At 32.3% G+C, this 50797-nt stretch overlaps 5 protein-coding genes across 6 annotated transcripts; 2 read left to right on the top strand and 3 right to left on the bottom strand.

Moving 5' to 3' along the window:
* Positions 1–3269: 3269 nt before the first annotated feature.
* LOC133313854 (arginine--tRNA ligase, cytoplasmic-like) lies at positions 3270–10638 on the top strand. 2 transcript variants are annotated; one of them, XM_061515262.1, is made up of 18 exons: positions 3270–3550; positions 3699–3802; positions 3943–4091; positions 4227–4302; positions 4454–4555; positions 4682–4900; positions 5456–5536; positions 6135–6218; positions 6318–6422; positions 7048–7226; positions 7490–7574; positions 7889–8075; positions 8230–8311; positions 8434–8503; positions 8979–9068; positions 9369–9437; positions 9638–9736; positions 10256–10638. In XM_061515262.1, the coding sequence occupies exons 1-18, from the start codon at positions 3433–3435 to the stop codon at positions 10364–10366; spliced, it is 2010 nt and encodes a 669-aa protein (XP_061371246.1). In that variant the 5' UTR covers positions 3270–3432; the 3' UTR covers positions 10367–10638. The 2 variants fall into 2 exon arrangements, with proteins under 2 accessions (XP_061371246.1, XP_061371248.1); XM_061515264.1 differs by having other exon boundaries at positions 3271–3550; positions 8242–8311.
* A 1220-nt stretch (positions 10639–11858) lies between these two features.
* On the bottom strand, positions 11859–12833 carry LOC133313887 (protein OXIDATIVE STRESS 3-like). The gene is made up of 2 exons (XM_061515300.1): positions 12509–12833; positions 11859–12163 (listed from the first exon to the last, which is right to left on the bottom strand). The coding sequence occupies exons 1-2, from the start codon at positions 12757–12759 to the stop codon at positions 11878–11880; spliced, it is 537 nt and encodes a 178-aa protein (XP_061371284.1). The 5' UTR covers positions 12760–12833; the 3' UTR covers positions 11859–11877.
* A 4542-nt stretch (positions 12834–17375) lies between these two features.
* LOC133313867 (mitogen-activated protein kinase kinase 6) lies at positions 17376–20351 on the bottom strand. The gene is made up of 8 exons (XM_061515281.1): positions 20278–20351; positions 19808–19892; positions 19417–19551; positions 18621–18845; positions 18329–18511; positions 17947–18170; positions 17564–17609; positions 17376–17468 (listed from the first exon to the last, which is right to left on the bottom strand). Exons 1-8 carry the CDS (start codon positions 20349–20351, stop codon positions 17376–17378), a joined length of 1065 nt encoding a protein of 354 aa, XP_061371265.1.
* A 5212-nt stretch (positions 20352–25563) lies between these two features.
* On the top strand, positions 25564–28631 carry LOC133313877 (glucan endo-1,3-beta-glucosidase 13-like). The gene is made up of 4 exons (XM_061515291.1): positions 25564–25618; positions 26306–27568; positions 28329–28359; positions 28493–28631. The coding sequence occupies exons 1-4, from the start codon at positions 25564–25566 to the stop codon at positions 28629–28631; spliced, it is 1488 nt and encodes a 495-aa protein (XP_061371275.1).
* A 1945-nt stretch (positions 28632–30576) lies between these two features.
* On the bottom strand, positions 30577–33689 carry LOC133313858 (profilin-1). The gene is made up of 3 exons (XM_061515269.1): positions 33446–33689; positions 32788–32925; positions 30577–30984 (listed from the first exon to the last, which is right to left on the bottom strand). Exons 1-3 carry the CDS (start codon positions 33566–33568, stop codon positions 30850–30852), a joined length of 396 nt encoding a protein of 131 aa, XP_061371253.1. The 5' UTR covers positions 33569–33689; the 3' UTR covers positions 30577–30849.
* Positions 33690–50797: the final 17108 nt, after the last annotated feature.

The raw sequence follows: 50797 nt of genomic DNA, 5'->3' as shown, positions 1-50797 counted from the left end.
TTGTACTTCTAGACATCATCAGTAGTGTCGGTACTAATGGACAAGTTGCAAATGTTTAAAACCTTTTAAATTATTTTTATTTACAACTTTTTACAATTTTCGTAAATTAAATTTATTAATTAATTATTAATTTACAATAAATGATAGCCATTGATTAACAGAAATCAACGATTAAAATTATAATTATAAAAGATCGTAAACAAAAATATAATTTTAATTATTATTATTTTTTATTCCAAAATGGAAGAGAAAGGTTTTTTAATTGCATGGTTTTTTTGTCTCGAGAATGACGATTATCCAATTACAAGGTAGTAAACTAACTTGTACAAAATTAAAATAAACCAATTCTTCTTTGAAATATAATATGTATTTCTCCTTAACGAGTAAACGTCTTGGGTTTCTTTTAGAAAAGTTTCTATGGATTCAACAATATTTTGTTCTTTTCAATTAAATACATGACTTTTAAACATTTTACAATCTGGACAAATCATGATTCCTAGCCAACTACATTAACAACTAATATATAATAGAAGATAAGATATTAAAATTCATGGTTTTACTGTTTTAAAACCCGGCTCGGACAGACCGGGTCGACCCGGGACTCGGTGACTCGGTGGGTTGCCCGGTCCAAGCGGGTAGTTGGACCGCTTCTGCAGTCAATCCGGATTGGACCGGTTGACCCAGCCAAAACTCGATGACTCGGTTGACCCGGGCTAGACCAGTTATTCTTTTTTTTTTTTTGATAATTTTTTTTTGTTGATAAGAACTCTTGAATTTAATCATATTCATCATTTATGATGAATATGATTAAAAGTAAGGTGAAAATAATAAAGTATTTTAGATTAGTGCAGTTCGTTTATGTAATTTAGTTGCACCTATTTTTTTAGTATATATTTCATGCATACTATTTGTTAAGTGGTGATAAACACTTATGATCTCATCTCAACGGTGGACACTTTTTTTAGTATATATTTCATGCATACTATTTGCTATCATGATAACTGTGAAACTTTTTTCTTAGTGTATATTTCATGCATACTATTTGTTATCATGATTTAATTTATCCGTATCATGTCAAGCACAAAAGGTGCATTTAATTTATATTACAATTTTAATCCAATATTAGGATATGGTCTAGAGCTAGAAACTTAGATGTATATAATATTTGCTATAATTGAAAATCAATTTATTTTTTGAAGCTCATTGATATTTTTCTTATGTAAATTTTTATTAATATAAATAATATTTTTATATTTTTAATATGTGAACAGTAAATCCGGTTCAACCCAGTTAAACTAGTGACTCAGACTGAGTACCTCACCAGTTCGATGACTGATCCGAGTTTTAAAACACTGCTTTCACCGAAAGGGAAACACCAAAGCTTGAATAATTAAAATTAATTATTCTTGATAAGAGAAGCATACACGGACATGAAATGGTGAATGCTACTACAAATATGTACAACAACAAAGATACAACCACAAATATAATAGATCCATAAACAGAGAAAACGCAATCTAAAAACGTTTCTCCTACGGTTCGTTCGTTTTCAGTTTATTGAAAGTTAGAAAGCATGGATCAGCTTGCGTCTCGTCTCTCGCCAATTACTATTTACAGATCCGGTGACCGGTCAACCGAATTCAGACGGCGGCGATCTCCGCCGGATCTTCGAAATTCGGATCCTTAGCATCCATTGTCGCGTGCTCCAGCTCGATCTCAAACTGCGAGTCGCCATGGCCGATCCACGTGAACTTGCCTCCGTGGCCTCCTTTCTTCGGCGATCCGTTCATCCCCGTCGCCGACTTCCGATCCTTCCTCTTCTCCGGCGAAGTCTTTCCGTTCGCCTTGTGACTCTTTCCGGCGTCCTTCATTCTTCCTTCCTGCACTGTACTCCTGATCACTCTCCGGTAAGCTAGTGACGATGAAACCACTGGCAGGGGTTTTTATATAAAGGAAGAAGGGCAATTATGGGATTTCACTAATACTATTTTAAATTGTGTTTTTCTGATTCTATAGATGTGTGTTAAACTGCTATTGGGAGATTGCAATCGGATAAGAACGGTGGGGGCGGGTTCTATGCAGTAAGGTACACGTAAGATCATGTTGAATGTACGAAAAGGGCTGGGTGTCAATTTTGGCCTATTGGGCCGGCCCATATAACCCATTGAAAAATTAAAAATAAATAAATAAATTTCTTAATTTATATAACATAATTCTTCTTTATAGCATAAAAAGTGTTTTTGTTCTCACTCAATCAATCAAACTAATTCATGTAGTTTGAAGCAAGTATTTTGGGATGAGCCAAATTCTTACCATCCTAATTGAAAATTTTCAAATTGTGTATAATGTTTTGGTATGCCTACATTTGGGCAAAATGAGTATTTAGTGTAATTTTAAAAATTAATTACTAGAGTAATTTACTTTTCGAAGATATAATAATTATTTTCATGCATTGACTAGACAAGACTTGTACCGAATCTAGATCTAGATCTTCTCACGTTAAACATATAATAGTTTTTTTTTCCTGTCTTTGTTTTAAAATATAAACGATATGGTAGTGTTTTTTTTCCTTTTCTTTCGATGAGATACCATGAATGTTTTGATAAAACTATTAAGGTGGAGATAATTTTTATTAGTTTAAATGACACAAAGTTATGTCATTTTTTAAAAAACTATGTCATTTTGATGTATTTTTACTATAATCAAAAGAATCTTTACTATGAATGTTTCTAATCATACCAATGGTTTTATGTTTATTAATTTGGGTTTAAATGTTATTATGGTTGTTGTAAATTCAAATTTTTTTGTGAGGGACAAAATATGTCAAATAAGGTGTCATTATGTAAATCTCGAAAAGTTACGTGGAATCAAAAAAATTACCTAATTTGAACACTCGAGTCAAAAGTTATGGATTTTCAAAATTTTACAGTCAAACTGTTGATTTTTGTGCCACGTGGAAGCACCTGGTGAAACACGCCCCCATAAGGCAGTGTCTCTTTCCTCGGTCACACTCCAATGAAGAGTGTCTCTCTCCAACCGGCCACGTCTCTGTGGGACGTGTTTGACTGCTATACTTATGTAAATAATTTCAAAATAATTACATTTACGTAATTATTTATTAAAAAAATAATATTTAATTTTTTTTTTTTGCGAATGGTTAGTTCATTCACATCCGAATCTAAAACCCCTATTAATATAACTCAGTTCATATAGTTAACAAAATTATTTGAATTTGAACCGGGTTCAGTCGGTCAATCGGTTTTGTGATGGATCAATCGGTCTGATCGAACCGGATTATCAATACTATTTTTCGGTTCACGACTAAAGCAAATCAGGCCGGACCGGTTGACTCGTATCCGTTGTGGCCTTTCAGTCTTTCACAGGTTTAAAAGAAAAAAATGAAAAAAAAAAACGAAAAGAAGAAGAACGAAGATGGTGGGTTTGGGGAGCATATCAAGCTTACTGGCGCCGTTTTCGCCATGTAACCTTATCTCCATCAATCGATTCTCTCACTTTTCATCTCCTCCTTCTCTATCACCTTCTGGTTCAGGTCAGTTAAACCTTCCTCTCACTCTCTCTCTCTCTCTTATTCTTCTTCTTCTACTTGCTTCAATGTCATGCATGACTCATGAGCATTATTTCAACTCCTGATTCACTAACACGACGCCGTTTTGCTTGAATTGTTGTTGTGTAGACAGATTTACTGAAGGTTGCATCTAGAAGATTTGCTTTAACAGCAACCAAGACACAATCCACAACAACCGTGCCAGTTAAGACACAATCCACATCCACTGTGACAATTGTAAGTTCACTCAGTTCTCATTTCCTTAATTAATTAATTAATTTTATTAATTCAATTTTATTTTGATTTGTTTTCGTTTTCAATAGTGGATTGTTTGCAGTGAGATAGTGATTTTTTTTTGCTTATGTGATTGGATATAGGAAATTGATAATCCGTCCAGTGTCAAGAGGCAATTGGCGCAGCTGTTTGAGGTATCTCTGAGGGTAACTGTGCCTGATGAGCAAGATGTGGTGCCTTTGGTTGAGGCATGCGCTGCGAAATCTGGTGGAAAATTTGCTGATTATCAATGGTGAGTTCAGTTTTTCTCCTTGTCTCATATAATGTTTTAATTACATTGTGTATATGTGCAAAGTAATGACTCCGGGATCGTTTTTTATAGTTAACTAAAGATTTTTTATTTTTTATTTTTTACTTTTTGGTACAGTAATAATGCAATGGGTATATGGTCTAAGATTAAAGGAAAGGAAACAGGATTTAGGGGTCCCCCATCTATCGGACAGGTATAATTTAATCAGAGATGATACCATTACTCTCTTTTTTTCCCCGCCTGTATGTATTTTCATTTGAATCCTTTTACTAATTATTGATTTTGGAATTAGGTTTTCATTTGTTATTGTTAAATGATAATCTGTATGTTTTTTGTTTGTTTAGGCCATCGTTGACAATCTTCCTCCATCTGAAATGATCGAATCGTGCTCTGTTGCTGGTCCTGGGTTTGTGAATGTTGTCTTATCAAAGAAGTGGATAGCACAGGTGAGTGCATTTTCTATCTTCTAGTTCTGATTCCTTTTTTTAAATTTTGACTTTCTTTGGATTATTGAGCTTATTAAAGAGCTCTGTTTGTGCTTAAAACAAAAACAAAAAAACTTCCTCCTGCAGAACTTACAGAGGATGCTAATTGATGGTATTGATACGTGGGCACCTCGACTACCGATCAAGAGGGCTTTGGTTGATTTTTCCTCACCTAATATCGCAAAGGAAATGCATGTTGGTCACCTAAGATCTACCATTATTGGGGACACATTGGCTCGTATGCTTGAATTTTCACGCGTGGATGTTGTTATCCGCCGGAATCATGTTGGTGACTGGGGAACACAGGTAGATTTAACTTCGAAAGTTATGCTATTTTTGTGCCTTGAGTTTGAAAATAGTGCATGTTAAATCTGAGGCTAAATGTTTTATGCCATTTCTTGTGAGTATATCTTTGCTATACAGTGTCAAAGCTAGTAGTATACATCATGACTTTGGGTAATTCATTTGTAACAGTCATTTCGTTAGCATTACTTGGTGGCTTGAGAACTAATAATGTTTGGGACAATGGCTGATGTAAGTTTCTTTTCTAACTGCCTTCATGATCAAGAACATGTATAACATTCCTCCTAATTGGATGAAGGTATAATGTGTTCTCTGTTATTCTTCTTTGTTGTGTAACCTTAAATGGTTGATGTCCTAAGAAACTGTTCGCCCTTCCCCTAAGGAAAATGGTATAGATATTGAATTATTTCATTAAGTCTCTAAATTAGCAATGTCCATTGATTTTTTATAGGAATATCCTTATGACGTATTTGCCGGAATTATTAATCATACCATTAGGAAGGTTCTCATTTTGCTATTGGTACCATATGGCTCAAAGTCCATGCATTTGTTTTGCAGTTTGGGATGCTGATTGCATACCTCTTTGAAAAATTTCCAAACCTAGAAGATGTAAGTGAAGCAGCCATTGGAGATCTTCAGGTGAGAAAATATATCAAAATAAATAAAAACTATGAATTTCAAGTTATGTAGAAGTTAATTTGCCATAAATGCTGTTAAACCTGGCTAAGAAATATTAGCTTCCATTTTCACATGAGAAAAAATCACTCCTCATTAAACCCTGACTAGCAAGGGTGGAGTGAGGGCAATCCTTGTACGTAGCATTACCCTTGTATATATGCAAAGAGGCTGTTTCCTGAATTCGAACTCGTGACTTTTCAAACGACCTTAAAAAGAAGCAATTGGTTTTCTCTGCTGAAGAGCTGCAAATAGATTTTTTATGCTTTGTTTGTAGATGAACTTTTAACATAATAAAGACTTTTTTTTCTTTTTCTAAGTAGAAAGAAGTAGAGGAGTGAAGTCAGAAATAATTATTTGGGTTATGTTTGATTATGAATATTGCTCTTTGCCAATTTTTATTTATAGGTCTTGACGGATAATGTTCTCATTAATCGTCACTTAGCTTTCCTTATGGCTTTTAAGTTTTAACACATCTTTGATGATGAAGCATTTGTGTTTCACTGGAAAAGTGAACTACCATTAGTGATTCTGAAACTGATGAATGTTGGTGCATTTTTAGAGATTCTATAAGGAATCAAAACTGAGGTTTGATAGTGACCCTGAATTTAAGCTGAGGGCACAACAGGCAGTTATCCGGCTCCAGGTAAATTACAACTTTACATTTTCCCTCCCCCCACCCCCTGGGGCGATATATTGGGGAACTTTGTTTAAAATTTTATGTATTTATTTATTTTGATTTCAGAGTGGAGAAATTAGTTATCGCAAGGCATGGCAACAAATTTGTGATGTTAGCAGGGCTGAATTCGACAAAGTCTATCAACGCCTTGGAATTCGATTGGAAGAAATGGTAAGGGTTCTAGTTTCATTTTTTACAGACTTTGGAGTTTAACCGTGATGTCTATTCTGTTGTACCTTCCGGGATGAAATTCTAAGCTGGTTTTTTCAATGCTTTATAAGACCATTAAGAATTCTATGCTTGCTTAATATTTGTTGGGTTTGTTAGAGACTCTGGCAATTGCTGTGCTTTTTATTTTATTCATGATGTGGCTTAGATTCTGCCTTTTAACCAGATCTGCCATATTCTGTCTAGTAAATCTTGTGTCTTTTTTTCTTTTTCTTTTATTCCAAAAATTTGACTGGTTTAATTTCACCCATAAGATGTTTGGTAACTGGGGTTTTCAGTTGAATTTGTATTCTGAACTAAAATTAAAATAAGGATTCTGTATGAAACACGACTCCTCTGTATGCTTGATTGATTGCCAGGCTTTAGCATTTGTAACGAAAATTATCCATATTGCAGCTGAAAGGACATTATTTTTTAGCTGACTATCCTTTATGTCATGATATACATACAATGTAGCAATAAATCGACTGGATATATTGAGTTTATGCTGCAGAAAATACAAATGTATTTACTTAAATCTGTAATTCTGACCTTTTTCATAGTCTACTGAATCAATATTTGACCACAGGGAGAAAGCTTCTATAATCCATATATCCCTGGTGTTTTGGAGAAACTGGACAAAAAAGGAATGGTTGAAGATAGTGATGGTGCTCGTGTGATATTTGTTGAGGGTGTAAACATACCACTTATTGCTGTGAAAAGAGATGGTGGCTACAATTATTTTTCAACTGATCTAGCATCACTTTGGTTAGTTTTTCTCTTTCAGATTTTTGGACGTGCTTTTAAAAACCCTGTTAGTGTTGCTGGCTCAGTTGAGTGGCCAAATTTTGTTATCAATTATGATGTGAAATTTATTTATCTTGGATGTCTATATGCTCTGCCTTTGAAGTAAAACTTGGGATACCTTTTTCTATATTTGCATTTTTGTCTGAGCATGGAAGTGTGGAACAGGAAATATATCTACTGAGGAAAATAAACAGTTTTGGATATCTGCTACTTCAACTATGTAGGTATCGTCTAAACGAAGAAAAACTTGAGTGGATCATATATGTTACAGATATTGGGCAGCAGCAACACTTTGATATGCTATATAAGGTATATATCAAGTGATGATTTTCATGGTATCTAATCGTTACTGCATTTTATTGTTGTCAAGAACCCTCTACTTGCTTTTGCCAGTAGCCGAGTTGTTCTTGGTTATTGACTTGTCTGTGTTTTGCTGATAACATCCTTAAACAATTTGTTTGGGTCCAACATCTTTTCTTTGTTGTATTAAACAGTCAGTCATTTTATATTATTTTTTCAATTTCTAAAAAGACAAAAGTCATGGATCATGACATACTGCTATTGCTACTGTCAATATTCCAATGAATTAAAATGTCAGACATCCCTTTCAATTTTCCTTTCAGGCCTTTAGGCGTGCAGGTTGGTTGCCAAGTGATGAAAATGCATATCCAAAATGTACTCATATTGGTTTTGGTCTCGTTCTTGGAGAGGATGGAAAACGATTTCGAACTCGCAGCAGTGAGATTGTTCGATTGGTTGATTTGCTTGATGAAGCTAAAAGGCGCTGTAAAACTGCCCTTCTTGAACGTGGTAAAGTACCAGTTGCCTAGTGTGATTATTAATTCTTCCTTTTGTGCTGGCAACCATCCATGACTTGAAATTTCTACTTGATAGTGCATATGCCTATTCTAATCTCAATTAGTGAGATTCTAGACACTAGACAGTTAACCTTGCAAATCCTTAGTTGTTCTTATAGATACAGCTAAAGATTGGTCTGAGGAGGAGATTGAGAAAACATCAGAGGCCATTGGTTATGGGGCTGTTAAGTAAGCTTCTTTAACTCGAATCAACATTCTGTCCTGTCATACTATTTTGTAGTTTGCTTCTTTTACGGTTTAGTTGTAGGCTTGTAGCCCCTTATGTTCGTTTCTTTGATTTATGTTTACAGGTATGCTGACCTGAAGATCAACAGATTAACGAATTACACATTCAACTTTGATCAGATGCTTAATGATAAGGTGCATTCACTATCTGCAAATTTTGAGTGTATGCTTGTGAAGTTACAGTAAAGAAGCTAGTAGATTTAATGTCCATTATTTATGGGTCCTGTCCCGCGATCCTCTGAAGTTAGGGTAAATGTTGAGACTAATGTGTGGTTGATAAGGATGGATGGAAAATATTACTGTTCTAAATTTTGATTAATTTCAAGTCCATGGATAACACACCATTGATTTGTGAGAGTCCATTCCCTTTGATGTTCTCTTCAGTGGTTATCACTTGCGAAGTGCAACCTTTACTTTAAAGGAGCTGGATACTTCTTAACTACAACTATTACTGTTTACTCCTTCCTAATAACAAATGCTGTCAAAGCAGCTAAGAAGATATTTTTATGAAACTCCTGTTAGCAATTGTTGAACTCTTTCTTCATTACCGACTAAACTAACTGATATAAAGTTGTTTTTGTCTCACTTTATTAAGCTTGTCGTGAAACAGGGGAATACTGCTGTTTATTTGCTGTATGCGCATGCTAGGATCTGTTCCATTATCAGGAAATCTGGTAAAGATCTAGAAGAATTAAAGAAAGTAAGTTTATTTTTCTTCCAAGGGATGATGACTTGCCTGTCTGTTAAATATTTATTAGAAAAAATATTTAATTTAATTATTTTTGTATCATATGCTTAATTTTACAATATAAGATACGAGTATAAGAGTTGTGCCTAGGTTTATACTCTACCGTGGTTGATTTGATACGAGTTAAGTCAGCACTTATCTATTGTAATTGTGATATGACTCAGTATTCCATGTGTTTGTATATAGTCAGTCAGCTAAATATCAACTTGTGCACATTTCATAATGCCTTTTTATGTTAAACTTATGTGACAGTATGGGAATATAGTGTTGGATCGTGAAGATGAGCGTGTATTGGGGCTTCATTTGCTACAATTTCCTGAGGTAGGACCTGTGAATAGTACATGTTCTTGAGCTTTAGACCTTTGCATACTAGTAATATTTATAAATTTGTTACTGGGGCTCCATTTCCTTTGAATAAAAGACTTTATGACTAAAGCGGCTGGACATTTCTGCATATTATTTTACAATCCATAAGATACTTACCCTTGTATGTGGGCTTTGTGTACTGTTTCATTTTTCAGGTTTTTGAGGAGGCGTGCACCAATTTATTTCCCAACGTGTTGTGTGAATACCTCTATAATTTGGCAGAAATATTTACAAAATTTTATTCAAGTTGTCAGGTATACTTCTAAAGTCATCCCCTTATGCTATGCTATACATTTAAGTTTCTATGCCCTTCGTATTCCTATTTCCTAGTGATGAGGTATGCATAAAGATGCCAAGTAGAAGATTTGTTGAATATACCATAACAGTGTTAAAGAGGGCAAGCTTGGAGCAGTAGTAAAACTACTGTTCCGTGATTGAAAGATTGCGGATTTGAATCCAGGAAATAGATTCTTTGCAAATATGCAAGGGTAAGACTGCATGCAAGGATTGTCATCACCTCACCCTCGCTAGTGAGGTTTTAATGGGGAATGGTTTGCCATAAGAGTGTTAAAGGTGCCGTACTAAATATCATTTTAGTTACTATTCTGTAAAGTACTTGCTGGTGGGTTATCAGCTGAAATCTCTATCCATAGAATTTTCTCAAATATTAATTGAGGTGCGGTGTCATATACAATCTAGAGTCCTAGGTAAGTTGCGGTGAAAGAATAATGTTTAGATTCAAGCCATCTGATTCAAGTTCTTGCCCTTGGCAGGTTGTTGGGTCACCTGAGGAAACTAGTAGACTCTTGTTATGTGAAGCAACGGCAACTGTGATGAGAAAGTGCTTTTATCTCCTTGGAATTGAACCTGTTTACAGGTTATGATCCTTCTGAAGGAGTTCAAATGTAATTTTATTTTTTGGGTACACAAGTGTAGGAAACTTCCACAAAGAAAATTGTTTCTGGCAAAGTATCTCTTCCCCTCTTTCGTTTTGTTTATTGTATTTGAAGTGAAAGCAGGGAATTAGTGAATGATTGATAGAAATTTTATTGATAAGGTCCCTTGAATAACAAGAAATTGGACGTTATGTATTCTATTCTGCTAAAGAAAAATGTAACTGTACAGAGTCACTTTGCACCCTCAATCTTCAAAATTAAGGAACTATTTTTGCTGCTAAAAGTTGTTCGGAATTATGTTGAGGTTTTGAACTATGGTGTTTCTTTCTACGTTTGTTTTGTTTCTTCCTTTCTTCCTTTTCTTTATTATTTATTTCCTTGTCTGAGGAAAACATCCTATATCATATCCTACGTACGATTGCTCTTGACGCGTTGCTTTTATCTCTCGTGGAGGAGAGCAAACTTACATTTAGATTGTTATATGTTGTGCAGATTGTTGATAGAAAAAAGGGGGCATGTGTTCATCCTCGGGCGATATAACAATTTAAATTATATGGATCTTATATACTTTTTTTTTGTGTATTTTGATAAACATTAAATAAAATTATTTAAAGTAACTCAAAAAACTTTAAGGGTTCGTCAGTTCTTCTTCCACTGCTGATGAGAAAAGTTGCAGCAAATTTTTAACACTAGGATACGTGGTCGTATCCTGGCCTAAAAAAAAAAAAATCAAGATCCGCACGCGTATCTTGAGAAAAATAAGTGTTGCTGCACTTTTTTCCATCTGCAGTGACATGAGAGCTACATATCCGAAACTTTAAACCCTTATCTTAATTAATGTAATTACATAATTTTGGTTAGTTTATGTTTATATAATAAACTTAGATACTATTTATTTATATCGGATTTAACGATTCATTTCAAACTAAAGTAAATATCTTTTCTAAATATGGAACAGTCAGCGTTAGAAAGGAAAGCTGAAATAGAAGACAAACTGCATTAGGCATTGAAGTGAGGATGTGTTAGTGAAAAATAACAAGGCATTCTGAAATAATAAAATTTATATATCGTCATTATCAAGCCTACGTTTATTTTTCCATTTTCCCTTCATTCAAACACTGGGTTCAGTTTATTTAATTGATTAAACTTGAACATATTAAGGATCCGAAACACATGTTCAATTCCTCTTACATATCCAGGCCAGATCTGATACTTAACCAAATTTTCAAATTAATGTTTGGTAAATTTCCTTTCTACCCCCATTTCCCAATTATTATGATTACCTAATATATAGTTCCAGGCATGTGCCTAATTAGCACTAATCATTGAGTCATAGTGGTAATAATAACTGTACATCATGGAAGACAAAAGTAATAATGAATATATTAACGTTAGCTAGTTAATAATATGGCATTGACTCAGAATAAGCTGAAGGTACAGGATTCAAAATTTTCCGGATTTTTGTACATGAAATAAGGAAGCTCTAACTGGGTAAAAATTCAGAAGTTTTTGTGTACAACAATGGAATTAGGCCTAGATCCTCCAATGAAACTCCCCCTTTTGCATAGTGCAGATGCAAAATACCCTCTTGATGTTTTCTTTGATATTGTAGCCTTTGGAGTGTAGGATATTCTATGGCTATCCAAGCCTCCCCCATAACTTTTGCATGACTTCATTCTCTTTCTGTAAGGAGTGCCTTTCTTAATAAGATCTTCTAAGTTTTGCACCCCAGCTAATGAAGTGAAAGACTGAGCCTTCCCTTGATAAAACATAGACAACCCTCTCCTGCACATGTCATATATAAACTACTCAACACAACAACTCTAACCAATTCATAACATTTCCAAATGAACAACATTGATGATATTGCGTGTCTGTATATATAACGTCTTATTAAAAAGGGTTCTCATCCAAAGCTTAAGCTTTTGATTCGAATTGGTTCAATACAAGTAGGCTGAGCCTAATGTATCATCTACCTTTCAAACTCAATCAGCTCTCGTGTTAAGAGACATGTTAGAGAATATATAAATCATTAAAGAGACTCTGACATAACAACTTAAGCTTTTGGATTGAATTAGTTCTTTAATAACTAAAAGAAAATTGAATAAAACTCAGGAAGAAACTGCTTACTTTATAGGGAGATGGTTCATGAGCTCTGATAGTTCATATAAAGGTCCATTTGAATGTGATGATGATGAAGAAGATGTTGAAGAGGATGCATCCTCTGTCAACTCTGATGTAGATGAACACATAGAATCCATTGAATCTTCTGAGATGGATCCAATGGAAGTTGAATCACTGTTATCTTCACCATCTTCCTTAACCACCCAGTTGATGTTTCCAGCTCCAACATCACCCTTCATTATACCCTTCACATTCATTTCTACAAAGATTTGCTGTGCCTTCTTGCCAATGACACAAAAAGATCTTGCTTTCTCTGCTCTATCAAATGTAACAAGCCTTCAATTCCCACAAACTTGGTTGCATATGATATGAAAGTGTATGGAGAAGCTATGATGTACTGAAAATAATAATAATATTGGGTCTTATATATAAGATTTACAAAAAAGTTAGATAACATTGACCAATTTTATTGTTTTTATATTGTTTGCTTATATGTCATGTGAAATATTATATTCTATTTATGGCGAAAATTTCATTACTTCTATCAGACAACTTGGATAGAGGATAAGGTTTAGATTTAAACATACCCATCTCTTGAGTCACCGTCTTAACTTCCCTTTTTATTTTGGTGGGTGAAAACTAAAGGTCCACATTTGTCCAACTTTGCTTCATAAAGCAATGACAGAGAGTATATTCCCATCTTTTAATAAATCATTACATCCCTATAAATTATAAATTTAGGGAATTACTTTTTCTTATGTTACATAAAATTTTTTTTATCTCCTACACTCACATTTTTTAAATGGATCTCATAGATTTTTTTTCTCTCTCCTAATTTTTGTTTGAGCATGAAATAATACTTCTCTTATGCAACATAAGAGAAGTATTACCCATAAATTTAGGATTTAATATTTTTGTTTTTGTTATATAAAAAATTTCTCTTTCACATTCATATAAAAATAAATAAATTTCACTAATTTTTTTTCTTTTTGCTTTATAATAAGATTCATTTATTTTTACCCAATGGGTGCAGCTCAGTTGGTAACTTGGCGCTGAGTTAGTGGGGTTGGATATGTGTTCGATTCCCGCTAAATGCATTCTTGGGGAGGGGGCTGAACCTTTAGCTATCACTGTTCCCCCGCACTCCGGATTAGTCTCATAGCCGGCTCAAAGAGTCGAAGACCGGAGGGAGTCAACTCGTCTCAAAGAGATAATTAGGGTTGGATAACTACAAAAAAAAAAAAATTCATTTATTTTTACGTGAATATAATAATTTTTTATTTATCTACAAACAAAAGTAGAAACATTTTTCTTTAATCCAAACATAAAAGCAAAAGAATAGATAAAGTGTTATTTATAGAATGTTTCCTATTGTAAGTTGAACACTTTTTGTATGATACAGTAAAAGTATTCTAACAATCATTGCATTTTTCTTTATTTCAAAATTATAAATAGCGTACAAATCTCGTTCATTTTCTAAACTACATTTGCTAATGAAAATGCTTCGACCTTTGTTCGGTGCAAAATGGTACACAATAAACATCACATTCTTTCTTTTTTTGGTCATAAAACTCTCCGTTGAATTGACGAGTTCTTCAAAGTCTTTTTTTCTTCATCTCTAATATTAAGGATGAGTTTTTATTATTAAGGAGTTTTTCTTCAAAGTGTTTATGATTAGTCAGAATCCTCTCTATATCTAATGACTAATATTAAGGAGTTTTGTCTCAATTTTCCACACAAAAGATAATATGATTATTATTTAGTCTCTCTCTCTCTGCATAATCATAAAAGTATCATTTTATTGGGATAGGATATGTGACACCCAAGTTATGTTACACTCATGTGACACCCAGTCAATCTCACCGTTAGATCGCGTATGTTGATCCAACGGTTATATTTATTTCCATCTTTGTATGGTCATAATTTCTCAAATTTAATATTTTATATTTATTTCTACCTTTGTATGGTTATGATTTTCCATATTTAATGCTTTCACTTTAAATTTAGGAAATCATGACCATACAAAGATGGAAATAAATATAACCGTTGGATCAACATAAGCGATCTAACGGTGAGATTGACTGGGTGTCACATGGGTGTAATATAATTTGAGTGTCACAATATCCTATCCTCATTTTATTAAGGGTAATATAATTTTTAAGTTATACGAGATAATCTTATCTTTTATATATATATATAACAAAATAAATGGAACTCACTGAAAAAAATAAGTAAAAAATAAAAAAGTAAAGTCTATCTATTTTTTTAATATATATGAAATAAAATTATTTTATATAACATGATAAATGTATCCCCTTTATAAATGACAAGACGAGATCTGTAGTGATTTAAAATGAGGTGGATTGGTACGAGAAGGATATGAGATGTGATGTGAGGAAATGAAGATAAGAAGGTTGACTTGGCTACAACTACAAGTCATTAATCATGATTCATGATAGGGTGGTGGTGTTTGGATATGGGCAAATCACACTGCCACCACATGCTTTATTATATCATATTTTTTGGATGGCAGAGGCAAGGAAGCCTCATATATAGTATCATGTTTAATTAAAAAAAATAAAAATATTACTCTCATGTTGTAATTTTCTCATGCTAAACAAATTTAAGTAGAGCCTATTATTAAAAAGTAAAAAAGAAAAAGAAAAAAAAAAGTTTAATTTTTGAAGTGGGAGAACATGAGATAACTATCTCATATAAATTGAGAGTAATATTTTCCTAAAAAAAATAAGAGAAAAATGTTTTTGCAATTACTGCAGATAAATTATATGTATTTATTTCTAAAATAATATCGTCTTGGTATTGAAATCTTAAAAAATTATAAATATAAAGACTATTGTTATCTTGAAATAAATTAAAATTATAAAAATATCATAATTTCTGTCACAAAATAACGCCGTATATTACTGCAGATAACTTATATACACTAACTGCATAATCCAAAAAATAAACATCAAAATAAATAATGGTTTTGCAAAATCTTATCTGCGCCCACGACTTGTTGGATTATGACCCTATTCTAATCCATTGCTTCACTCATTCAATGGAATTTCTGGTCCCCCCATTGCTTGTCACCGTTGACAGCATCCATTCTTGTTCTCTTCCCTCCCAAAAAGTGCACAAGCAGAGCAGACACAAAACTTCTCAATTCAAATTGTCCTCGAGAATAATAACATGGGAGTTTGAGAGATGATAAAAAAATTTTGTGACGAGAAATCATAATTTTTAGAAATATGATGAAAAAATTACTTTTCAAAAATATTATCAAATAATCGTTTGATAGATCAAAATTTTATTAGAATTTTATCTCAAAAAAATGTAATTTTTTTTGAACATATGGGATTCCAAGAATGCCACTCTTTTGATGGTATTTTTGAATGATAATCTGGAATAAAAATTGTATACAAAATAAAATTTTGAGAAAATCAAATTACCTATAAAATTTTCAAAAATCTTATACCAAACGTTAATAAATAAAATTAACATTATTTCACTGTCACTTTTCCGAGAATCTCACAATTCCAAAGGGTGTTCCCATTTTGATTCCCTTTGGTTTTAAAGGAAAGAATCATTTGACTCGTCCTAATTAATAACAAATTTTTCAAAAAAATTCAATAAGAGCATTAAATAAAAAAGATATAAACAAAATATAAGGGTTTTTTACCCTTTTGCCCCTAATTAAATAATTAATAACCAATTTGCCCCTCCTCCAGAACTATCCACCATCCTGCCCCCATTTAGTCGATTATGTTGCACTTTTAATCGACTAAATGAGCTAAACTCAGAAATTATGAAACGCGAATTTTTAGTCGACTAAAATCTCATCTTAATCGACTAAATTGTTTGCACTTTTAGTCGACTAACAATTTTGGGGGAAACAATTGAGAAATAAAGGAAAATGACAATGATTTCACAATTACTATGTCTTAGAGGTGGTGGGATGAAATGGAAGGGTGATTGGAAGGTTCCCAGCTGACAAACAAGAGAAAGAGACCAAGAGAGAAGTTTTGATTTCGAATATTTTGAAAATGAGCCCGAGAGGTCTGGATATAGGATTTTTCGCGATCTTTAGTCGACTAAATAATGTGCTTAGTCGACTAAAAGTGCAAACAATTTAGTCGATTAAGATGAGTTTTTAGTCGACTAAAATTCGCGTTTCATAATTTCTGAGTTTAGCCCATTTAGTCGATTAAAAGTGCAACATAATCGACTAAATGGGGGCAGGATGGTGGATAGTTCTGGGGGAGGGGCAAATTGGTTATTAATTATTTAATTAGGGGCAAAAGGGTCAAAAACCCCAAAATATAACCTTTAAAGTTGAAATAAAAATGAAATCTAAAATATGTAAGTATAAGCATCCAAATTATTTTATTTATGAGATAAATGTTTTTCATATTATAAGAGATAATTTTATCTCTTATACATATGAAAGTATGTGAGCTCATCTAAGGTCATGTGAAGAGAAAAGATAAAAAATGTAAACATGGATCCCACATATTTTTATGTGTATATAAGAGATAAAATTATCTCCTACGACATGAAAAACGCTAATTTCTTTATTTATATATAGTTTATTTTTATAAGTAAATGCGAAAATCTGAACCAAATAGATTTAAAAAAGGAAAAACTAAGCAAAAGCAAAAAAAAAAAAAGAATGCATAAAGAGAATACCAAACAAAATGGTCAAGCCCTTGAATACAAACAAGGAACAACTATTATACAAATCAGTTTCAGGAAACTGTAATTAGTCAACAAGCTTAGGACATGTATTTCGAATATAGCTTCACTTTCCCTGATCTTTCACCAAGAGTTATGACTGGAAAGTAGGAGTTTTACATACTACAAACATAAGAAATTATCTGGGAAAATTTACAGGAGGTTCCAAGCTGCCTACCAAAATCCCAAGATCAAGATCTGTATCTTCAAACTTCTTAATAAAAGGATGACCCTGCAAATCCAATGAGATTAGAAGAATCACCAATGAGGAATTTTAACAAAATATAAGACATAAAAATAAAAAAATAAAAGCATTAGGTTCCTAACCAGAAGCTCCATGGATGTCAATCTATCCCGAGGATCCTTTTGAATGCTGTAATTAAACCAGGAAATGAACTTGGTGATTACTCGATTACACATAACAAATGGTTCAAACAGCAACTACTGCAATAGGTACTAGAGATACAAACATTATGTTTCAAAACTGCAGAAACGTGCAAGGCATCAATGTGATATGTTTATTTGAAAGTCTTAAAATTTAATCACCACAGTTCTCAGATAGACATAGAGAAAGCTAAAAGGGCAACTGGGCAAGTAGTCAAAACACAAAAACAGCTAACAATGCAGCACCATGGTTGAAACACTTCGAGTACCATACTTAAGTTTTCTTGGTATTGAAACTAAGAAAGTAAAAAGAAATAAACAATTACCATGATGACACAAATGAACAGAACTCTGGGGAGAACTGATCAGGTGGAGCAGAAGGTGGGGGGCTTCCCACAATTGCTTCCAAAAGCTCATAAAAACTTGGCCACCCTTGCTGATCTTCGGACTGTATATAAGGAAACCGTCCTATGGCACACTCAAGTATTACCAGGCCCAAACTCCAGACATCACAGCTATAATCATAAGTACTCCCACTGATTCTTTCTGGCTAAACAAGGAAATCAACAAAACCAATACATTATTTATCATAACATTATCTATATGGTTGTTGATGCAAGGAAGAAAAAGAGAAGGGCCATAAATTCAATTGGAGATGCCAAGTTTCTGGTAATATGAAACATTAGTAAAGAAAGAAAAGTTACATACCGACATGTAATTGTAAGTTCCAACAAATGTATCTCTTTGGCCCATTGAGCTTGCCAGCGTAGCACTAACACCAAAATCAGTAATCTTCACCTCCCCTTTGTGATTGACTAATAGATTGGATGGCTTGATGTCCCTATGTATTACATGCCTTTCATTATGCAAGTAAACAAGACCTTGTAATACCTGGAATTTGTACAAGAACAATTAAGAAAGAATCAGAACATGGCCTCAACGGTTGCCAGAACTAGAATCTGCCAATTTCAACCAGAAATAGAAGTATCGTCCAGCATACCTGCTTACAAACCATAGCAAGATATGGTTCTAGAATTGTTTTAACTTGTTTGATTACATCTGCTAGAGAACCACGATCCATGTATTCTAACACAAGAGATATAGCTCCATTATGATAGAATGAGTGGTAACAAACTACAACATGTGGACATTGTGAAGCTTGGTTTATTTTCAGTTCCTGAACAATCTGTTTTCGAATATCCTCTTGTACATTCATCCGAATGACCTGCAATAAAAAAGTCAGATGTTTTCTATCAAACAAAAGTTCAATTTAAAAGGTTGAAAATTATTTTCAAAACAATATGCCTTGTACAACAGTGCAAGATCACGATGGTAAACTGTTTCATCGAAGATATTAAAACAAAATTAAACTTGGAATACGATATTTAGCATTGATCCCCAGAAGATATTGGCGACAGCATACTTGGACAAGTATTCTAGATCACATTTCCAAAAGCCATTTGTCTGAGATTTACTGAACTCCAACTCCATTTAATTATATTCTATAAAAGGCAAATCCTGGTGCACAAGGCTTCGCGATTTGTTAGGATAGGGGTGAGGGTTGATTGTAACTTCCTTCATGTTCACTTGTCCTAAGACATTTACAACCATTTGTTAAAAGCAACTGGAAAACCATATTGTGCTTTCCTTTTGCATGACTCCATGTTATAGAAGGAAAACTATGTCAAACTAAAATAAGAGATGGGACGAAGAATATACGGTAATATGTCAAAGGAATAATCATAAAGGTAATTTTTTTTTATAAGAAGCAATTAAAAATAAGCATGCATTACAACCTTTAGAGCAAACAATTTCCCAACCCACTTATGGCGAACAAGTTGTACAACACCACCACTGCCTTTTCCAATTACTTTGATGGTCTCAAGGTCATCCAGCACGAAGTCAAATTCGAGTTCCTTACCATCTGAAGGCTGTTCAAAGAGACAAATTATAATTACACAAAGATTATGTGAATCTGTGAATGATGGTGATAAAGTACACAATGAGGAAACAAGTAGAGGGAAAACATAATCAACATTGAACACTATTCTTGATTGAAGTTATGTATATTCAAGATTTTACAAAATAAAATAAAATGGAAATTGCAAATTGAAATAGTACACACACACACACATATATATATATAATAGAAAACAACTGTTGTGAAAGTGAAGTGATAAGAGTTACCCGTGATTCTTTTTCTTCAGAGATGAGACGCATTCCTTTTTGGTTCAAGAGCAGATCTCCATCATGGAATGTGCCACTTGCAGTCCTGATCACAATTTGAGGATAATCAAATCAATTTTATAAATAAAAGGAAAGAAACAAAAAAAAAAAAAAAACATTCTTCTTGTTGGAAGAAGAAATCAAATTGTGAACTCTTCATTTTTTTTATTTTTTTTTGAAATACATTGGTTCCCAAATCATGATAAGAATAAAGAAATATAAGGCTATTGCAGATCAAAGGGTTGATGAATCCATTGATCCACGTCCACCCTAGCACATTTTGGGAGCTAGCAACAAAACAGAGAATAGAGAGTGAAACAATAAATTGTAGAAATGAGGTTAAAAATGGAATCTTGATATATGAATTGGGATGCTGAAGCAAAGAAAATGAAATGGGTTGGTAAAGGGAAGACGAAAATGAATAAAATTACAGAAAGGATGAGATGGGGCTTTCTTGAGCAGGAACTGCAAGCTTCAGCTGCTTCAATGGCGTCTTCGTCTTCATCTTCATTGTTCAGTGATTTCACTTCTCTTCTCCTATGGGGTTTAGGATCCACAAATTGATTCACAGTTTCACACACACACACAGTGTCACATAGAGAGAGAGGGAAAGAGCGACGATTGAATTGAAGTGTAAGAAACTAAGACAGTAGGAATAAAATAAATTCAAACAAAAGTGGCCGCGCAAAATAAATTGTTATTTATTTAAGGCAATGTTTTTGAACGTAGATAAGTTATCTAAGTTTGCTCTCAAAATAATGTCGTTTTGGATTAAAAAATTATAATAAAAAAGACTATTATAACTCTGGAATAAATTATAATTGCAAAAATACTTTAATTTCTACCTCAAAATAACATTATTTTAGATTCAATATAGATAAATTATCCACGTAGAGTAAAACAATCGAATCATTTATTATAAATTGTATATGGATAGGTTTTATCTTAGATTGTACCGTTTCTTTGGAGCAGTGCTCGTTCGTTTCAATTTTTCTATCATTTTTTAAAAATTATTTTTCCATCATATTTCTAACGTAAAACTTCTTATATATAATTTATTTTGGCTTGTTAGATTGCATTGACTTTCATTATAACTTTTTTTATAATTAGTTCATATTATAAATAATTAATAATTAATTAATTAGTTTAATTTATAAAAATAATACTCGTTGAATGGCGAAAAATCAACGGTGTTAAGATATAGTTGTAAGAAGTTGTAAAAAAAAAATTGTAAGTATAACCTTCCTCTATAAATATATCTTATATTAGCTTATTTTAGTATTTTTCTTAAATAAAGAGACATGAGTCTTCCAACTGTAAACAGAGTGAAAAAAGAAAGGAAAGTAAAATTAATTTTAATTTAGTTTGACAAAGTATGACAAGTTTTCTTATAACATAAAAATTATTTATTTTTTCCTCAGTATGTTTTGCATGTTACAATTTTGTCTATAATTTTAACTCAATACTAAATTATATTTTGATAATTTTTAAAAAAATTTGTTTTCAAATAATGTATACACTCTAGCCATGTTAAATCATTTTAGATTAATATTTTAAATACTAAATGATTATCCAAAATTAATGTATGGCTCATTTTACTTATATAGGAAGTTTCATATTATATAGTTAATATTTAATAATATATAGTATCGTTATTTATTTTTAAAGAATTCTTTTCTTAAGCAATGATTAATAATTAACAATGTCATAAATATTCTCGAGGCAATACTAAATTTTATGATGTACCTTGAGTTACATTGTTTAATGGATTCAAGCTATCATTCTGTACACATTTTATGATTTACCTTGAGTTAGATTAATAAATGAATTCAAGCTATCCTTCTCTGTTTTTTATGATTTACATAATTGGATTTTATGATTTCTCTGTGAAACTAAATCAGGCTTTTTGAGTGCTACATATTGTTGGGTAATATAGATCAGAATTGTTGTAAGGGAACGGTTGATTTTAATTTCTTTTCTTGGTTCTATTCCTTAATTCTTGGATTGTAGTAATCTCACTTTTAAACTAAAGAATTGAATGAAATTGATTTTTGTAATTAAAACTGGATTAACAAATGGAACTAAAATGGTTAAGTAAAAAATATCAACAATGAAAAGATTATGGAATTCTTGAATCTTGGGTTTTCCCAAACAAATTCGCATTCCTACATTTTTCTACTGCTAAGGCATTTTTATCACAGAATTTGAATTACTATGGCTATTTTAGCTGGAAATTCCCAGTTCCAAATTTATTCCTTAGAATGGTCCTTTCTCAAGGTCTTCTAAATCTTCAAGAATTATATCAAAAACCTCTTTTGGTTATCCCTAACCTCCAGGGTTTAATTAGCAAGAATGCATTCACTTGATTTCCCAATCATAGCTCATGCAAGAATGTTCAAGACTCTTTCCCAAGATTTCTTGAAATTAAGAGAGTTGCAAATCAAATGAAATAAAAAGATGCATAACAGTGTTCAATAAAAAGAAGAATTATCCACTCATCTTGAATTCCAGAAAAAGAAACTTAGAAATTCATATTAAGCAAATGAAAAATAAATTCTGAAATTGAAATTGACATGCATTACCAACTTAGAAAGAAAAGAGTTTAGGTACAAACCATTATTCCATAAATGCAATATTCAGAAAATGGAAAATTTAGACTAGAAAATACAGAACCAAAGCTTGCATGTAGGTGAGTCTTGGATCCCTCCAAGAAAGGAGTTTCACGCTTGCTCTTGTTACCAGAACTCAGAAGAACAAAGCTAGAGCTTAACAAAAATATTCAAGAACTCAAAACAAACTTCTGGAATTGAAAAACTAAAAACTTTACAAAAGAGAGTGCTAAGTGTATATCTCTGTATCTAAGACTCCTATTTAAAACTAAAAATAACCACAGATCCAAAGATTCATTGTTGTCCATCCATGCCTGTCTTCATCCAAAGGTCCAGTTCTTTTTTTCTTCACTTCCAAAAAATAACTCATATGGCTCTCTAACTGCAGTAAAAATAGTAAAAGATGATAGTAAATCATCAAATTATTTCTTTTCTCTCTTTTACCTTATTGAGCTGATTGGTACTCATTTGGCCCATTATCCTGCACTTATAACCAATCTTCAACTCAAGTATTGTAAAAATAAAGCCATTAAAATAAGCATAATTTATAGCTAACACATATCATCTAGGGAAAACATTCACAATGCCAATAACTAGGGTGCTGTGCTTTGATTTAAATATGTTAAGTTTGTGTAAAAATACTTACTCTTGACCTGATCCGTTAGTTTGTATAGGTCTAAATTACAAGTCTGATTTTACTTATATTTTAAAAATAAAAGCTTAGGCTTAGGCATGTTAGTCTATTTAAGCCTATTAAACATTCAATAATTAAAATAATAATTTTATTTAAGATAAATAATATGATATAAGCTGGCTTATAGGCCTGACATATACAAAAAAGCTTATGATATGCTTTTTAAATAGTTTTTTTTTAAACTCATACCTATTTTATTTGACTATTTGTAATAGATCAAATCTGACTTGATATAAACTTGGTCTTAAGCCTTTGTAGACCCATTTACACCCCTACCAATAACTATTTGATCATATTTCAAATAAAATCAAACGAGTTTCATTACATGACAGTTCCCCCGAAGAATGGGGAATCCTAAGACAAATGATTTTTTTTTTCATCATAAAATATTATATTTTTCAAATGAATGTTTAGATTCATTCATACTCAAACACAACAATAACTCAATTGGATGTATTCCATATTCTATAGAAAAATTAGATAACTAATATAAATACAACATAATGCAATGTAAATATGAGCTCAAAAACTGCTAGATCTTATTCAGTGCTTTTTAGATGCTTTTCACGTACACAACTATACACATGTAGTGTTAATATGTCTCATATTTTGTATTCAGATATTTATTTTTACGGTAAACTTTTTGTTATGTAACAGGAAAATGAATTCTTTTTCCTGCACTAACATAGGCAATTGTGCCTCATTTTTTTCTTATTTTTTATTTTATAAAATGGCGGGACCCATTGTTTCTTTGTGTGAGCAGGAAATTTGACAATTTTTATGTAAAAGGAGGAAAGGAAATCCCTTATTTTTATTGGAGGATTGTAGAGTTTAAATAAATGGAGTGACTAATAATTAGTGTGAGTGCGATGAGAAGAATATAATTCAGACAACTGAACGTAGTCTATATTTGACGAGAGCGGATTTTCTCATGTGCTAATTAACATGATCATGTCATGTAGGGCAATTATAACCATATATGAGTGTGTTAATGGTGATAAGAGAAGAGTGAGAAAAAATATAAGAATAAGAAGTTACACAATCATCATCATCATCATCGTTGATTTAATTATTAATGATTAAGATCTTTCACATAACATGATCATGTTAAATTATACATGAGAGGATCCATATCCATATGACAAATCATGTGTCCATTCTTTTTCCCTTTCTGTCTTTTTCTATTTTTTATTATTATTATGCATGTGATTGTGTGGATTTCAACATGGAAAAAATGTGTATCATTTTAAAGGATGTAAAGTTGTGTCATTTTAAGAGTGAGAAAGAGATAGATAAAGGAGGAGAGAGAGTTGACAAAAAAATAAAAGTGCGGGTCCCACCTCTTTGTGAGAGTGAAAGGATATAAGTTGTGTTATTTAGGAGGCATTTGATACATGAGAAATTTTTTTTTTAGCCGGGAATCTCAATTTTCAAAATTATGATTTTTACATTCAGTTTATGATAATATCCGTAAATTTAAAATTTAGAAAAATTCAGTTTCCCAAAATTCTTCAAGAATCCTGCTTACCAAACGCCTCCTTGAAAGATAAACAACAATTTTCCCTTTCAACATATTAAGTATTAACTCGTCTATTCATTTTTATCATACGAGGAAAAATAACAATTTAGGCATAGAGACAAGAGAAGCATATTTAGGAAGGTACGGGAAGTGGGAGACAGAACAAACATGCCATTATCCCAAATACTGGAATCGAGAAAAATATATAAACTCAAATTGAGAAACAAATTTGAAGTCCGTGCTTTTGCACTGACAACATCCTAAGCTGAAGCTAGGATTTCAATGTGTTGAGTGGCTGTATTTAGTATTAGTGTCATTTTAATTGATAGCCTTTGTTTGTTACCTGCAAAGTGCTGACAAAAGAAGAAATTATAATTAATGAGAATATTAATAAGATTTTTTAATCATGAATAATATTACTCATACATATATGTTTTCATTGTTTAATTTTAATTTTCATTGGCATCTAACTTAAACGTAAAAAATGTAATTTCAAAAAAAGTTTAATTTTTATATATTGTTAATATAATTTTTTGGAAAAACTTTTTCTCATGTTGTATGAGAATTCAACTCTCATGTTAGTGACTTTTTGATTTGCGTGCAAAATATTTTTTTTTCTTTTTCTAATAAATATGGGGTCACAACATAAGAATTGAATTCTCATGCAACACGAGAAAATCAAATCCCTAAATTTTTATGTATTATTATATAATTTGAGGACTTGTATATTATGATACTGATTAAACTGAAACAGTTCACTTAAAAAGAGACATAAACAGGGAGACAGGTACCATTACATTACTTTATGGTGTTTCACTGTTTTGTATAGTTGAAGCAGAAGAAGAAGAACAAGAAGTGGTTTCACTATCTTATGAGCATTCAGATATAGAGAGCAATGACAAGAGGGTTTAGGTTCATCTTTGCTGCATCACTTTTGCTTATGCTTCTGGGTTTGTTCTTATTACTTCATTCGATTACATTCCCATTCCATCTACCTCTCTTGTTTTAGCCAATGTCCATGTTTGTCTGCTAGTTTTGCTTCTTTTTATTTTATTTTAGTATTCTAGCTAGTGTTTAAGTACACTTGTTTTCAGTGTCTTGGTTTATAGTTGTCATGTGTTGGGGGTCATTTCTACATATTAGATGGTCCTTTACCTATGTTTTTTGTTTTTTTGTTTTTGGTAAATGGTCCTTTACCTATGTTTTAGTTGTGTTGAGTGTTGACATTCCCTGGATTCAGAGTTGTAGGTATGATATGAGTCTACTTGGAATTTGTTTGTGGTGAACCTGTCTATAAAGCATTTCAGAGATGGAATACTTAATTTTTTTTTCAAAGAGTGGTTTAAGTCCAACTTTTTTTTTTTTTTTTTTTTGTAAATAAAGTATGATATAACTAGTGTTCTTCCTAGGCATTAATCCCTTGAAATGACTTGGGTAATCTATTTCTTTTCATTTGTGTGGTACAAGTCAGATGTTCATCTAACCATCATTAACCAACCACATAAATTGCAAATAATAAATAAAAAAGTTTGTTTTGGGTTGCAGATACAACTAGTAAAGCTAGCATTTTGTGTGTCTCTCTAAGTCTCAACTAACACACACATCATTTTTATTTGATCTTTATGAAATTCTGTCAGATTGTTGCTATGGGAGTTTTATTGGGATCTGCTATGGAAGAAATGCTGATGACCTCCCTACACCTGATAAGGTGGCACAGTTAGTCCAACTTCACAAAATCAAATATGTGAGGATCTATGATTCTAACATACAGGTTCTGAAGGCTTTTGCAAACACTGGAGTTGAACTTATGATTGGGATTCCAAATTTAGATTTGCTGCCATTGTCCCAGTTCCAATCAAATGCAGACACTTGGTTGAGAAATAACATCCTTCCTTACTATCCAGCCACTAAGATCACATACATAACTGTTGGTGCAGAAGTCACAGAAAGTCACAACAATGCTTCTGCTTTAGTAGTGCCTGCTATGAACAATGTCCTTACAGCACTCAAGAAAGCTGGACTTCATAAAAAGATAAAAATTTCTAGTACTCATTCCCTTGGGGTTCTGTCTAAATCATTCCCACCTTCTGCTGGTGCTTTCAGTAGCAGCCATGCACATTTCCTTAAGCCATTGCTAGAATTTCTTGCAGAGAATCAATCACCTTTTATGATTGATATATATCCTTATTATGCTTACCGAGACTCCGCAAACAAAGTGTCCTTGGACTATGCCTTGTTTGAGTTATCCTCTGAAGTTATTGATCCAAACACTGGTTTGCTGTATACAAACATGTTTGATGCCCAGGTTGATGCTATTTATTTTGCACTGATGGCACTGAATTTCAGAACAATTAAGGTCATGGTCACCGAGACAGGTTGGCCTTCCAAAGGGTCGCCAAAAGAGACAGCTGCTACTCCTGATAATGCACAAACATACAACACTAATCTGATAAGGCATATTATCAATGACACTGGTACACCTGCAAGGCCTGAAGAAGAGTTAGATGTATACATTTTTTCGTTGTTCAATGAAAATAGGAAGCCTGGTTTGGAATCTGAGAGAAACTGGGGATTGTTTTATTCAGACCAGACTAGTGTGTATAACCTAGATTACACTGGAAGAGGTTCTGTTGATATGACTACAGAGGCAAATGGAACAACATGGTGCATTGCTTCAAGTAAGGCCTCACAAATTGATTTGCAGAATGCAATAGATTGGGCTTGTGGTTCTTCTGGCAATGTGGATTGTACTGCTATCCAGCCTAGCCAACCTTGTTTTGAACCAGATAACTTGGTCTCACATGCATCTTATGCTTTTAATAGCTATTACCAGCAAAATGGGGCTTCTGATGTTGCTTGTAGTTTTGGAGGGACAGGTGTAATAGTTGATAAGGATCCGAGTATGTTCATTTCTTCCCATTTCCAATTTTGCTTTTCTTTTTTCTGTCTATTTGTGTCATGTACTAATTTGTTTGGAAACTATTGCACACTTATTTTTATTCCTATTTGTAGCTGTAAAGAACCAATTCAACCCAAAAGCTTAAGCTGTTGGGTGAGGCTACATTAATGATTTTATATATCTCAACACGCCCCTTCACACGAGAGCCCACTGGGCTTGAAGGGTGGACAATGCACAAGCCCACCTACCGAAATTCCACTTGAAAGAAAGTGGGGGGCGGCGAGAATCGAACCCGGGACACGAGGCTCTGATACCATGTAAAGAACCAATTCAACCCAAAAGCTTAAGCTGTTGGGTGAGGCTACATTAATGATTTTATACTCTCACCCTTTGAGCTAGCTTTTGAGTTGGTGTATTCCAAGGTTCTTTACATGGTATCAGAGCCTCGCCGCCCCCCACTTTCTCTTGTGACGTTTCTTAGCACAGGTAGGCTGGGCCTGTTGCATTGTCCACTCTTCAAGCCCAATGGGCTCTTTTGTGAGGGGGCGTGTTGAGATATATAATCCCTCATTTGGTTGTATGAGCAACTAATGTGAAATTATAAGGCCTTGGGCACTCTCACCCTTTGAGCTAGCTTTTGGGGTGGTGTATCCCAAAGTTCTTTACAGTAGCTATGCATTTTAAGTCTCTGATTGTTGAACTGAAAGTATTGCTGTGGAATGTTTTGTTCACTGAACAACTATTTGTTTTCAATTATGCAGCCTATGAGAACTGCATCTACATGAGAACTGGGTATGTTTAATCATTGAGATTGTTTTGTTTTGTTAGTTTTATTTTAGATGTCCCTTACATTATTATATTATACAACATTATAATTAAGAATGTAAGCATGACATTTGGGCCTTTTTCCACTGTGTTTATGCAGAAATAACAAAACCGTGGCAAGTGATACAACAGCAATATCTTCAATTCCAACTTCCTCACCGAATGAAGTTTCCTCATTGATTTCTAGTGCTCTGCTTTTAACCTTTATCTTCCTTCTATTTACTATTGGACTAGCATGACAAGCTTGATTGATGGCAAAAAAAGACTAGTTTATTTACAAAAAAAAAAGAAAAAGACTAGTTTGATTTTTGAAAGCGCAGCATGATTAATGATTTTTACATGCTGCTTTTAGCATGAAGGGAAAGTAAGTATTTGAGAAGCTTTCTTACTAAGCATCAGAAAAATGTAAATTTCTTTGCTATTATGAAAAAGACAAGCTTTGATTGATGATTTTACCATGTTGATATGCATGCTGCTTTTGGCATGAAGGAAAGTAATGATTTGAAAAGGTTTCTTCCAATGCATCAGAAAAATGCAAAATTCTTTGCTGTTATATGAAAAAGTTGTACTGTAGAAGGTGGAGAAATATTGCTCCTGGTTTTGTATTTCGAGTGTTTTCAATGTGGAAGTTCAGATCCAGTTTTGTAGTTGGGTACAGGGGAAATAACCTTGGATTTATAATTTATAATATTACTTAGGGAAAAAAGAAGTATCCTTTTGAATGACACAAGCTTGTGTTATTTTAGGTGTTTTACACAAAGTACGAAAATAACTTTTCAGAATTACACAGAGTACGACTGGTCGTACTCTGTGTAAATCAATAACATGACACGTGTAAAACCAATATAAGAAATTAAAACTGGAACTGTTAGTCCTCGTACGGTATGCAGTATAATAGCATTTATTTCTCATTCTTATATTCATCGCGAAGCTGAATTAATGGAAGTAGCTATCTTATAAATATCTTTTGCTTGGTTTACTGAAAAAAACGAATGCCTTTTCTAGTTAAGATGAAGAGTTGAGATAATGTGGAATTTGACATATAAAAAAAGGGAAAAAGATGTGTCATTTTAAATGACACATCTTATATTCTTTTACTTTCACAAAGAGGTGGAATTCACATCTTTAAATCTTTTTTTCCTCACTTTTCCTTTCATGATTTATCTCTTTCTCTCACTTAAAATAACACAACTTTATATCTTTTGAAATGATAGACACTTTTTTCATAAGAAAATTAGTAAGCTACCTCTTTTTTGGTTGGCTACAAGTATTAAACTCCAGTAATGAGATGATAAAATTTGTTGGATATTACACATCATTTGAATATTATGTCTCAATTGCTAGGGAGGGAATGATGTTATGAGCCACAGAATCATTATCTGACCCAGATATCTTTCATCTACTTGATGATTAGTTTATATCGCTAATACCACCCTATGTCGCTACAAAATCAATTCTGAAACGTAGAACAATTGTTCTTTAAGGTGTGTTTCATTGTGTTTTGTTCTTAATACTATTTTGTAAAATAATTAATGAAATAAATATTTTTTTATTTTAAAAGTTAAAAATTAAAAAAAAAATAACTCAAATATATTCTCTAAATTTACTAAAAAAAAAGTTATAATTTTTAAATTCTTTTTAAAAAACATATCTTATCGGACGAGTTTTTAAATTTTTTCTAAAATCAAATAACTGTTTTTCAAAATAAATTTCAAACAGGCCCTTACTTTCCTAATTAAAATCTAATCACGCACAATAGGATATACCAACAGCAAGTTTTGAGAAAAATCACCATGAATCCAAATACTAGTCTTGCAATGCTCAAGTCATAAAAGAGACGAACACAGTATTAGTTTATTTCATTTTTTTCTAAATTTTTTAGTTCAAGCTTATTTTTAAAAGTTGAATCGGGCTCCACATAGATAACATTATTCTCTATATATTGCGACTACCAAGTTTGTATTAAGTTCACTTGGATAGGTTATCATAACAGGGATTTCTACGACGTATATACTGTCAAACATTGTTGATGACCTGACAGACAAGGCAACGTCTGCTAAGCAGAAAAAATGAGAGGCTACTCTTATACCTCACAGTAAACCATAAGACAAAAAAATGTTTAGAAAGAACGAAAAGAAGAAAAAGAAATGAGAGATTTATCATGAAAGCTTTCTCCAAGATAAATGAGAACAAGCAAAGTTTAAATAAATTTATGTCAATCATTATGCCATAGCATTAAAACCACTATAATGTATACAAGTACCAGCTAAAAAAGCACCACAGATTATAGTCATCACTTCTCAAGCACCAAACACTTCTTTCCTACACGCAGATCCCATGACTTTTGATACCAATAATATTATTACATTGCAATCAAGCATTCTCATGGCAAGTCGATGCAAAACCTTGTATAGAAGCCAATGAACATAAGCACGATAACAAGAAATACCAAGAGGATTAAAGACCCGTATCGATGAGATAATCACCAAGCCTTTCAACTATCATGTTGCACTGACCCGGAGTCATTGGTTCATCATAAATGCCAATGATCAGGGCCTGATTGGTCTTCTTAACAGTTACACCACCAGGACCCTGGATAATGGGGGAAAAAGCTGAGATTTTAACTATAATGGTAAAAAGCAGCATGAAGCCAATATCTGCACAAGCTATTGAGAAAAAAACGAACCAATATATATTCATGTTTCACAATAGAATCCAGAACTAGAAAAACAGTTATTAAGCTTCAAATTTCAGTTAATACTTGATGCCAAACAATCATTACACAGCATTAAATGTTGAAAGAAGTGCTCAAAGTGTCTATGTACTGTACATCAATGTGCATTTATATAATATAATTTGGTTGACAAACAATCAGTAGACACGTCGACAAGGCACAAGTAATCCATGAGATGGATAGCAAATATAAGTGAAGGTTTAGAAAAGATCTATGTTTTTCTTATACCATCATATGTAACTATGTAGCACCGACACAACACGCGACACGACACGATACGACACTCCGAAAAGTCAACCCTAAAAAAATATGGATTTCAACACGTTGAACACGTTTTAATATTAAATAATATTTTTAATTTATATAGTGTATATTTCTTCAATAATTTAACAAAAAAATGAAACTAAATTAATGATACCCATCATGATGTTATCTTTCAACTTTCCTTTCCAAACCAAAACCACATAAGAAAAATTGCTTCAAAGTCAGAATCCAAGGTGTTACATAAAGAGAGAAAAAACAAAAATCTGATGTAACCAATGGCAACAACAGCAAAAAATTCACTGACACCCAATACCAAGAATTGTAGCAACATTCTTCACAAAAGGCAAAAACATAAACTAAAAGAAAAGGAATCAAATCTAAAATTACTTACTGAATACACTGTAAAATAAAAGAACATCAAGAACACAATCAAACATTATGAAGGTGGAAGCTTTAATAAAAAAACAGGAACTGGGATGAGAGAGAGATCATATCAGATAGAGAGATCATATCAGATTAGAGAGAAGGAGACACGGCAAGAGCGTAACAAGCGTAACAGGAATACAGGAATGACAACGATGGTGCCGAGATGATCTATTATCTACTTAAAGGGAAAAAGGGGGAAAAATTGATATGATCAGGTGGAAGCTTTATTAATATATTTTAATTTTTAAAAAAATAATTTTTTAAAAAATATAATATTTTTACGAAAATACCATTTGAGCATGTTGGACACGGTCAAATTCACGTGTGGAAATGGTCAAAGTGTCGGGAATGTTGACCACATGTAGGACACCGTGTCGGACACGACACTCCCTGTTTTTTGGCTTCCTAGATATGTAATATGGAAAATAGTTTTCTTATGCTGTAGGAACAAATCTCTCTCATGTAGTAGAAACAAAATTATAAGTGGGACCCACAGATAAGAGGAGAGAGAAAAAATAGAGGTGGGACTCATCTCTCTTTTGTGTGTGTAGGAAATTGGCTTCTTTTATGTAACATGGGATAAATATAACCCATGTAATATATGAGTGCATATTTAAATAATTGCAGCATGCCATAGTTTTTTAAAAATTTAGTCCTAGCTTTAGTTGGTCACCTGCATTCACATTACCTCATGTTACTCTCACTTTAAAAAAAAAAAAATGTCAAATTTTAATGAGATGGCTGCGATTCACTTAACAATTTGTTACATGATTCTAATACTAAACAAAGTGGGTGAGCCATGGTGCAACAGCGAGCAGGGTTTCTGCCTTGTGACCCGGTGGTCACAGGTTCTAATGTTCTATATAGCAAAAAATAAAATTGTCAGAAATAATTAAATTGCTAGATCATCATCACATTATATTTGAACTTACGCAATCAAAATTCAAGCTATGATTAGAAACAGTAATTACCTTCTTCCCTCGAATGACAGCTCCAGGTTCACCTTGGATCACCATATATTTTGTGCCACCGAGAAACAATCCAGTTGGAGCAAGTGTACCAGGCTCCGCAAAGTCATTCATGATAGCAGTTATTTCCTCAGGCTTGAACTAAACAAACAAACATGTATGCAATGAATAAAAAAACGAATCAATCAAAATGAAATCAGATCTGTCGGCACTAAATTATACAAAAGCATTTGATGCATATCATGATAATGATCCAAAACACCTTCAGTTAATCATGTCTTCTGAATTTCACCAATGCTTCTCCAATCACCATAACTAAATTTATGACTCTCTAAAACCTTAATTTACTACTCAAATGCACATAAATTCTTCAAGCGTTGGACCTTGAATCGGAAGATAAACAATTATCTCCAATTACCTAACCTAAAGAGCACGAAAATAAGTACAACTAAATCAAATGAAAACCGAGATCATAGGAAATCATCCATGCATAATCAAATCTGATGAATCCAAAGGAAAAAAAGAAAGAAAGCGGAACTCGATAAATCTGAAAAAAAGAAAAAAGAAAAACGCTAATAAACCAAACCGATCCGAAACGATAACGCGAAAGGAAGTAGAGTTTCCAAAATCAGCACGAAGAGAATTGAGAAGCGAGTGAAACCTGAGGGAAAGAAGAGCTCTGTGCCCAAACGCTGCCGTCTTGGCCGAGGATAGCTGCAGAACTTAGCTGATTACCTTCGATTTCGCACATAAGGTGCTCATCGACGTAGGTTTGCCACGACATGTTCTCCTTTGAGTCGTCGACGGTGAGGTATATTTTTTTTCTCGGGAGTTGAATTTTCTGGGAAAATTTGGAGGAGTGTTTGTTTGCTGAGAAAATCTTGTGCTCTCTGTTAAGCAGAAGTAGCGTTGAAATCACGGAGCTATAAATCCATCCAATGATGGTGTCTCGATGTTAATTTACCATAATACCCTTTCTTTACCCCATATTTTCGCTGTTTTCCCCTAAATATTCGCTACTCATTTCAAACAAAAAGTTGTCGTTTTCTTCTTTGCAGACGTTCACGTCACCTTTTAGGTTTCACCTTTATCTTTATTTATTTTTTTCCTTTTCAATACCGACATTCTGTTATTTATTCTAATTAGTAATTAATATCGTAATTGATAATTTTCCATGTACTTATTTAAAGATATAAATTCCCAACAGTAATCACTGAATGGTTTAATCAATCTGGATTTCAGGTACGGCATACGCGGCAAAAAAATTTAATTAATGTTTTTTAATAAAATAATTACATATTTATTACAATTTTGGAAATAATTACATATTTATTGCATAATAAGACGCTCATTTTGGGCGTCACTAATGACGCTTAAATTGGGCGTCACTCAATAAGCAATCAAGCCTAAATTTGGGCGTCACTCATCAGGTGTTGACACGTGTCATATTTTAAAAAATAATAATAATTTAATTATAAAACTTCTGAAGGCCATAACTTTTGACTCAGGTATCCAAATCAGGTAATTCTTTTTTTGATTCCACATAAATTTTCAAGATCTACGCAATGACATCTCATTTGACATATTTTATTTCTCACAAACATAATTTTAATTTGCAAGAATGGTATTATAAGAGCGGTTAAACCCAGAAGCCTCTGAGTTCTGAGTTTGTGATTTAATATAAATAAATAAATAGAATTTTGATTTGTGATTTAATTTTTTTTTATAATAATTTTTTTTATTATAACAAAAATTTGGTTTGTGATTTAAATTAAAAATAAAAATAAAAATTATTATTAATGAGGAAAACAAAATAAAGATTTGATTTGTGATTTAAACTAAAAAATCAATTTGAAAAATCTGTAGAAATAAGGAAATAATTAAATAAATATTCTAAATCTCTAAGGAGGAAAAATATTATTTTTGAAATTTATGATTAATGCTATAAGCTCATGCATTATTATTCATGGTTTGAAATTAATGATGGCTTAAGAATGTTTTTCAAAAATAAAATTACCTAAATTATGTGTGATTGTCACTTGATTGAAATCCAATTTAGACGTGATTGGTGACGTGTCAGATTTTGACACGTGTCACATTTTTAAACTCAGAAGCCTATGAGTTATGCGTTTGTGATTTAATATAAAAAATAAATCAAGATTTGATGTGTGATTTAATTTAAAAAATAAATTTTTTATTTTGTATTATAAAAAAATTTGGTTTGTGATTTAAATTAAAATTTACAATTATTATTAATAAGGAAAACAAAATAAAGATTTGATTTGTGATTTAAACTCAAAAATTAATTTGAAAATCTGTATTAATAAATGAAATAATTAAATCTGTATCAATTTGAAAGACCTGATTTAAATTAAATTATGTTTGTGAGAAATAAAATATATCAAATGAGATGTCATTGCGTAGATCTCAAAAAGTTATGTGGAATCAAAAAAAGAATTACCTGAATTGGATACCCGAGTCAAAAGTTATGGCCTTCAGAAGTTTTATGATTAAATTATTTATTTTTTTGGAAAAAAATGACACGTGTCAACACCTCATGAGAGACGCCCAAATGAGGCGTCACATTGTGCAATAGATCTGTAATTATTCTCAAAACTGTAATAAATGCATAATTATTTTATTAAAAAGCATTAATTAAATTTTTTTGCCCGGCATACGCGTTAAAATGAAAACGAAAATGGTAAGAGATCAGAATTTGAACGGTTAATCACCGAAAAAAAATGTATATTGAACGGTTAATCAAATGTTCTAGAATCTTACGTGACCCACATATAAAAGCATAATAATTGTATGAGTAAATGTCCAAATTGGTCTCTGACAAAAAATTCGGTGTCCAAATTAGTCCCTCACAAAAATAAATTCGTTGGATAGTCCCCAACAAAGAGAAACAGGACCCACATTAGTCCTTCTGTTAGTCCAAAACTCACGGTGTCACTGACGGCGCTGATGTGTCACGTTAAGTGACATGCTGAACGCCACGTTGGATTAGAAACTACGTCGTTTGGAGAGAGCACATCCACGTTGGTCAGAATAAGTTCACTTTCATCCAAGGAACGTCGTCGTCTCAACATTTAGGGTTCTTCCTAAACCAGAAAGCAGGGGATTAAATCGAAGATTGAACCTATGAATTTGGGGAAAATTGATTTTATGGTATAGTGATTGTGGGTTTATACTGATAACTTTAGGGTTCTTCTTAGTTTTTATGCGATGAATAATTCTTCTGGAAGGGGGAGCTCAAGTAGTTCATTTGGGTCCAGAAGTGAAAGAAGGAGAGCTGCTCCATTGTAAATGTGGGAGGCACAATGCTGTTTACACCTCCAAGACCATTATAAACCCCAATAGATCATTTTTTGGGTGCCCTAATTTCAAGGTGAGGTTTATTTTTTCATGTGTTCTTTTTTCTAATTTCAACATTATTAACTGTTTAGTTTAATTTGGTTTAGAAAAAGAAGCCACACTGTAACTTTTTTACATGGATGGATGATGCTACATTTGAATAAAAGGGCTACTCGAGATTGGGTGGCCAAGAAATTGGAGAAGAGGATACTAACATAGCCCAAGATGTCCAGGTCAGAGGCATTTGAGCACATGAAGAAGGAATGCAATGTTCATTTGAATATGAAGAAAGTAAGTAAGGCTTTGAAAAAAGCAAAGGGAACCATTGAAGATTGTGAGAAGGAACAATATGGAAGACTAAGAGAATATCTTGCTGAGCTGTTGAGGAGCAACCCTGGATCCACTTGCGAATTGCAAGTCACCCCCCACCTAGGCCAGCCCCACATAAATGATTGGAATAATCACTGACATTAGGCCTTTTTTTGTATGGCTCTGATATAGGAATTCATTGGAATTGTAATTAGGCCAGTTATTTGGAATTACTTTGGTTTTGGCCCTGTTCAAATGTGTCAGATGGCTTTTTTTTTTGTATGCCTCTGGTTATGGCCATATTAAGTAGGAAACTTTGTTTTTTTGGAAGACTATTGTGTTGGTCTTAATGGTATATTATGTCAGTTGGTTTTTTTGAAATTGTAATTATCTGGTGATGAAATGAATGGGAATTGTGTTTGTAACTATCTGTTTCCTGTCATTGCTCTCTTTTGGATGTTGAATTTTTGAATTGGGAAACAAACCATCCTTGGATTAGTACTTGCAGTAGGACCACTTTCTTGTTTCTGTCAATACAGGATGCCATAAATTTGTTTGTTGTGTCACATTTGGGTTCATGTTTAGCATAACTGAACAAGCTTCATCAGTAGTTAATATCCCTTATTAGTCCTCAACATTTTTTATCGAGGACCTTTTTAGTCCTTCATTACTTCATCATTAAACCATATTAGTCCCTAAAATAGTAGGAAAACAACAGAGGAACTAAAAACCTCAAACCAATTTTTTTTTTACAACAATGAGACAATATCAATTTAAAGAAATATTGAAACTTTCATAATATGACCCTATATTTCGTAACAATACATTCATGAACTAAATTTCTTCGTTATAAGAAACATTTTTTGTGTCAATAGATAACTAAAAACTTATTTTTCAAAAATCCCAAAGCAATTTAAGGTTTCAATGTATCGATTAAAAATAATTTGAGAAATTTTCTAAACTTTCATGTAATAAAACACAGAAATTCATATTTGAAATTTTCTTAGAATACTCAATGGAAACATGCATATGATATATGGTTAGAAAACTCTCATCACGTAGAACAAAAACCCCAAGGTTTCCAAGATCAATTGAAAAAAATTCCAAACGAAATTCCAAAAAATTGTGTCTTATAATCATATATGCATAGTTCTGATATCAAATGAAGAAGATAATTTTTAACCCACTGGTCAAACCCAAGAGAACGAGAAAATGCTAATGCGTGGAAGACTAGTATAACTTTAGATATGTGGAGAGCTGTTGCTTAGTAATTTTGAATGTTTGTTAAAAATTATATTATGTTTTACCGATTGAAAAAATTATTTAGGTTTTACTTTTTTTTATTAATATCATTGCATTCTTTGTTTTTTTTTTCGGGTAAACTCTTTGTTATTTTTTTATTGACTCTTGTAATTTTGAATATTTGTTAAAAATTCATATGATTTTTTAAAATCTTATAAATCCATATTGTCTTTTCAAATTTTATAAATTCTATTAAAATCCTTTAAAATACAATCTTATGAAATCTTGATTGTAAAAAAAGTATTTTAATTTTTTTTAAAGTCCCTCTAATTCTGAATAGTCTTCTAAAATCTATAAGATTTTTTATCTCAAAAAATTCATTTAAAATCCTAACCCAATACACCTCCCTTACAACATCTTTTCTATTACAACCTCTTATAACTACTTTTATAGTTATTAGATCAAAATCAAATCGATACCCTCATATAATATTATTTTATAATTATTGATTTGATTTTGATCCAATAAAAATAAAAATGATTCTAAGAGATTATAAGAAAAAAAAGGCTATAAATATAATATTTTTTTATCATAAAAATATATTTTTCAAATTTTAAATAAATTGTCCTTAAAAGTCGGAGTATAAATGTATGAAAAATAAAATGGATTTAGTTATAATTAAATTGTACAAATTATAGCTTACCAAAAAAAAAATTGTACCAATTATAGAAGTATAAATTAAGGGGATATAACTTCTATGTTACACGAGAAGTTATGTCTCATGCTACTTTCACTTCAAAAAAGGCCTACTCTTTTTATAAAAAAATAAAATAAAAAATCGATGGGCTTACTTTGCCTGTCTCAACCGGAAACGATGTTCTTTTCCTATTTCAGGAGATGTATAAAGCCCATAAAATAATGTGTTAAAGTGTGTGGAACATTATTGTAATATTTGTTATTTAATGCTATCTTTTTTAAATTAGATATTTTTTTGTTCATAAATGTTTGAACGTTCTATAAACACGGATGAAGATATTTATGCAATATTTTTAATGGATTTAATATTTCTAAAGCGAATGTAGATAAGTTATCTACATTCGCTCCCAAAATGACGTCGTTTTGGGTTGAAAAATTAAAAAATTATAATGAAAAAGACTATTATAACCTTGAAATAAATTATAATTACAAAAATACATTGATTTATTCCTCAAGACGACGTAGTTTTGGGCTCAATGTAGATAAGTTATCTACATTCATTGTAGAAAAAGTGAACCCTATTTTTATTTCACTTTCTTTATATTAGAACAACAAAAAGGTATATTTCAACATATTTTTTATGGAAGAATATTTATCTTCAAAAATATAATTTTATATCTTATTAAGTAAAATTTTAGTATTTTTTTGTAATGTAATTAATTGTTTTTATTTATTAAAATTTACTTTTTGTTTATTTTTAATTGATTAAATATTATAATAAAATATTGTGTTTTATTTAAAATAACACAAAATTATCACTTTGAAAATTCAAACTTTATCCCATTTTAGATTTTTTACGTTTTTAGATAAAAAAAAAGTTATAAAAGTAGTGTAGAAGTTTTGATGTAAGAATATCTTTATTCCAATTAACACTGTTTTAAAAAGAGTTCCACAAACAGGGAGATATGTCGAATGATTTATGCTATTAAAGCCACTTGCTTAATACATGTCTACGAATCTTATGCTTGCTATTATCAAAGTCATGCTAGTCATATGCCTACAACACGCACATATTATTTTATGCTAGCAAAAATGGGAGAAAATTATTTGTCATATCTCTTGCCATATTATATACAATGTTCAACTAGGATTTGATGCTTCATATTGCATTATTATTTGCCTATCCTAGATCTTTATGATATAAATGCTTTGTACTTGGACCATATGTTTATATTTGTATGTTTTGACTTGAATGAATCATTTGTGTTAATTTATGATATATTGAGCACTTGATGATTTAAATCAACTTCCAAAGCATATTTGCACTTACTTGAATCATTTAAATGCTCTGTTATATGTCTTGGCTATTTAATTCCTTTTGATGTTGCCTAAGGGGGAGAATAAGTGTCAATTAAGAAAATATAATACACTTCTAACTAACATGTGGAGAAAAGGTAAAATCAAAGAGGAAAGAGGGAGAATGCACTAAAAAGATAAAAATGAGGTTTGTTGACCCTAGAATGTCCATACTTTTGTCTTTGAAACCATTCATGGATTAAGGGGGAGCTTTGATAGTTGCTTTGATATTATTGTTTTGGTGCTACACAACAAGTGTTCTTTATTAACATGCTCAATGGAATTTTATTGCTCACAAGTTTGCGTGCTTATCTTGCATGCTCAATGTCAATGCCATGTTTTATGCAAAATTATTGAATCTGAACCAAGAAAGCATCCTAATCTGTCTCCCTTAATTTTTGAAGTAACTCTTTTGTAGTTGAAATCAGATGTGAAGCATTTGAAATATCTTGAGACTCTCGTTGCAAAGCTTGACAAAGGACTTCAGTAATACCCATAATTTCCTTCATAAGGTGCAATATGATGACAAAATTAAAATATGTCAATGATAAGTATGCATTATCTACATCTCCAAGACGTGATGTTGTTTTTCCTTCATTAGAAATATTGTCAAGAACTTTACATGTGGCTTTAAACATTTTAAACAAACTGCATATCGAATTGTAATGAGAACTCCAACGAGTAGCTCCAGCTCGAAACAAAGTACCAATCTGATTAAAACCAACTCCTGATTTGAGTTTATCAATATCAATCATTCTTGCAATTTCTTTTGTTTGGGCAACCCTTAACTCATCATTACGCATACAAGAAGAAGTAACAATATTAATTATGAAGTTCAATTTTTCAAAAAACTGATGAACATGTTTTACCTCATGAGATGCAGTAACCAAGGCAAGTTGAAGGCGATGAGCTAAGCAATCGACATAATAAGCATATGGAAACTCAACGCTAATTAAAGCCGGCAATCCATTCCATTCACCTCGCATATTTCTAGCTCCATCATAGCCTTGTCCTCGAATGTTTTGAACATTAAGATTATGGTGACGAAGAGTGTTGAATATTTATTGTTTCAAAGTCTTAACACTTGTATCTTCCACATGTACAAGATCGAAAAATCTTTCTGTAGATACATGGTATATTTTTTATGATAACAAAGTGACAACAACAAAAAGAGAAGAGCATTGATCAAGAGCAAAAAATATCAACCATATGTGGATTAAAGACGTATGATGTAGCCATACAAAAAGAGTAATGTCATATCAAAGTGGCAAGATCATTGAACCAAGAGCAACAAGGAATAATTAGAAGACCAACACCAAGATCAAAGACAACAAACCATGGACAACATCTATGAGAAACACAATATCATGACCATGATGGAAAATGATTAGAATCAACAAAGTGTCAAGCATTGTCATATCCAACAAGTCAAAGCATCAAGCTCAAGTAAAGATCCAAGACACAAGACATATAGCTAAGTCTAAAACCATACTTAGAATACATCTTTAGGACTTAGAATATATGTGAGGGTATATGATAGATTGCATTGCATGAGCTCAAAGTTTTTCTCAAAGTAAACGTGTTTTTCGAATTGCATAATCATAACTTTTATATACTTGAAAGAAATTTGAAAAACCAATGGAAAAGATCCTTGACATGTTTTATAACTTCAAAACATATTTATCAAGTCAAGATCTTTCATAAAAAGTGGTTGGAAGCAAGATAGAACACATTTGAACTTAGAATTTGTTGAATAATTTTTCTGCTTCCTTCCGTACAATTTTTCGCATTCAAGATGATGGAATTAGATCTTGTGTTCTACATAAAAGTTGTATATCTTTCTTTTATCTTTCCAACAACACCAAGATCACATCAATCCGACAAGTGTAACTCAAGTTATACCCAAAATACGAAATAATGTTCTTGTAGTCAGGTTGGCAATCGATTACCCACCATTTGGTAATCGATTACCATTGTGACAGAATGCATATAACGGCTAGTTTTCAATGGAAACACTATATATGTATTCCCAATGACTCTAAAACGTATTGGGCATCATTCCTACATATATTAAGCATGCTTTGAGAGCTTCTACACTATCATTTGCATATTCTTTCATATCTCTCAAAGATCAAACATATTTGAGCTCATATCTTGAAAATTCATATACCCATAGTGCTTCAAGTTGTATATCCTCACTTTGAGAGTGTATAATCATTTCTAAATATTTCCCTCCTTGTATTCTTGAGTTGAAAAAGTTGTGAGACCCATTGTTTGAGAGGTGGCTAAATACCTAAGTAAATTTGGAGTGATTTATAAGGTTCCCAAGTATCCGTAAACTTGGAGATTATAAGGTATCCAAGAACCCGAAGTCTTGGAAGATTGTAAAGGTTTGTCAAGCACTCATGAAGCTTGACCATTAGTGAAAGAGTTGATCGAACGACTTCAGTCTGAACGTAGGTCACAAGTGGTGGTGACCGAACCAGGATATATTGTGTTTGTAATTCTCTAAACTCTAAACTATTTATTTTTAGCACTTTAATCGCTTCTTAGATATCTTGTATGTGCTAGTATAAGTTCTATAATTGTGATATATTATATATTATGAATTGTCTGAATGTATTGATTAGCTTTCCATATATCAAAGTTTGCTTGAAATGATTATTTATACACTAGAAGAGGGCTTTTGCGAAAATATTGTAATACTCAATTCACCCCCCTCTTGAGTATGGAAGCCACATTCCTAACACTTTCACGTATAAAACCATCTTTATCTACGAATCTCAAAACAATAGCCATATGCTCTTTTCTAGATACATCACTAGCTTCATCAACAATAAGACAAAATTTGGCATTGAAAATTTCTTCCTATATTGTGTTCTTTACCTTTTGAGAGAAAACATGAAGAATTTCCTTTTGAATTCAAGGAGAACTATATGATGCATTTTAAGGAGCTTTTTCTAAAACTACTGCTGCAACTTCTTGATTATAAGAAGCTAAAAACTTTATTATCTCAAGAAAATTACCCCGATTAAGTGAATCTAAGTTTTCATCATGACCTCTAAAAGCACATCATTGAAGAGCAAGCCATCTGGTCACATCCACAGAAACTTGTAGTCTTAAACGATTAGTTGCAATCTCTTGATAAGTATGTTTTTCAACCAATATCTCAATATGTTGAGATTGGTTCATAAGATAAATTCATGAACTCACAACATTTTTATGCATTGAGATAACATTTTTTCCAACAAGGCGTACAAAAACACAATTTTCTCCATCATTAACCTTTTTACAATTTCTAAATCCTTCAACAACAAATAGTAAGTCCAAAATGACCACTGCCACCTGGTTTATTAAATAAATAACAAGGCAAACAAAATGCAGTATCTTTACTTGGAGAATTTTGAACTTTACTCTAACCAAGATGGAAACAAATCAAACCAAAAAGAGCAAAAATGACGTCAATTCTTCTCTGGCCCAGAAAAAGGATAATTTTGAATCTTACACTAAAATGGACCAAGCTTAAGATAAGCACGACGAATTTCATCTTATTGATTTATAGGTTATTTCCATATTCATTGTTGTCAAAAACTAGTCTAAAAACATAAAATGTAGAAACGGTAGAAACATAATGTAAAAACGTGTCAAAACGCAAGTAAAAACGACCCTCAGTAAAAATGGTATAAACGTAATTTTTTGCGTTTTTACTTAAACTCAATATTTTTTTTAAAAAAAAACCCTATTTTCATTTTTGTTAAACTCAATTTTCTCTTTATGTATTTTTAGACTTATGTCTTATATAATCATTTGACTTATATCTTTTAAATATGAAGTTACTTATAAATTTTGAGTAGTGATTATATATATATATAATTTTGTATCTTGACCTTAAGTAGTAGAAACTTTAAACACTAAATCCTAAACATAATGTAAAAACGTGTCAAAATGAGAGTAAAACAATTCTTAGTAAAAACGGGTACGAACGCTGCGTAGAAGCGTAAAAATGGTAGAAACGTAAGTTTTTGCGTTTTTACTTAAACTCAATATTTTTTTTAAAAACCCTATTTTCATTTTTTTTAAACTTAATTATCTCTTTTTGTGTTTTTAGACTTATGTCTTATATAATCATGTGACTTATATCTTTTAAATATGACGTTATTCATTAAATTTTGAGTAGAGATTTATGTGATTATATATATATAATTATATATATATATATATAATTTTGTATCTTGACCTTAAGTAGTAGAAACTTTACATTGCGTGTTGTTTCTACGATTTACGTTTCTACTATCCCTTCACGTTTCTACGTAGAAACTCGATTTTGACAACATTGTCTATATCGGATGGCGTAATGCATGATCTCTTTCCAATGAAGTAAGATCAACTTCTTAAACTATCTCTATATTTTCAATTCTAGGAGACTTTCAAGAAGGAGTATTAGTATTTGATCATTCAACATTATGACTAGACAAAGGCAAAGACTTATTATTTTTTCTCTTAAAATAAGCATCGATGGTAGCACTTTTTCGCATAATAATCACCTACAAATAACATGAATAATTTAAACCGAGAGTCAATAATTTACAAAAATAAATACATTAAAAAATTAAATAAAAATAACAATATCTTTTATCTTTTAATGCAAAAGGACATTGAACAGTACTTTCCTAAATACAAATAATAAATTAAAATTTGAAATCTAGTATTTCTTTTAGGTATTATGTTATCCTATTATTTTTATTTAACTTTCTTTTCTTTATGCTTTTACTTTCTTTTATTGTTATTAACTTAACACTTTAACATCAGTACACCTAACCTAATGGCAGAAAGAAAGTCGAGAAACTCATGATGATTCATCTTATTTTTTTATTGTACATTTTTTTTACCTTCATTTTTTTACTGAGAATGTATTCTTTTATTGCAACACTCCCTAATCTAAATTTAAGCCAACCTAAAACGTGCATTAGTTAGTTGCCCATTTATCTAATTAAAATACAACTAGAATTTAGAAACCCAAAGCTTACAAAAAAAAAAAAAAAACCTTTCTTTAACTCAACTTTACAAAACCCAACTTTTTCCTTTTAAATCAAGCCTATTGAAGCCCAAAGCTATTTTCCATTTCAAGTTATCCAAAGGTCCTTCCTTAACCCAAAACATCCCAGAGGGTCTTAGGTTTTTTAAGATTCCTGTTAAAGTGATAATGATAATTTTATTTACTCATATTTTATATAAGGTTTATGAATTTTTTTTTTTGAGAATGTCATTTTTCCGAAATTTTGTTTTGTGTATAATTTTCTTTCAAAATATCATCTAAGAATACCACAAAAAGGGTGGTATACTTGAAATCCCATGTGCTTAGAAAATTTTACACTTTTGTTTTGAAAATTTTTTTGGTAATATTTTAACCTACCAAACAGCTTTTTTGTAACATTTTCGAAAAAATAATTTTGCCACCATATTCCCGAGAATTATAATTTCGGGACATAATATTCTTTTATCCTCTACCAAACCAAACGTCTCCTAAAATTTCTAAAAATACTATAGCCATGGTGGCAGGTCAGAATATTGAAAATGAAAGAAATGAGCTTACTTTCTCTTGGATGAATTAATGGGTTGGTCAAGGTAGCATTGTCATGGATGGTGGATGTTCGCTTCTGATATGCTAATGAGATCAAATGATTTGGAAGTTGGTGTCGCTCACATCGTTTGCACCTACAGCCCAGTGAAACGATTGAATATCATATTTTGATGTATATCCTTCCTTTCTTCGCATTTCAAATGCGTAGTTCCTTTTAGCATAGTAAAAGCAATGTCCATCTCAGCTTTTTTGCAAATCCAAAATTCCATTATATATATATATTGGAAAAATATTTTCTCATGTTGCATGAGAATTCAATTCTCATGCAATGACCCTTCGATTTGCGTACAAAACTTTTCTTTTCTTTTTCTTTTTTTAATAAATGTGGGGTCCACCACTAGTTGAGTCACAACATGAGAATTCAATTATCATGCAACATGAAAAAATCAAACCCCACACATATATATATATATGAGGTAGGATTTTTTGACACCGGTGCTAAACCCTAAATTTAAAATTTGACACCTTATCTAAGAATCGTTAGATAAAAAAAGATCAACGATGTCACATGCTTATAAATCACAGTCGTTGATCTTTTTTGATCTAATGACTCTCAGATGAGTTGTCAAATTTAAAATTTGACACTGGTGTCAAATGATCCTACCTCTATATAAATATATATATACAAGATTTTCGTTTGTCCTTTAACATGACATGGTAAAGTTTCCTACACACAACATTTTGTGGGGCCCGTATTTTTTGAAGCAAAAAAAAAAAACTAAGGCACGGAAAACTAATCTCAGTAACATGACACAATCACTTTTCCTACAACATAACTCTTATAAAACCCTATATATATGGTGTTTTATTTCTCTTATGTGACATAAGAGAAATTTTACCTCCTGCTCTCACTTTAATTTTCGTGTTCCATTTTTTTCTTTTTCTTTAAAAAAAATAAAGTGGATCCCACCATTTGTTGTGAGAGTAGAAGAGAAGATTTATTTTACGTGACATAAGAAAAACAAAACCCATATATATATATATATACATATGTCTCTTCAGCTGCAGGAAAGAAAAGTTATATGCAACAGGCACATGCTTTTCAGGATACGTTGTTTTTGTATCCTGAAAAAACATGTATCAACTCGAGATAACTTCTATCCAGCAACATAAGATTAATAGTACCCATATATATATAGGGTTTATCATCTATCATTTAACACGACCACAAAAAATTTCCTACACACACAATATTTTATGGGGCCCGCAGCAAAAAAAAAACTTCTGCACGCAAAACGAATTTCTATAACATAACACAATCACTTTTCCTACAACATAACTCTTATAAAACCCATATATATATGTGTGTATATATATATATAGGGAAAAACATTTCTTCGGCAACTTGAGATAAGTTTAACTCCGGCCACCCAAAAACTACGTCGTTTTGTTTATTTATTTGCTTATATTAATTGATTCATCTTTGAATGGTTATGATTCCTTTTTTCTCTCTCTTCCTTTATCACCATGATCCATCTTTGTACGGTTATGATTTTGTAGCCGGAGATAACTTTATCTCCGGCAACTTCAGAAATGATAAGCCCATATATATATATGTGTATATATATATATATATATATATATATATATATATATATATATATATATATATATATATATATATATATATATATATATATCCAACATATTTTAAGGGGGTGGTGGCCCATCTTAGCCCCCTAATTTCGCCTCCGGCAATTATTCTTTTTATTCAGATATTATGTGACAAAATTTCCCTTTAAGTGTGTCATGAGCTAGAAAAACTACAAAAACGGTTTATATGGGGGGAAATAAAGGATAAAAAGAAAATGCACCTTGTTGGGCAAAACCAAAAGAAGCTGGAAGTCTGGATTTGAAGAAACTCTCCTTGATGAATGAAGCTTTTGTGGGGAAACTAGCTTGGGCTGTTTTATCTCAACCGGAGGAGCTTTAGGTTCAAAGTTTTCATGCAAAATATGGCAGGCAAAGATTGGGCTCTGATATGTTTAAAAGCAGAGATGGGGACTCAAGGCTTTGGAAATACATATTCTTTGTGTGGAAAAAACTTGAAGACCAACTCATATGGGAAATTAGGGATGGAACAACATCAATTTCTGAAAAGATAAGTGGATCCAATATACGAGCAGGCTGATGGACAAAACCAATCATCCGATTGCATGGGAGGAAACTGATAAAATAATTGACGGATTATTTAGACAACCAGGGGCTTTGGGATGTGAATTACCTTTCAAGGTGGTTTCCAATGGAAATTCTGCTGCATATTCGCAACATTTTACCCCTTGATCTGTATGATTGATCAGATTATATACACTGGGGCCTGAAGGATGCATCAGAGGTATCACTCAAAGGTATCTATGAGCTGTTAAGTGGAAGTGCAAAAATGCAACAAGGTAATTCATCTCGCTAGAAGAAAATCTGGAAATGGGAGGGTCTACAAGTAATCAGGCTTTGCTTGGAGTATAATGAGAGTTGTATACACTTTTTGAGAGATTATAAAAATATTAGAAGGTTGTGGACAACCTTGGTGCCAATTAATATGCAAAATATTTTCTTTACCGAAAACTTGTTGGATTGGATGAAGAATAATATGTCTCGACTAAACAAGTTTACATGTAACATTCCTTGGTGCACTATTTTTGCTTGATAGCTTGGAAGTGGAGGAAGGAGAAGATCCATGGTGGCTCAATGGGAGATCAACATTACAAGGAAATCACAGTAGCAACAAAGGTAAAGTTCGAGAGATAAATGAGACTTTTTACATAACCAACAGGTTTAAACTGTGTAAGTTTCACTCGGATATTCTTGTTTGTTGGAACCCACCACATGAAAGCTGGGTAAAGGTAAATATTGATGGGACAACAAAGGGTATCCAAGGTATGGCAGCTCGTAAGGGTGTTCTTAGAATGCATCTGGCCATTGGCTTAAAGGTTTCTCCTATAGAATTAGGATCTACAATGCCCTTAATACAGAGTTATGGGGTATCCTCAAGGGGTTGGAGTTGGCTTAGGAGAAAGGTTGGAGAAATGTAATAGTTGAAAGTGATTCTAAGAGAGCAATTGCTTTGCTCACTAATAATAGTGATGTGTGAGTCTCACCTGGTGTCTCGAATACGGGAATGAATTAACAAGGAATGGAGTGTTTAGCTTATGCACACATACAGAAAAAGCAATTTTTGTGGAGATTGGCTTGCTAACTTCCCCAAAAAATGATGACAATGAGGATATATGTATTTTTAATTCCCCCTTAGAATTGGTGTTTTGTTTAATGTTTGTTGGGTCAAAAGTTGTTGGGTGAAAAATATATTATGATGGAGAACGTTCTAGTTCAGTAAGAAAAATCACTTTTGTGTCCTCTTACTTTTAACCCAAGTGCGCAAGTGCACGCATCAAGTAATAAAGGGACTATTAGTGCCCAGATTATCGTTCCCACGAGGATAGAACTCTAAGTAATGCCTTAAACTGTTTCAGAAAGAATAAAAATGAAAAGAAAAGTTAGTTATTGACCTATTTGCTCAAACGTTCCCTGTTGTCTTGACAACGTTCCTCAAGAACAGTAGGTTCAATATGACAGCAAACAGTTCATCGCTTCGTTATGTATGATGACCTTCTTGTTGAGAGAAGGAAAAGCAATATTCATGAGAGAGTTTTAGATACAAGATTAAATAAAGAAAAAAATACAAATAGTAATAACAGTAATTAAGAGACAACATGGTGGATGGATTAAAACAGTTTTAACAGAAGGAACAGATCCACTGCTCCATTCTTAAATAGTTATTTTCTCTACTCAAGACTTAACACTTTTCTATTTGTTCCAGTCTCTTCACTGCCAACATCTGATTCCTCAGCTTATGGACTAAATGGCTCACAAGTTTCCATATTCATATGGCTCCCTTGACTCCAACAGTTACTTAGCACATGACCTTCAAATGAACGAGGTGGTCCCTTATTCCTAAGTCAACCAACAATGTTGTTTCCATTACACTGCCTTCCCCCTTTCGTTAAGCTGTCTGAAATCTCTTCCTTATGGAAGTTCCTTTCTCAGTATGTGTTCAATTTCCATTGATACACAATGAATATAACTTACTTAACCAGAGAAATACAAAAGCTCAGTACAAAAGTTTTGAAAATAATTCTTTAAGAACTTTGCAGTTTTTTCGTTCCACAGATAGTTTAGCCCATGGCTACTACTTTAAACATAATTATTCTAAACTGAAGTCCCATAGACCCAAGATTCAGTTCAGAGATAACGAGTGGAAAGGAGAGAAATAACACTTATATTTAAATGGAAAAACTTAAGTTACAATAAAATGAAAAGTGGAGAAGATGGTTGTTGCACGTGAGGAGTCTCAAGTGGGTGATACAAAATAGAGAAAAAGTGTTGTCACTTAACTACAACTAAAACTATACAAAAGGAAAAACTACGAAATAAACTAAGTGATCTCTTCTTAAGGAATTCGATTCTTTGCTTCGTGCTGGGACGTCCTATTTATAGCAGAAGAGTGAATGACAAAGTGTGTAATTCTCTTTGAGTTGCTTTCTTGACTGCGTGATAGAGGCGGTGTGAACAGTGCTTCGAAGGGTGCAAGTGGCTGGATGAGACATTTATTGTTGAGATTTGTCTTTCCTTTTGATCATCCCCATGCCTTGCTTTCCTCTTTAGCCAATAGGAACCCTTTATTCTCTGCTGTGCACGTTTTCTCTTACTTAATTGCTACACCGCTTATGCTTTATGGAAACTTCTTTTCAACGTTTCCTGAAAAGTGGTCAGAGAGATTGAGTGAGTGAAGCAGGTGTATTTAATGTTCCCAATCCGTTTCCTTTTTTATATATTTTCCAAAGGATTACGTCATTGTAACAGCCCGTTGTACACCGGTATTGTTAACATTAATTATGATATTAAGCGCAGTTACAATCACAACAGTTCATTTATAAAAATGCGAATAAACTTTTTTCGATTATTACGCGAGCATTTAAAACATAAAAGGCGTAATAATTAAAAGCTATGACCGTAACTGTAAACTCTTGCGGAAGACTTATTTAAACTATTTTTATAACTCACATTACTTATTATAAGTTACTAAGGAGTTCCCATAAACTCACTTAGCCAAATTCCAAACTTTACGTTTTTACCTATTCGGACATGTTTCACTCTTAATTTTTCTGCGACACACCGCTCGCAACCAAACCTTCTTCTCGGATTACATCTTTGTCTTACTTAATTCCCTTTTCAACAAGCTATCATATGCTCAATTCGGAGCTCATTAGCTCCAGTTATCGCCGTTTGAAGTTGGATAAGCAATTAGCCAAACAACCCCAAAAACAGCTCCAAACCACTCACATTACTCGAATTACTGCACTCAATAAATTCAACCATTTGCTCTCAAATTTTTATCCTACAAACTAGACATCTCAA

The sequence above is a fragment of the Gastrolobium bilobum genome, unplaced genomic scaffold (genome assembly GCF_033153095.1).
Source record: "Gastrolobium bilobum isolate Gb01-03AN ecotype WA unplaced genomic scaffold, APGP_CSIRO_Gbil_v1 utg17977, whole genome shotgun sequence".
Lineage (NCBI taxonomy): Eukaryota > Viridiplantae > Streptophyta > Magnoliopsida > Fabales > Fabaceae > Gastrolobium > Gastrolobium bilobum.
The sequence above is the reverse complement of the archived record's forward strand: the minus strand, read 5'-3'. Positions and strand labels throughout refer to the sequence as shown.

Bases quoted from the DNA above. Each gene is read 5' to 3' on its own strand.
- LOC133313854 (XM_061515262.1), top strand. From the start codon at position 3,433: ATGGTGGGTTTGGGGAGCATATCAAGCTTACTGGCGCCGTTTTCGCCA. The intron at 4,901-5,455 runs GTAGATTTAACT...TTTGTTTTGCAG, and splicing joins TTGGTGACTGGGGAACACAG to TTTGGGATGCTGATTGCATA. The intron at 9,069-9,368 runs GTAAGTTTATTT...CTTATGTGACAG, and splicing joins ATCTAGAAGAATTAAAGAAA to TATGGGAATATAGTGTTGGA.
- LOC133313887 (XM_061515300.1), bottom strand. From the start codon at position 12,759: ATGAATGTGAAGGGTATAATGAAGGGTGATGTTGGAGCTGGAAACATC. The intron at 12,164-12,508 runs GTAAGCAGTTTC...TGACATGTGCAG, and splicing joins ATGAACCATCTCCCTATAAA to GAGAGGGTTGTCTATGTTTT.
- LOC133313867 (XM_061515281.1), bottom strand. From the start codon at position 20,351: ATGAAGACGAAGACGCCATTGAAGCAGCTGAAGCTTGCAGTTCCTGCT. The intron at 19,552-19,807 runs GTAACTCTTATC...CTCTTTGAACAG, and splicing joins CTGAAGAAAAAGAATCACGG to CCTTCAGATGGTAAGGAACT. The intron at 18,171-18,328 runs GTATGTAACTTT...TTCCTTGTTTAG, and splicing joins GAACTTACAATTACATGTCG to CCAGAAAGAATCAGTGGGAG.
- LOC133313877 (XM_061515291.1), top strand. From the start codon at position 25,564: ATGACAAGAGGGTTTAGGTTCATCTTTGCTGCATCACTTTTGCTTATG. The intron at 25,619-26,305 runs GTTTGTTCTTAT...AAATTCTGTCAG, and splicing joins ACTTTTGCTTATGCTTCTGG to ATTGTTGCTATGGGAGTTTT. The intron at 28,360-28,492 runs GTATGTTTAATC...GTGTTTATGCAG, and splicing joins TGCATCTACATGAGAACTGG to AAATAACAAAACCGTGGCAA.
- LOC133313858 (XM_061515269.1), bottom strand. From the start codon at position 33,568: ATGTCGTGGCAAACCTACGTCGATGAGCACCTTATGTGCGAAATCGAA. The intron at 32,926-33,445 runs GTTTCACTCGCT...TTGTTTGTTTAG, and splicing joins AGAGCTCTTCTTTCCCTCAG to TTCAAGCCTGAGGAAATAAC. The intron at 30,985-32,787 runs GTAATTACTGTT...CCCATTATCCAG, and splicing joins CTGTCATTCGAGGGAAGAAG to GGTCCTGGTGGTGTAACTGT.